This window comes from Galendromus occidentalis, unplaced genomic scaffold (genome assembly GCF_000255335.2).
Source record: "Galendromus occidentalis unplaced genomic scaffold, Mocc_1.1 scf7180000077500, whole genome shotgun sequence".
Lineage (NCBI taxonomy): Eukaryota > Metazoa > Arthropoda > Arachnida > Mesostigmata > Phytoseiidae > Galendromus > Galendromus occidentalis.
Genome location: NW_003805488.1, coordinates 870290 through 941972, shown reverse-complemented (window position 1 = coordinate 941972; position 71683 = coordinate 870290). Strand labels below are relative to the sequence as shown.

The following is a 71683-nucleotide window of genomic DNA, read 5'->3' as shown; positions in this document are numbered from 1 at the left end:
ACGCGGGATACAGTCGGGAGCTCCATTCCCTCCTTCCGCTCCCATGGGAGTCCCTGCGCAACATGTCGGAAGTCGCCTCAGCCTGATTGGCTCTCAACTTCCCCTGGATTAATCGTCGCTCTGAAGAGGAGAGCGTTCGGGACATTTTGCGCGGAGCGTCGAGGCTGCCAGAGAAGTGGATCCTACTTCCGCTCGACGATCCTCTGATTCAAATTGTCTAAGATCAGATTTCCGGATGCGAAAAAATGTGTGTGCGAGAGTGACGTACGACTCGAGTGAGGAGTCGACTTCGATGTCAATATTGCTTAACCATTTTTTCCTAAGAGTCGCCTACCAGCGCGTCGGAGTGCAATCGCGTCTGTCTTCCACGTTATTCGCGCATTTCTTCTACCGGTCCGAGGAGAAGATGCCGGAGCCGCGAAAAAGTCCCGTATCATGCGGATTCGCGGAAAATCCCGATTCAGGCGAGCCTCCGCGAGTTGGAGTACACCACCGCTATCTCGAACGCGCCATCCCAGGCCTCCGATCGTTACCAACGTTTGCTGAATCTTGTTCTTCGTTTCACTTTCTTGAAGGGATCGGAATCCACGCAGTCGTTTCCAGAAATGAATGTTCCTCGGAGCGTGACTTGAAATTAGTCCGTTTTTGCGCTGCTCTGTTTAAGTCGTGACTAGCAGACCGAATGAAGGCTGCCCGCGATTCGCGCCCCCTAAGCGTCATATCCGGCGTATCGGTGGAGTCTGCTCGGAAAGCGGCGGTTCGAATTTCTCGGCTTCTGAGCAGGAATCTCGCAAAACCAGGTTTCAAAACCAACTCGAAAATAGAAAGCGTCTCTACATCGGGGAAGCGGCTAGCGCCGAACTCTGTTCAGACTTCCGATCCCTGTCTCCTCTTCGGATTCCGTTATTCTAGGGAGAATGCACAAAGGAGGGGAAACTTTCCGCAAATACTACGGGCTGTACCTCCGGCCCGAGCAAGCATCGGGGGAAACCCCGCGAGGCGGTCAGTTAGCAATGGCATCTATCCCTCGGTTTCGGGCGGCCTTGCAACGGAGCGGAGCATCCGGAGAACTCTTGTCCATGAACATTTGCTACCGTTGCCGTTCGCTATGCACCCAGAACGTGGCTTTTAGAATCGTGCGGCTGCCGTTCTGCTCTTGTGCCGATCGAAAAGTTTGTCGATCATCGCCCTTTCTCCGTTCTCCATTTCAAGTGTCAAGAGTACTGCGGTTGCTTGAATTGATTCGGAGGGACCATTCTACGTGATGTTTTGCCGATTCAGTCATCCGTTCTTTTATTCGCTCGACTGACGTCACCGAGGCAAATGCACCGAACTTACACCGATTTCGCGATTTCGTCTAGAACGAACGAATCGGGGACCGAGGAGCAACGCGATCCGGAATTCTCCAAAGTTATCGCGGTCTCGAAATGGTACGACATCCCCACTTCCCCCGCTAGTTCCTTTCTGGGAGGGAGATAAACTGCTAACAATGTAGCCGTGAATGAATTCTGATATTTTTCTCCGGCCACCGTAAATAGTTTCCCGCGGTGAAAAGTGGCTAGCATGGCTGAGACAAAGGTCGTGATTCGTGTCGAAAAGGGCTCTAACGGGAAGTTTATGGAACAGTTGTTGGTAGACAGTTGTCATTTTTCCATTTGGAATGACCCACAGCAGCTCGTTAGTTCGACGGGCTCATCGACGAATCCATCGTTGCAGAGAAACGAAACCAACGGATTCTGCTGGTCTTGGGCAATCAGTCTGTTTTCTAGATTCGTCGATATGTTCACTCGAGAGCAGCTGTCCCTATGTTCTGTCTTTATCGCGACGTGACTGCTTCCTGTGTGTGTCAGAGTTTCGCCGCATCCGTTCTCCAGTCTGTTCTGCCTACTCTGGCTGGCTCAGACTCAATCGGGACGGCTCTCAGCCGGCATGCCTAGTGGCCAAGGGCTTTGCAAACGAGTCCGATGCCGGGCTGTCACCGATTGGCAATAGCTCGAGAAGTTCACTAGATCGATTGTGAAATTCCTCGAGCACCGGGCCCCGCGAGGACCCGTCGGCCGAGACGAACCTGCAGGGTTTTCCGAGGGCCTAATCGCTCATAATCTTCGATCAGGGAGAAACGGAGCGGTATGATAACTTTCCTGGTTGAAACATCTCGGCTAATCGGAGAAGGGAAAGAAGTCCCTGCGATTCATCTCCATGCCCTGCTTTCGGTGGAGCTCTCTCTTTGGATGATCTTGCCAGGATAATCTGAGCCTCCAAAGCCCAACTCCGCGGTCGTTGCGGAGTCGGCTAACTCTGGAGAGGCAACTGCGAGAAGCGGGTGCCGTCATCGCGTCGGAGTGGAGGATACACCTCATTGTTCGCTCAGGCGAATCTCATCGGGAACTAACTACCACAAATGCGTCCGTTCGTTGGGTTCGGAATTTTTCAAACCCAACCGCGGATCGAATGGATTCGTCGCCGCTGTCGAATCCTCGAAAAAATCGAGAACTCTGCAACCGTGCCGGTCTCTTTTCCTTTTTCCCTCACCCGATCAGATTCCGAGTTTTTACTTATCCGACCCCATTCTCATGTTCTATGCTTGTGTCTGTCTTTTTGACCCTCCTCCCGTTCTGAGCAATCTCGTTCGCCATAGTCATTCGCAACAGTGCTATTGACGAAGGCATAGTTTCTCACCGCATCTTAAAAAGCATCTCGGTCGCCGATTTGTCATTGAGGCGTTGATTCTCGCCGCCAAATGTCACCACCAAGGATCCCCGAGTCGTAAGCGATTGATTTACTCAATGTGAAGCAGAGATGTATCATCGCGGGAGGTTCGGCACGATTTCCATTTTCCATTATCGGAGCCCACCTCTACCGACCAGTGTCTTCATGTTCAATCGGATTTGAATCGCTTTCTCTCTCACTCAGTCGATGCGCATCGATTTATCACCCTCGATTCGAATTTTCCTCGATTCGTTAATCTGTTCATGGAAGTTTTTCATGTAGTCTCCTGATTCATTCTCCCGTCTCTCATTTCACGTATACGCTCAGGGGCGACCACCTTCGTGCATTATTCATGCCGGACTCTTCTTCGATGAAAGCGAAGTGCCGCGGTACATTCCTTTTCGTGAGATCACCTAGGCGAAATGATGAGAGTGGAGAGAAACTGGATGCCGACTCAAGTCGTTCCCTGCGAAGCCGAACGGTCAGATCTCCGGCCGATATCGGGACTTGCCGTTCACATGCGACTTCAGTCAGTCGGATTCGAAGTCGCGCGCATTATGCAAGTGGAGAGAAAATCGTGCCGCTGTAGTGGAAGATGAAATTGGAGATGAGATGAACTGTCGTCGACGTTTTTCTTTTTTCGCACCGAGCCGGCAACTACACGAGAGTCTTCTCTTTCCTATGAGTTGTCGGACAGAGTCTTCTGCATCTTCCAACGCCATGGCACGACCGAAACCGCCAACGACGGCGATTCGTCTTTTTTCAGCTAACGCGTGTGATATTCTAAAGCGCTCGCATTCGCAGACGTGGGGACGGTCCCACGCCATTATAATTTTCCCTCCGATATTGATCGTCGATATTCTCTGTATGTCAAGTCTGGAATCGACGCTCAGATCATCTCTCAATTCAAATTCGCCGAACGCGGCGGTGGTTCAATCCCCTGGCACCGCTTTTGTTGTGGTCGTCGACGTCGTTGTTGTTGAGAAGTTGTGAAGAATTCATTTAGGCCGATCTATCTGGATGTCTCCGCTTCAGCTGTCGAGACGATTCCGTTTTTGCCCATTCATTCTACTCCCCTCAATCATCGTTTGTTGTCAGGCGACTCGTTTCGATCGACTATATCATAATTCGTGATTCATCCCCTCATCGTTGTCAACCTGCTCAACGTCGGCGGCTTTCTATCTCGAAGAATTTCCCAATCGAACGAATTGAAGATGAGCACTTATCGTTAGTTTCTGAGGGCAATGTCTGCTTTGAAGAGAAAATCTGAGTTTCAGTCCCCAGCCGACGTCGGCAGACGACCCTCGGAGACCATCCTGGAGCAAGGGAAGCTGCGGGAACAGATTCTGGGACAAAACTTATATCTCTGCGGGCGAGGCAATTCTGGAAATGTTCCCATCCCCCCGTCTTCCCCGAACGTCCTTCCATTCAGTAATAGCGCCACAATCAGATTCCGCCGTTTCGTGCTATTGTTCATACTTTTCCTTCCCTTTACCGTCTCCTTGTCGTTAAATGTCGATCGGGACCGGCGGACATTCCATTCATGGTAGCACAGCGTCGAAAGGCGATCGATCCGCTTCCGTGGTGTGTCGCGACTTTGTGACGCTTTGCCATTTCCATCCGTTCAGCCAGACCGAGCGTGTGTCGATCTGCTGATGAGCTGTCTGAAACCGAGAGGTAACTGACTGAGTCTTATAAATTTCAACAGCAACAAATCACAGTGGGTCGTTCCGCTGATTCATTAGTTCGTCCGTCTTTTCTTCCGCGTGGAGTCGTTCTGGCTTACCCGCATCTGTTTCTGTCCCCGAAAGTGTTCTCGCGTCGCATTGAGCGTTCAGCATGTGATCGTGGAGGCGTTGAAGAGAAAAGTTTTCCTTCTCGTTATTCGGTGAAAGCCCCACCTGTATTGCGAGAGAGACGTCGGGGCTTCTCGAGCGCGGCGAGGGGGGCTGCGTTCTCGAAAACCCAGTTCTTGGATAATCACCTCGAGCATCTTTTAAAGATCTTCTCAAGATACCCGAATATTGCAATGAAGGACTACGGAACAATCGTGAGAAATGATTGTCGAATTATTCTGCGTTCATCGAAAAAAAAGCTCATGCTGTTGACAGCAGATTTTTTGGAGCTGGATTGAAGGAAGCCGGTCAGGGAGAGACAGATCCTGATCTTATCTGGGAGCTCGAAATTGATACGGACCGTTCTTCTCATTATTCATGCCGCGCGTCCGGGGAGTTCATCAGTGTTCTGCCTCAATCGTCACGTAGCACATGAATGACTGTCACAAGTTTTGGAGACGAAGTCGCCGACTCCTGCTCGCATGCTACAGGGAGTGTTATTCGGCCGCGGGCTCCAATGGAGTCTTGAATTCGCAGCTGAACCGATTTCGTTCACTCGCCAGCAGGATACTAAATATTGTTCCACGGAGTCCTCATCAACTTCTTATCGAAAAAATTGATGAGACATGATGACGCTGAAGAATCTTCAGGCTCATTCCACTGATATTCACATCTCCGCCGGAATTCTTCGTGAGTTCGCCGGCCGGCGAGGCGACGCTGCGTCTTGGGACGAGCGCATCGCTCGGATCCATTCTCGATCGCTTCAGCCGAGATCGAGCCGCTCCGTAGTCAAGCGTGAATTGTTTCCCGAATCGGAGGAAGAAGCGAAGCACAGAAACCGGAGTGGAATCACTACGCGATTTTCTTCTCATTCGTCGTGGAGTATTTAATTCCGAACACGTAGTTCCTTGGATATTTCCACCCGGCGGTTCTAGCTCGCGCTTCGGCGACCCTCTTCAACGACTCGATGCAGAGGAGAACCGACCAGCGCTCTCACATCTGCCATGGAATTCAAGAATCCGTTCTTCGCTGTGCGTCGAGCGGAGGATCGCGGGTCGCTTTGCGGCCGGTAGTCATCTTGCAGAATCGAATTAGCGAGTTTGACGCGTCGATGGGATCGAGAAAGCCGAAGCCCCGGCAGGCGATTTCATCAAAATGGAGGAGCCGTGCTTTTTCGAAACCTTCATTTTTCTTGATGGAGTAATTCTCTTAACAGAAGAGAAAAACGAAAAACACCAGAATCAGAAGTCGATATCTGAATTAAAGAGATTAGAATTAGACCAAAATAAGGTCGGCGCTTCTTGATCGGTGGAGATTGAGAGGGCGAGAGCCAGAGGGAAAAAACTCGCTTAGCGCATCGACTTCATCAGACGGACTGAAAGCGTAGGCGTTCGGAGGCAGCGACTGTTCTCCCCGTTTGGTCAGATCAGTACTTCTGCCGTCGTCTTCGTCGCCATCATCATCATTCTCATCATCATCGCGCAGATGACGATCATCATCATCTACCGGGTAATCCGCTTACCGGGAATCAGCCGTTCCGCCATTCATCCGCCGGCCGGTTGGTCGGTCAAACGGGCCCGCCACGGAGTTTGTTCGCCAGCCATCGGTATCCATCTTGAGGGAATCACAAGCTTGACTTGTTTCAACTGGATGCTCCCGCTGGTCAGCTTAGCCCGAAACAGAGCTCTATTTGGTCTCGATGATACGTCACGCGGTTATCGATAACGGAGAAAATACTGAAAGCTTGTTGCTTGATGTTTTCCTGTCGAAGATGTCGGGCAAGATGTTTCGTGGGCTCACTAAGGTTTGAAGTCGACGGGAGTTTCGGAACATATTTTTTCTTGCGGATATTGCCGTTGCCCACTTGATTCAACACTCGTTTCTTTCAAATCCCCATCCCGTATGAATATGTGTGTCCGCCATCCGCCCGCTCGCCTAACCGACGGACCGACTGACTGACTGACTGTCCGTCTGTCTGTCTGTCTGTCCGACGGTCGGCCCATTCGTCCGCGAATCGTTGAAGGGAGAATAACGCCGTCGAAACAAAAAGGACATATGTTTCGCTTGGTGCTTCACCGAACGGCTTTTCTCATCTTTCGGATGACGATTATTGCCTTGAGACACACTTGCACCAACAGTCGGATTGTGCGTCGGAGAGATAGACGAGCCGACCCACCAACCGACTGCAAGATTGCCATGATAGTATTTGATATTCCCACGGCGAGGGATCTTAAGACTTCGGTTTCCGTCTGTAGCTTGCGTGGACGTGAGCAACAAGTCAAGTAAGCGTTTGCATGCTCGATGGGTTTCTGAGGAAGGCTTTTGAGAATATTTTCTTTACAATTCTCGCATTGGGATTCGAGGTGCCTCTCCGCGTATCCATCCATCCGTCCAACCGAGTCTTCGTGTGACGCAACAATACTTCGTCAGGGCGATCTCCGGACTCCTTCCCAGGAAAACGCTCCCCTAGCTCCAAGCCGATCTTCATTCGTAGCCAGTGATCCATGCTGTGAAAGGATTCCGAATGCCTTCAATCCACAGATAAAACAACCGGGGAGCATTCAAGCGGCGTTCAGAGTTTCGCTGGTGTTCGGAGTAGCTCAAGAAGTAGCCGAGAGAAAGCACTGAGAGCTTCCTCCTGATCCGGTTCTGAAAATACAGAAGATCCATGGAGAGGATCATTTGTGTTGAATATCGTTCCGGACCATGCTTCACGGTGTCGAGAGAGATTATGTGAAAACACGGGAGCTGAGGGTACGACAGTCGGCTTCGATTACGATGATTCCGGATTTTCTGAAAGGATTGCCACCGCACCTACTGGAAACCAGGACCTTCGAATTTATTCTTTCGAATCACCGTTGAAGTTAGAGTGGATAGAGGAGACGCCTACATCAGTGACGCCCTTTGGAAAGAGCTTCCTGCTTCCCATTATTCCAAGTACGATTCCTTGATCGACTCCCTTAAGCTTTTCGTCAAATGTGAGTGCTGGGAAGGGTCCTCATGAAACGCGCGATTTCAACTGCTTGGCGGCTTTCTAGCCAAGAATAGATGAGTGAGGTTATTCCCATTAGCTCTGCCATGCGAGGGGAGGTCCGAGAGAGCCGAAGTCGCTACTTCTCTGCGGCTCGTAGGTGATCGATTCCGGGGTCGCTGTGAAGAGATTCTTCCGCCGAAGTGCAATGAGATTTTTTCCTGATGGTCTCCAAACGATGGAAAGGTCCCGGAGGTGGAACCAAGAAAACATTGGCTCCCGTATATTCATTTTAAGTCATCTCCATGAGAACAAAGTACCGCCTCTGGCAACTACTCCTCCGGCGGCGGTTATCGTGCGATAAGTTGATTAATTCGCCTTTCAATTACCATCCAAGCAATTCTATTGTTCTCTTCGATTTTCCAAACGACGTTGTGAGCATCATGTGCACTGCTCCGATCGAGAGAAACCCACCGGACTCCCTCGTTGTTGACGCCGCGCTGTTCCCATCGGCAATTTTCCCTATGCTTTGTAGCCTCGGATCTCGAGGAAATCATCTCAATTGTCGCCGCTCTCCCCGCTGCTGCCACTGACGTTGTTGCAGTTGTCGCGGGTGAAGCAGTCGTCGTCCTCGTCGTTATTGTCGGAGCCGATGTCGTCGCACATTAAACACCTGGTCAAACGGAGTGACAGACAGACATCAGTCGGGGAGTTCGTTCATCCGTCTGTCAGTCGCCCATTCGATGACGTCGGAGAAGAATATACGAGGGTCCCCACGTCACGGAAAGAGCGCGTTAGCCGTCGATGGCGACGAGTTCGACCTCCCTGCCTTGTTGATACACTGACCAGAAAATTTCTCGATGGAAGCAAAAAGACTGATGCTCGAAAGAATAAAATGCATGCTCCTCGAGCTCCGGTCTGGTTTTCCATTGACTGATCCGGTTTTCCGGTTGCGATCAGAGATCCCGAAAGGGGATTCTGAGTTCGAAGCGAGCGGAAGCGGGTGCAGCTCATGAGAAAGTAGACAATAATTATTGATGTGAGATCTTGATTCGGCACTGTTGAAGATTCTTTCCGGAAAAATGGATGAGATCGACATGAGAAACATGAGAAAGACGAAACAAGCGAGAATTACGGCGGAATGAGTCTGAGGGAGTCTTCTCGGTCCGACGGTCACAAAAATATTCGGGAAAAATAATGACGGAGCACAGAGAGAAGATGATGGCGATAAGAAAGAGCAACAACTAGCTAAGAAAATCGAAAGTAAGCCGCCCGCTGACGATCCCTAACGGAGTCGGTAATCGTGGACTTGTCTCGCTATCTATCATCAATCCATCCATCTATCTTCCTATTGATCCTCAGCTCGGAGGGTGCCCCACTCCAGGAATTTCTCGGATACTCGTGTCGATTGATTGAATTACAACCGACTCGCATTCCGATGGGCACCGTCACTCGATATTGGGTAATTCAAGCTTCGCTCCCCTCTCATTCTTGAACCGCAGGGTCTTCTGAAAGGGAATCTGAAGGAATAATAATGTGGGACAACAAAAACAGATGAGAAAGAGACCTCGCATAAGATGCTGTTGAAGGAGTGAATGCGAAACTGTTTATTTTGATGAGGACCCCGGCTCGATGCCAATTTCAAGGAGGAGATCGTACGGGCAACTTCTCCGGAAAAAGCTCTTCCGACGCGGGATTCACGGCGAAAACTTGCGAAACAAGAAGGTGATGGAGGAAAAAGTGAGGAAATACGAAAAGAAAGTTACGCTATGTGATCATGCAACACGGTTCTCTTCCCGTGAATAGGGGCAATACGTACAGTTCCCACATTGGAACAAATATTTGGGTAGGCGAATGTCTCCGGGAAGAAGCTCAACGGGAGTGAAGGGCTCTCTCTCTACGAAATCTTCCTCCTTGTCAAGTGTCCCTCTGGATTATTGCAATAATTCCATCGTTAGGTCCACGTTAGCTTTCGAGGAGGCTGGGAACCTCCCTCGTCAGCGAGAATGTTGACAGTAATCGTCACGTACGGATAAGGTGATGCTGAGTATGCCAAGTCCGAGACTCGATTCCCGCAAATATCTGCCGCTTAGCATAGCTCGAGACGTGTCTCTCTGTCGTGGACTGGAGCGTGGGACTCCAAGAGCAGCGGTCTCCCTTTCGTAAGGGTGATGAAATGTTCCGTAGCGTGTCTCTTGCGACGTCACAAATTTCCGGGAGGAGTCCAGTGGGGAGATTCTCTCCACACCTAATCCATCGCTCCTTCCTCGATTATCACTCAATGCCATCTGGCGATTCTCGAATTTTCTCAAGATCATAGGCTATTGAGCTCATGGTTAACTTTCCCGAGTGTGGCCCGCGAACGAATCATCTTTACGGGCGCCATGCATCGCGCTGAACACGCGCTCCTCGGAAACACGAGCTATTCGTGGGTAAGATGCTCATCCGCTTAATCAGCGAAAGCTTTGATGATTCCCAATGACTCTCTTCTGCGCGCTCGGCCACATTGTCCGTTGTGGACTGAGTTTTTGACGCAATCTCGAACGACAACTGGTGTCATCCCAAACCGAGACTCCGCTCTCTGAGAAAACAGCTAACGAGGGCCAATCAGGGAAACGAATCAGAGTGCTCAGAGATCTCCCCGAGATGCTCGGCAATATCATCTTTCCTTCCCATGGCGGAGAGAGGGGGAGACATTCTCCGACATTCGGATTGCTCAGGGTCCGGGCTAAGTAGCTGTGAAATCTAGAATCGATTGTTTGGGGCAATCGGCCAGGCGAGTGTTCCGATAAGCTAAGTTGATGCTCGAAGAAAGAATTCCCATTTGCGCCCCCCTCCCCTATCCCTCCCCCCCCAAATTCCTCCAACGGGAAACGCAGGACGATGAGGCGAACGGCTAAGTATGAGGAAAAGCGTCCAATCAATCCCCTGACGTTCGTCACGCTTTCGGCGTCTATGGGTGAGATATTCTTGCGGAATCATTGCCGTGAATAGAACACGGAGCGAAAACGAAGATTCACGCTCGGACGGGAAAGGACAGAGAACGTGGATGCGTGTCACCTCATGGGATTTTATGGCGCCCATTGTTCCAATGATTGTCGTTAGTCAATTCGGGTATCATTTATCCTCTATCTGTTTCTCAACGAGTGCAAAAGACCTGACAGCGGGTTTCGGCCGAACAGCGAAAGAGAAGTGTCGGGGTTATTGTAGCGACAGCCGGTGCAGCGACGAAGACGTTTCGAGCTTTTTGTTATGCCTCGGAGCGTTGGCGCTCGGACGCTCGGCCGCCTGGTTCGGTCGATCGGTGTTTGGGGACTGTGACACTGACGATGCTTTCGGGACCGCTTAGAAGAGTCGAATGCTTCCTATATCATTCAGATACACCGAGGCACAGGAGTTCGAAGTGTTTCTCGACAACTGCCGCTCATCAGGCGTCTGCAAGCGAGAATTTGATGACATCCACCATAATGAGGCCGCGAAATCAATTTTTTTCTTCTACCGGAAGAAGCAAGCGACCTACGACTCATGGGGAAAATAATTCAAATCGCATTCGCGTCTTCTCGATAGAGACGGGTGAAGATGGTTATTGATTGCGTTTGGAGTGAGAAAATACGGAATGATGTAATCATGCTGTGAGTGGGAGTCCTGGCGACGAAAATCTCGACTGACTTAGCAGGAGGGGCGTACCAAAATAGGCGAACATTTCCAGAGCGCCCTCATGTCTGCGAGGCGCTAAGAGAATAAATTTACCGGGACCATTGTTCGGAGCTCTGTCTCCCTCCCGTCGCGAGGTCTCTACTCCTCCTGATCCTTTCTCTACTAGATTTCTCTGTGTATTTGGCTCTGACATGCTCCTGGTGCTCCTCGAATTCGATTCAAAGCGATCCGACTCCGGGTGAGCGGTCCTCGAATACATGCTTATATCAAGGAGCCGCATTCGGTGTCAAATCAAGTGAAGAGATATCCCTTGCAATCAATGAAATGAGCATACCGCAAATTCGTTCGACTCGAAGATCGCTTGGAAGTGATATAGACATTTATAATGGTAGAACGCTCCATAATATGATGATTGCAGTCAAGAGAATGTCGAAGTCTGCGATATGCTGATACGTGTTACGTGATGTCGGCTCGAATTGTCGTTTCGTGCTCCGAAACTTCTTCATAATGGAACGATGCTGTCGACACATCCTAGAGGGAACGGATCAGTCGGAATCAATTTCTTCCCGTATCCAAATGATCTTTTTCGGAATGATATCTTCATAGCATGTAGAATAATCCAGTTTCCGTTTTTTCAGAGGGTGTAAGGTGGATCAAGTGCTCTGATCTGTCAACCCAACCAGGATTCCAAGGATACAGGACGCAGAGAACCAGATGCATCGACGGTTGAAAATGGTAGGTCCCCTTGCCTGAAAGCAGTTCTAATTTCCCTGGACGTAAAGATCAGATCGGTGACGTTCTTCGTCCGAGACTGAATAAGCCTGAAGTAGAGCATAGTGATATCCATGCGGGATTCCATCTGGATCCTGAGGTCAGATCATCGAATGATCTTTCGGAAGTGATTAATCATATTCTGAAGCATCTGATCCTCCGAGTTTGCTGATCGATGTAGCACTTATCCGCTGAAGCAGGGAGACTCTAATTCGATATTTGAATGATATCTCGATGGGGTCATCTGGAGAAATTTCTTTATGACACGTCGTGGTGAGGCGGCTTTTTTCGAAAGCCCAATTTGCGGCAGAACTCGCAGGGCGGCCAGATTTAAGCGGACAGACCCGTATCACCGTCGTTGATCTTCACGCGGTCGGACGATTCGCTCATTTCAGTCCACTCCGAAGCGCTGAAGAAATGCTCCTGACGATAGAGGCGATGGTAACAGCGATGATGGCGATGACGGTGGCGAAAACTGTTAGTTGTTCGACGAGAGAGCGGCCGTCAAAGAGCGTCGGATGGGAGAAGAGCGGATTCACCTTCTCATTCTCCCGTATTCGGATGTTTTGGATTTTTTCCAGGGTGACTTTTCCGGCGAGTTGCAGAATTGCGTTCAGCGGGGTGCCAAACAACTCGTAAGAGTCCGGACTGAGCGAGACAAATTAGAAGTCAGTCAAGAAGCGATAAATCGATGGGAATTCTCCTCGTCGTTCCTCGGGAGAGTGAAAGAGAAACGAGAATTTCAAAGCTCGCGTCATTCTTCTCGATATTCTAATTCGAAGCGAATCTGTTTAATCAGCAGCGTCCGAATAGAGGAACTCGTTTTGAAAGGCTCGAACACGCTCTGACTCGACGCCTCTTCTGCATTTTCTTTTGCTTGTCTATCGCTGGAGGAAAACTTCTCCTCTTCGAGTACAAGCGAGTGAAGTCCTATATATGTTGAAGTGAACGGAAGATCCAGAGCCTGGAGTACCGTTGAGTCGGAGCAGAGGGGAAACTCCGAGAAAAAACAGGCGGGCCGAAATCCAATGATTTTCGGAGAAATGGAAGAATAATCCATTAGGAATCATAACTCATTCTCGGACAGTCTTCGGGTGAGGGAGGCCGACAATTATTTCCCTAGTAAATACTCTCCTGTCCAAAGTCATTTCTATTGGCTCCGACCGATGCGATGTCACAATACTCGACTCGGGGATACCGAATGCTCGTGCCAAGACCACGGATGTAGGGAACGGGTATCTGAATACTGCAGTGATTCCTAGCGAAGATCGAGAATCACAAACCGGTACGGCAGTTGTCTAAAAGGCTCATCGACGGTCAGTTTGATCGGGCGGCAGGCCAGAAATCTCATATTCCTTCGCCGACACCGGTAGCGATGGCGGAGTCGTTACATGAGCGAGTGAGCGAGGAATTATATCCAGAGCTTCCGTTGGCTGCCGCCCAGACAACGGAGTCACACAGTCGTTATAGTCCTCTGCTCCGAGGACAAGTTATCTCCAGACTGCCAACGGGCCGGATGATTTTCTGCTCGCGGAGATGCGGCGAGTTGCCGGCTTCCCTTCGGAATGAACGGCTACAGGAGGAGTTTCAATTCTCCATTGCATCCCTCACTGATTCGTATTCCGCTACCGGATGCTTCCAGAAGCGGCCAATAACGATGGCGAACAGAGAGTTGAAGCCTTGACCATTGCGAACGATAAGGCTCACGGTTGACGCTTCGGAAGCGAACTCATTTTGTCGGCTGATTTTCCCTCGAATGCGAGCGGAAAAGAGACCCTCAGCTCTTCCCAGAGCCAGGCTGTCGGAGAATCGGAACTGGATTGGAGAGCTCGAGGAGCATTGTGTCTAGAATCGAGCGAGAGTCACAGAGACCGCCTCAAATTTATTTTTATTCGTCCAGTTGTCTCTCCGTATTTCTCGAAACTCCATCCACTCAATCAAGCGACAACGAGATGGCGCGATCGCTCACAGTCCTCGTTGTCTGTGCTTAGGTAAGCGTCATAGTTTCTCAAATTAATGGTGGTCGCCTCGCTCGGAAAGCTTCAGTGTCTCGTTTCCGTCCATTCAATCCTCCTGTGCTGCTCTTCCTTTGATGCCAAGAAGCTTCTTGAAAGAAAAGAAGGGGAAGAAAAGGCCATCAGATTGGAAAGTAGGCTGCACGCGAGTTCCACCCGCGGGAAATACGCGGGAAAGAGTACTTCATCAATGTCGTTCCGGCCTTCTCATACTCGAGGTCGAGACGAGAACTCAGGTCCGACTTCGGCGCTCCAATCCGATGACGATGACTCGAATCTCAAAAATCTCGAGCTTCATCAAGGACGAGATCGAGGACGATCATCCATGAGAGATCTCACGAGATATTCGAATACTTTGAGTTTCGATCCTGGTCGCTTTTTCGCACGGGAAACGCGCCGGCTCAATTGTTCCCCCGATTTTCGTCTTCTGGACCAAAGGAAAAAATTTGACGCACTTCGCCCGCTTCCCTCGGCGCGTTCGTCGCCACCGAAGGTATTACGACAGCAGGCGACATAAAATACGGAGTGCTTTCTAATTGCCACCAGCATCGAAAAGAAAACACCTCGTGTCTCGAAGATATCCACAAGACAGCAAACCGCACGAAGCCGATACATAAATTGATGCCCGGTACGAACACCGACGGACAGAAGTATCGATAAAAGATGCGCGATTAGTAGACGATCGACGCCGGAGTGAGCATTGAGATACATTCGGACTATCAACCGTTCTCAAAGCAGGCAGCTTCGGGACTCTCGAAATACGCCTACGAGATGTCGCGTCGTATCAATTGGACTCGAGTGTTAGACCCGAGGAAAACCCCTCCAGCGCTCATATTCTTAAATCACGGAATTTTCTCACGTAGATATCGCTGTTTGTGTGTCGTAAGAAAACAGTTCTCGGGTCTCGCCGTATCGGCTGATAAGCAGATTCGGATGACAGATGAAGTCCGTTGATAGATCGGCGTTAAACGGGATAGGGGAGAAGACGGAGACACCTCCGGAGACGCTCGTGATGCTCAAGTCGGGTAGACAATCGGAGTTGAGCAATGCTGGGAGGCCACCCGCCCCCTTGACTGACTGAGATAGATCCGTGAATCTGGAAGCTTTCTACGGAGCTCACTCTCTTGCTCTGACTAGCTACCTGAATGATGCCAGACCGACAGACTTCTTTGACTGACGAAGTGACTGACTGACGATTCAGTGGGTTTGTGGTCGGCAGGCGAAGCGAGTCGAATGTTTGATTGAAGATTCGCTGATGATATGATCCCGCAGACAATGCCCCGCACCACAAGGTCTAAAACGAAACGACAGAGAACAACAGAAGCAAACGAGACCAAGAAACACAGCGAGTTTCGGATGTCGGAGAAACGAGCTCTGTGTTCCCGCCTCGATTTGGGGATAAGCGACCCTAGGCTGCAGCGCTCTCGCGCCCTACGGTCCTTCTGGTCACTCGGAACGAAATGGGGTGGGCCTGCGGGAGAATTGGAGCCAGTGACCCTAGCTTCGCCGACTGCATTCGTATTCTTTTCGCGTTCAGATATGGAAAGCTCGTTTGAGACTATGCAATCGGAGAAGAATCCAGGAATCCCTCAGCTGCTCGGCAGGAGGAGTTCTCCATCTAGACTCTTCTCCTTCTGTCCGAAGATTTCTCTCGGAATCGAAGGTGAAAACTCTAAGATTCTTCCACGATGGGAGACACTCCCGGGCCTCCGATGATGTCTCGCAGCGGCAGATGGATACATCGGCTCGTCGGCCCATAAAACTATCCCACTTCACCCATCTGGAACTCACGGGAAGATAGGGCTTATGCCCACGATTTTTCCCTGTTCGGACAGATCGCAGGATATTCGTCGCCTCGTAGCATGTTTGGGCATTATCCTAATTCGTGATTTTTCGTTCCGACCCCGAGTGGAAAACGGTCCGTCTGCGGTAAGCTCTCCAAAAACTCGTTTCTGGATTTCGCGCGGGCAGAGATTGAACGACTGCGGACGAATAGATCGGGCCTGTAAGGACTCTAAAGAAATGCGTGTCGCGATTTAGAATTTTTTATCCACGCTTATCCCAAGACTTCCGAATCAGCGAGTTTCCAGAATAATCGATTTCACGCTCCCGGACTGCAGAACCTTGCCGAGAGGCGGCACGCCCATAACCTGGGTTTACCTACGTTGGAAACCGCGCATGAGGAAATGGCAGGGCGCCCGTTTCAAATGTTCGGGCTCCACCTGAGCGTCTCTTGTCCCGAGAACACAAACCTCCGTCGGAATCAACCTCCCGCTTGAACACTTGCGACTCCAGCACATCCGTAAATCGAGATCGTTATCCCTGATTGAGTGACTCCGTGAGCGAGGCGAGTCTACGACCTGTTTCCTCTATCTACTCGAACCGAAGAGGGAGAGACTAGGAATTAAAAAAATCACCCATATAATGACTTGCCGCTCGCCGATTCATGCATCGCTGGCCAAGTACACGAGTGTACGAGGACACGGGAGCGTTCGGAAAAATATTCCAGCGATCGAATGATTCCTTGATGAGCTTAATTATAGATTGCGTTTAATAGAATATCGCGAAAATTACCGGGGAGACGAGTCTCCAGAACGTTCAGCGTGCATTCAGCAAGCTCCGATTAGAACAGCCTGCGAGCGTCGGAGCCCGTCATTGAGAGTCGCATATTGCGGTCAGCAGCTCCAAAGTCCAATTATCCAGCTCCAAAGCACTTCCAGAATCCATCGCATTCCCGAAGGCTTCGTGGCTCAGATCGTGAAGCTTCGTGTTGAAGCTTCATCTCCCCATCTGAATGTGTCCAATCGAGAAAATAAAGGGCTGAATGATAAGAAGCATTCGAATGAGCTTCACAGAGCGAAAGAGAAAGGAAAATCCACCGTTTATAGATGCGGAGGCAAACGTCATTGGCAATCGTCAAAGAATGCCACGAGGAGTCTTTTGTTTGCTCGCATTGCTTTATCAGGCTTTTGTGCCCGATGTTTCGTCCGACGCCGACACCAGAGCTCATCCTCCCTCCATCTACTCGTTCATTCACTAATTCGCTCATCACTCACTCGTTATGGCAGCGAAAAGTACTGGCAGACATTCAGACTACCGACCCAACAGCATTGTTGCCTACGAGCACCATGCTCCCTTATTGTCTACTGTGATCCAAGGTCGTGAACGGCGACGGGCGATCCAGCTGCATCCGATTTCAGACTCGGACAGATGAACCCGAAGTCCGAACCGGGGTCGTGGGCATCGTTACGAAGAGATGATAGTGAAGTCATGCGATTCGTCGCTGAAGTTTGCTCTGGACATTGTTCCAATAATTTCCATCCATTGTTTCGTAATTTTATCTGATTTGTTTGTCCGTTCCATCCCTCTTTCTGGATAGGAGGATTTTTCTTGCACTCCATACTTTATCTGCTCTGATTCGCCCATCTTGTTCCTTTACATTTGAGATTGGCATTGCATGTAGCTGCCATCACGGCCACAACGCAGTGAATCCCTTAATTCATGAAAAAATTGTCTCGCCCGCCGGAGTCACGCGAACAGGGTCACGGAGTTGGCAACGTTCAGGGGAGTTTCATTGGAATTCCTGCCTGAATCGCCGTTAGGATCTATGATGATCGGTGGGAGCTGAGCTTCGAAAATAATCACGGCTCCCAATCCCATTGGTTATCAGAAAAAGCTGTCCATTGTGGTTGTCGATTTCCCACCATACCCGCTTGATCCTTAACGTCGCCGAGAATACGCTTCATCGCGACGCTTGAGCGAGACTTCAAAATAGGATTTTGAAGATTAGTGAGTTTCTGGTGATGTCGGGTCCGACGTGATTTTGATTCGATCACGAAAGGAGTCTGAGCATCAATCGCAGACTTGTCCTTGCAGTTTCTGTGCTGCTTGATTGAGACCTTGCCGGAATCCGCATCCGAGGCTCCCACCTGCTCTGCCCACCGAGAGCCTCGAGAAGAAAGCTTAGCTGTTCACGAAAGATGGGAGCAAATCATTGCCAGGTTGGAGAAGACCGTGCGAGCCCAACTTCAACAAGATGAGCATTTATTCTGTGGCCATAGTCTGAATCGATAGCGCAATATTCAGAGCGTCCGTTGCTCGAGGTAATGGAGGTGACGATATCCCAGAGGAAATAATAGAGTTATCGAGCCACAATAACGACAGAATGATGACAATATCATTCTGCCAGTTTTGCGCGACTGCAATCGACCATCCGTGGATAATAATGAAACAAACGTGGAAACATGGCTCTCAGTCACAGGATGAGTTCGTCGAAGCTGTCCTAGAGTCTCGAACCTGAACCGGACGAAACGAGTTATTTAGGAATGAGCCGATTTACCTTCCCGGATTTGTAAGTCGGTCCCCGCGATACCTCCGAAACAAGTCCGTCTCAAATATAGTGTCAAACAAAAAACAAATCACGTCGACAACGGCAACAACCACGGGAGGCAAGAGGCATCGACAATAGCCGCGGTAGAAGAAATCCGTTAGGAGCAAGCGTGGTGGCAGGAAAAATCCGTAGAGAAAAAAACGTCTGGATTTTTGACTTTGGCGTGTGACAGATCGCCTAGAAAGATGGATCGCCGATAAGCTTCGGTACGATCTCACCTCCCGAGAACGCCTCGACATTGTTGTCGTGACTCACATGTTATTGTTGCCGCTTCTGTTCTCAAGTCTATTGTTGCTGCCTTTCGTGGTTAGTGTTGTTGCGAGCGCTGATCCAATTTACAGAAGCTGCTGCATCATTCGCAAGCCGCAGCGCTCATGCTAGTTTCTTTTTCGGCATTCAGCTCCTCCTTCATCCGTCTGCAGCCGGAGTGGATGTCGGCTAATGTACTCGTGCAGAATACTTTTGCGGGAAGTACGTACCGTGCGGAGTAGCGTTGACTTCCATCGACCTCAGTCCTTCCATCAAGGATAGGCCCGTGGATCCACGAGAAGGAAACAAACGTGTGCTCCTGTAGTTTTCCAATTAGGCCTCGCAGCTCGACAACTCTCACGCGAACATATTGCACGTCCCGTATACCACGCTCGAGCCGATTTTCGGCCGACCGCGTCGAGCCGTGCGCGCGGATGGAAACAAAAGCTGCCGCACGCGACGAACAGAATGAAAAAAAAGATCGAGAACATATTCAGATGTGGTGAATAAGACAGCTTGCCGCTATTTGGGTGTGACTGAGCGCTTCGAAAAAATCGTCGCTTCGTCAATGATAAACGGCAATGAGCTTTTAATGACGACGACGACGGCGGCAGCGACCGACACCGCGTCCTGCTATTCGTCCGCGCGTTCGTCGGAGCAACGGAGCATCCGTCAGATCGACCCGCGAGCGGGCGACGAGTCTTGTCGAGTGGTTACTTTACTCGGTTCTTCGTTTGAAGAGTTTCTGCAACTCTCCAACGACGACTCCACGCGAGGAAGCAGGACATTGAGTCGCACCTTACAGGAGAAAAACGAATAGACAAATTGAGCGAGCGCACCGATCGAATTCGTGCTCGTTTTACGTCTTCTTCTGCCGCGTCTCGCTGCTCCGTGCCATTGATGCTCATATCAGCGGTTTGGCTCCCGTTCATTCTAAGTTCCTCGCTTCACTGACGTGGATCATCTTCACCGCAGCGATCGTAAACTACACTCTTCATGAGGTGAAGAACCGGCGGAAACTTTCCGTCAAAGTCGATTCCGGAACATCTTATGCGAAATGCTTGACACCGGCCCATTCATGACTCCGCCGACTGTGTTCGATGGAGATACCTGGGAGCTCTCACCGGAAGGAAGCCCCACGATTAGACAAGATCGACGGAAAAGTGAAACGGAGTGATTTCCAATCGCCAAATTCTCATACCGCCTCTGCGATTGCGACTTCGCTTCGGGTGAATTTCGGGAGAATCATAGAGTGGCTGTGAACGAGACGCTCTTGGAGCAATCCGACGGGCGAAGATCATTTCCCGATGAGCATATCGTCTCATTTTCAAGCGTAGGGGGCTCCTGAGAGCTGTTATCTACGGTCATGATTCATGAGCCGACTTTCCTCTCTCAGTGTACTGAGGTAACCGTCACGAAGACTGAACGCGGCCATCTCCACGAACCCCGCGTAGAGTGCTTCATGCGTGAAGTTGGGTGACATTAACGATGGGACGCAGACGTCGTGAACTTTTGACAGAGTCGGAGATGTCGAGGGCTCAGAGGAAGCTCGACTTCCAACCACACGCGGGAAACGCGAAACGAATTCCTATTTATGAGAATCGATGATTTGAGGAGAGTTTTCTGCTATACTGTGGGCATGCTCGTCGGGAAGCCGATGGATTGGAGTTCAAAGAAGCGAATTATCGAAGCGACGAAATCCTCCACAGGAGCAGGAGATGTCAGCGCCGGCCTCATCTCTCCTTGGGTTTTGTTTATCTCTCCGTTCGTCTGTTCGTATTTTTGAGGGCGCGTGTGCGAATCCAATCGCTCAAAACTCTCCCCTTGCCGTTAACAAAGTCGTCCTCGTCGCCTCGCTTTGTTGTCGTGGTCGTTGTTGACGAAAACGTGTTTTTGCTGTGCTCGTCGCGTTTCGTCGATGGTTTGGAGACGTTGATTGGCGGAACGTGGAAGACGTGATAGAAAAAAACACGTGATTCGCGCAAAACCCATCACCGTATCGTGTCAGTGAACGGCTCTACACGACGCGACGTCTTCTCGCGGAGATGTTACTGCTTCATATCACTCCTCGCGTTTCTGATAGTCTTGGTGTGTGACCACCGATGCGAGTACTGATGCTCCTGGAGTCTGATCTGGGAGTGGTGGTCCGATGGAGGAAAACATATCCACCGAAACCGAATCGACAGAAGATGAGTCGATGGGGAGACATAGCGTCGCTCCGGAGATTGACCACCGCGCGTCCGTCCGTTACGCCCTTCAGGTGGAAGCTGACAACCGGGCATATGACATTTTGCCTTTCATGGTATAGTATTCTCACAGAAACGGAGTGAATTTACTGGACATTGATCCTGATCCGGAATCGGGCGATGGCGCAATCAGTTCACGTCGTGAAACGCGGGCTGAGGCGAAGAAATTGAGAGTCAACGAATTGGAATCATCATGGTTGCTTGGTTCGACTTTGTCGCGTTGAGGTTAGACCTTCTTGACCCCGCGGCGGGAACCCGTTGACATCGGATCGTAAACTCATTGTCGAGCTGGATTTCCATTGAACGAGTGGCTACTGACTGAGAGGATTTTCGACTTTCGTTGAAAGTCCACAAAAAAAGAATGTCATTAGCTCCGGAAACATCGAGCGGTGACATCCAATGGAGCAGAGAGTCTGGCATGGAAGGTTCCCGTTCGCATTGTCCGGATCAACGGAAGTTGCGGGAGTTCCTTTTTCGTCACCTCGTGCTAACGGAGCCGTTGCGAGCCGAGCGTGTTCCTAGCTGATTCCGTTGTCACTAGGAGACCACGAACATATGTCATTCATCCAAGCATCCATCGCGGAGTTGACGCAGGAACGTCTCTCTTTCTGTTGTTCTGGGATATTTCCTCGAGGGACGATTTGTTCAGGATATCGTACGGGTGTACTGGGAGCGTTCAGGCGTTCGAATCGAAACCTCCGATTCTGCGGATAGAATTCTCGCCGTTTGCCTCGCGTAATGTCTCCTGACTGACTCGCTGTCTCATTGAGTGAAATATACGTGGCTTGGATAATGAAATAGTGAGGCTCGCGCACGGCGTCTGTTCGAGTTATGAAGTTCCCTGCTTTTAGCGAAGCTCGTAGTGGCTCTAAGAGTCGGCGAATGCCTTGGATTTAGTCTTCAAAATAATGCAAATGTCTCCATTAAGTAGTGTCAAAGCAAAGTTTGCTCACGTTCACACCTTCGCCAAGAAGCAAGATCCCAAAGAGGATCACAGCCATGAAATAAGGAAAGTAGCTAGTTCAAGAAAATGCGTTGGGACTGATCCCAAGAATTACGTCGTCCTGGGACCCGATAGCTGACTTAGTTCGAGGCGCGGAGCACACGTTCCCGGAAACTGGAAAAGGAGCGTAGGTTCCGTTATTCGTCTCAAGTCCGTTCGATAGCGATGCCATGCACCGAAATCGAAGCTCATGCGTGGTCCATCTCGAGCAACAATCAGGCGTTTCATCAACTTGCGATGAGCTCGAGTTTATCACCAGAAATCAGATTGAAGTTACTCAGCAACCGTCGGAATCTGCTACTCCATGCGGCTCGTAACTCTGTAATTCTTGGCTGATCGAAGTAGCGTATGCAATAATTAACAATTTTAATTCCCTGGAATGTCGAGTTTGTCGCGCTGATCTCGTGGATTCCTGAGCGACCCTAAATGAAATACGATCGGAATGCCGCGAACAGCGAGTGAATGCCCACGGGAAAGATCCATTCAGTTTCCTCACCATTATCGCCGTCATTAATACCAAGAATTATCGAGCCAACTTATCACTAGATCGTTATCATCGCTGTCTCGATCCGTGAATCTCGCGATTTTATTACCGGATCGGCGTCCTCTCTCAGGCTCTCATCGCGTGAAAAAATATAAATAAATAAAATCCGAAACCTGTGTGCGGTAGGTCGACGGAGTTTCGTTAGCGTCAAAGCGCTTTCGTAGACAACGACCGCTCCGACGCTGCGCCGTTTGTGGCAGCGGTTGCACTTTGTTGGATTCTACATTCTACAGTAATCTGTATCGACCTGACGGGCGAACGGATCGTTGGACCAATCGATGCAGACACCGAGATAAAGAGTGAAGAAAGTTACTCGAGCTACAGCTGAACGAACGTTTGGAGTGGGACTCATCGAGCGCAGAGGGTTTCTTTCACGGGACGGACTCTATTCTCGTTTGAAGAACGATTGGACAAGCTGTGAGCGATGATTCCCGTGGAATACGGCGCGCTGAAGGGTTCCGAGCCCGGTCTCACCTAATGCATGCGAATCGGAGGTCAAAAGTTCCACAGTTCTCCAAAAGCAAAGCGAGGCTTGCACGGTCGGCCGGACGAAGCTTCCCCGTCCAACGCTCGTTGACTTCTCAATAGAGCCCATCGATTCGGGACTATTCGCGACGACGAAACTACAGGCCAGATGCACTACTCGTTGCTGATTGAGGTCGACACCTGCGAGTTCGGCCGGCTAACGGGTTCGATTCTCTCCCTGTCGGAAATTGATGCGGTCTCGGAGAGGGACCCCTTCGGGAATGCTCCGTCCTGCTCGAGCGACGATACTTCTTACAGCGGAGGGGGTCTTCTACGATCACATGATTCCGATTTAATGCAGAATATTATTTTTCTGAATTCACTTTTGAATGTTATTCTCGTGAATACTTCTTGCCCCTCGACCACGGACTCGAAGAATTTCGAGATTTCCCTTAACCTTCCCCCGATCAGTCAACCGACGCTTCTGCAATCGTATCTCCCGCTCTCCTCGCGGCGCGAACAAAAACTCGTGATGTTCTGATGTTGTCACGAAGTTGCACTTCCGAGAAAAAGTTCAAAAGGCTTAATTGTTTGCGCTATCCCCGTGTATTGTCGTGGCGGCCATCATATTGTTTTCAGGGTCACGCGGCAACATTTATCCCACTGATGACTCGGATAGAGAAGCGAGAAAGATAAACATCGCGTCAAGTTTGTCTCCTTCTAGGGAGACTTGGTGAATAATGTGTCACAATAAAACGTGAGGTTCAACTGTGTGGCGAAAACGAAACCCCTTTTCTCCAAGTTTTTGATTCCGTCGTTCAACACGGAATGGCGAAAACGGCCGACGTATAAGAGCGCACCGTCGGATGACTGAGCTCAACCTTCTCGGAAGTATCATGGAAGGTGTTGAGATCCGGGAGATAGCGGCCGACACCCTGAAGATTCTCGGTCGCGTTTACGCGCGGGGAAAATCGAGACGAATATATCAGGAGGAGTCCGAGCAGAAAGAACGGACACCGCACTTGCCGCATTTCAGAACGTGGCAGTCGTGCCTCAAAGCTTAGCTCTGGACGACTGTCCGCAAATCAGTCAGTCATCAACCGACCAGACTACGCCACTGACCGTCGTTCCATCGACGGGAGCGATGGCGAATAGAGGAGCGTGAGTTTTATCTCGTGAGATTTTCGGTTCACAAGCGTCGTTCAACAAGTCGTGATCGAGATTTTTCTCATTCTTTCATTTTTTTCTGCTCCTATTCTCACTTGAGCGATCTGTAACTGGGGCTGAGCATCTGTCAGCCTCTGGGCATCTCCTTCTCGACGACTTCTGGCTAATTGAAGCTCGTATCATCCAACCAATGATATCGATTAGCGAGATTAGGGTGACCGCTCTACCGATACGGCGTTCCCCCGGTCCCTCCGGATTCTTCCGACCGGTGCGTACCTTACCTCCAGGGTTCGCGGGACGACATGTCTCGAGTTCCTTTCTTTTTGTTGGAGAAATCGCCGTTGAGGTGAGTCCCAAAAATGCCCTCAATTCGGCGATCTTGATCGGTTGTGTGAAATCGCAGCGTGCGGGAGTCTGCTCCTTCCGGTGATTTCGACGGATGTCGACCATCGTTTCGACGAATTAGGGGATGGATCATTGTTTATCGGATAGCCTTGGGAGGAAAAGCGTCGCTGTCTGTAGGGCTCTCCACGGTGACCCATTACCCCCGCTCTAATTGATGACTGTCTCGGACTCCAATCCGGTGGGATCAGTAATGATTGTTGATTAAGGCGCATCGAAGCTGTCGCATTTGTCTTAGGTTGACATTAATTCCAAATCGATACTGATATCAGAGCCTCGAACCGGGGGACAGTCAGATCTTGTTTGTGGATCGCACCGTTTGGGGTGGAATATCCCGGTTGGGGAATTTCAAATTATTGAAAAGTCATGATCCGCTAGGGAAATTATTTGAAATTGAGAATCTTCCGAGCTGCTCTTTCATGTCTCCGACGGCCGTGATTCCTCCCAAAATTGGAGAAGCGCGTTTGCGTGAAAACGAAAAACCCGCCCACTGCCGAACCGTAATGAAGAAAATGATAACGAATCGATCCGAAGCATTTCAGTTTTCCCCATATTGGGAATCAATAGCAGCTCCTCCCTATTTTTAATCGGCAAGAGCTCCCGATGAACTTCGACCATAAAATCATGAAACATTGTAAATCTTCGGCTATGGTATCGAGCTTTCCGCGACACGATTGGCAATCCTCGCTGATCCAGCCACACATTTCTCCGACCCGGCATTTTCTCATCCATACATCAATTGGGCTATCCTTCAGGGAGTACCATGTACGTCGTCGGAGCGTCCGCTTCAGGAATTTCAAGAAGAAGTGAAAACATGTGGAACAACGATGGGTGCAGCGCCAATCGGGATTTTGAACTCATTCAAATGGAACTTTTCCTCGAAGGGTAGTTCGTCGTACCCCGCCTTGCGCCACTTTGAAATTATTATTTCCTCTGAATATTCCTTTTGTTTCGATATGACATTATTATGAGGATCAAATCTGAGTCGAAGCATCAATTCGAGTCGGAAATGAAAAGACATCGACCAGGTTCCGGCTGGTCTGAGTCATAAGCTGAGAATTACGTCATGAATAAGGTTGAGGTAGGGGATGAGTCGATCGTCATATGCTCATGAAGATGTTCTAGTGAGTCTGATCCTTAAATGAGACAGAGCACTTGAGTGGTTTGCTTGATGACGTTGTTGAGCTGATCGGCACCTTTAGCGACTCGTAACGAAAGCGCGTCCGCTAACTGGCCGACCGTGTAGCTGATCCGAGAATTCGGGGTTGGGCGTGGTGGTTTTGCTGTAAATGAAGATTAGCGTTTTTGGCGTGATCGATGGATCAACCAACGACGACCATAAGCGAGACAGTCCGGGCTTCGTCGGTCGGCTCAACGCTCGCTTCGTGGACAGGCTGAGAGGGACAGACCGATCTACCGACAGTCTTCACGAGCTACCGCCTTGTTCGCCTCGACTTAATGAATACAACTCATTGCAGGAACAATCCTTCGTTAGATATTCTCCCGATGTCCACAACATGTCAGTTTGTTGAATGAAAAAAAAACGACGTTGGTGAAGTTGGCGCCCTTGATCCGTTGAGTCTTCCCTGCACACCTACATCAAATCCCATTCGAGCTTGCGGGTTGCATTTCCTGGGAGCAAGGCGTGGAAATGAAGGCAAAAACGTGGTCGTCTAACGCGGTTGCAAGCAGAGCGACTGCTCGAAGACTCAAGGCTTCGTACACGCCTCGTGCGACTGCGAAGAGGACGAGCTATAACGGGCTTCGGTTGCGAGGCGACTCCTTCGCGCCCCGGCTCTGAAAACTGTGGAGCTCCGTCAGATTTTCCGTCGGAGTTCCCGTCAGGGTCTCAATGAGCCAACCACAGGACCGAGGGACCCATTGTGCGTGTCTATCCCAAGTCGATTGGCATGCCCGAAGCGGATGTAGATATTTGCAGAACATTCGCACGTGCATAGGCTCCTGGGATTTTCGGAGCGCCTTTAGAGGCCCCCTGTCTGGCGGAGGCTCTGACTTCGGAAACTTTCCGTGAGTTTCGCAGAAGCTAGTTTCCCGGGCGAGACGGGATGATTCGTTGCCGAAAATGGATGGGGACGCGGCAGGACTCTTACTCATTCCGTTGGCGTCCTCTGGGATGAATCCTCACGTTGTCCTTGGCTTCCTGCTCTCTTCGTGTTCGGTGTGAGTGTCTCCGAGCTCGTCGAGAGCAAGCCTGAATGGAAGGTTCCTGGAATCGATTTGAGTCCTGTCGGAATGCTTCGACGGTCGTCTCGAAGCCAGAGGAAACCCAGCTTTCATGTCGAATAATCCGTATCGAATTCGGGAAGCAACTTTCGTCGAGACCCATTCTGCTCTGAAGGTCCCTCCATGGATTTGAGTTACTAAGAGGTGATGATTAAATCGGGTCTTAGCTCCTCCTGTCGGGTTGGTTCCGGTGTCCTCATGATTACCGAGCTTCCTCGTTTGCTCTCGCTTGCTCCTCGGCTGACGCTTTGTCGAAAAGCCATCTGGTCGTCGCGGCTCTCGATACGTGTATTACCTACATTATTACTATTATTATGAGCCTTCCCTTTATTTCCATGCGTGTCGAGCGGGTACGAATGACGCACGGTGACTACGATCACCACGACCGAAACCATTGCCGTTGCCCAAAAGCAGACAAAAGATCGATTGCTGGTGCAAGCTGAATTTCCAATGACACAATTCATAGACGCACGATTTCACTTATTGTGAGAGCCCGAACCACTAATTTGCGTTGTGAGTCTTCGCTCTCTCGATGGAAAGCAGTATAAGAGACGATATCGAAAATCGGTTTCGATGTCCCTGACAAGCTCGACCGGCCATGTTACCAGAAGGCGGCAAATCGAACGAAGATGATACGATCAACTGGCACACTGACGGGTGGAATCAAAATAAGAAGAAGAGTAGTCCGAAGAGATAATCCTGCTCCCGCCATTTGGAATATTGCCTACGTTGTTGATTAGATCGATGACCGAAGCTCTTCCGAATCACCTCAGCGTCAAGGAGCGGTGGTGGGTCATCTTGATAGATATCGAAACGGGAGTTATGGCGACACTATAACTTTTCGTGGAAGAGTGAACAGATCAGACGACACGAACCGTGTCCTATTTATGATACGGGAGCAATCTAACGCGTATCCCGTGGCGGCTCCACGCTCGACGCCACGACATCTTAGCGAAGGTAAGCTCACCGTCGTACGGCGGGCAACTGACATCCGTACCGATGCGCGAAAGATACGTAATTCTGATTGTTTGCTCCTATGGTGAGGAGAGCGGTGAACGTCAGCGGGGAGCGAGAGACGCTGAAAATCCACGTGAATATGATCTTGATCGTCCGCTGCTTCGCTTGTAGCGGAATTTGAAGAGGCCCGAAGAAGATTGAAGAGTGTCAAACACTTCAATTTGCAATTGGCAGTAACGCGAGAAGATGACCCACATCGGCGCTCATCGATTACGATTTCGTATTTCCAACGTTATCGTTTGCGCTTATCGATTACTACGAGTGAAATTTGAATAAACGTTTTGAATCGGAGGTCGAGTCCAGAAGAGCTGATCGGTCTCTCAGCTGAGAGCGTTAAGCTGACGGGAACTTTTTGATCGAACGAAGGAGGAACTTATCGGAGCTTCGGATTCAATCTATTCTGGGAGCGTCCAGATTTCGTATCCTGAAATATTTATCTGAAAGCGAATAATTGATAACGGACGATTCTTCAAAATATCCGAGTTTTCCCCCTTGTGAATCGCGATTCGATGGCATTCCCGCCCAAAATAATGATGAGACTTGTGTTTTCATAATTGGATTATTTGCTCTGCGCTGTTCCATCTTCGTTTGATTGCGACGATCGTTCAAATCCATGGAGATGATGGTATAACCAGCTACCTATTCATGATCGCTGCTTGTCCCTAATGATTGGTCCAATAATCGACAAGCGTGCTCCAGCCACGCGCGCTTCCCAAACTTTCTTCTCGAACGCAATGGTCTCAAATATTACATAAACAACTGATGTTCCAGTACGAGAGCGCTATTTTTTCGGGGAACTTTTTTCAACGTTTGACCCGCCATGGCTTTTCTGGACGTAATCGAATTAAGAGCTCGAAGGAAGCATCCGTCCGGGCTTATCTCCGAAGTTGTTAGAATCTGGATTCTATCGGCCGCGGCCGACGAGGCGACCCCAAACAAGCGAGGACCGATGGAAACAGGTCGTCAGGAGTGACGTCTAGATCTCGCTTGCCGAGTCGACGACTTTCGTGGGCAGGAGAAATCATTTGTCTCCCGCTTTAAAGAAAACCGGAGCGCTGTCCGCTTGTTTTCCTCGTCGAGATCTAATTACGCTTTTGAACTTTACGCAGCGAATGAGTGTGGGTGAAACGAAAAGGCTACGCGTTTATGCTCTGAGGAGAGATTAGTCCTTCTCCTGCCCACATGAGCAGAGCACTGGTCCGTGTGGCCACCGACCACTCGACCGTTAGTGCCCGTCTATCAGCAGAGCGAAGATTCCGCCCACAGGCGTCAAGAGCGATCCTTGGGAACTTTCACTGGGTTGGATTGTTGGCAATGGAACTCCGGCTCGGGAAAAAATCTGCTCCTTGGCCTTCAATTTGTAGTTCGATCCTGAAACTCCATCGGGCTTGAGCTTTCGGAGTTTCCCCCCATCGGACGTCGGTATCGGGTGATCGTTCCCACGTCTTGGGCCAGTCTCGACCACCCCGGCGTTTCGCGAAAAGTCTTGGCTCATCTCGTGACGGAACCTATCGGTGTTCCGAGGTGTGAAAACAGTCTGCTTCCAAGCGAATTGACACGATTCGGGTAATGGTGTCACTCAATCACGTCACGATATGGGAACGAGGAGGCTGTGCATGGAAAGAGCATCTCCTACGCGCGGCACCCAGCGAACAAATTTGCAGCGGATCGTGATGAAAACCGTGCTGGACTGTCTTCTAAACGCGGGGAACGACTAATCCCCAGGGGGACAACGCGTTGGTCTGAATCAAGAAATTCAGATGGGCGCCTCAGGTAGGTGCTTCAAGAGACTCGCTCAGGGAAGGGCTGAGTGACTAAGCGGAAAATCGAACATGGCTGATCGAAATTGCATGAGGTGACTTGCCAAATGGATCGAGAATCGGGCTGAACTATCCTCACAAGGGAAGAGATCCGCTACACTAGGAATTCAACGCAACGCAGAGAGCAGGAATTCGAAAAATATTTGGAAGATATCGATGCTTCTCTGTCAGTGTAACGGTGTGATTCTTCTCTGGGGCATGGATTTCCGCTGTTCCTTTTTCTTCCGTTCTCGACGTTTATCCGACAAGAGTCACGAAAATTGCTGGATCGCGCTCGCTCGCCACCCGCCTGCGTCCATCGGTTCCATGACATCAGTCGTCGGCGACAGCGTCGGAGAAGACGTTTTCGGCCGGACAAGACGGAATGAAGCAGAAGAGCCATCCATCAGAGATGTCTGAAACGTATAGATCATCGCTTATGACTTCCTCTTTCTGTTTTGTCTGCGAAGACGCTGCTCTCCGGAGAAACGGGAACATCTGGCTCACTCCCATCGAAGGGGTTTGGTTTGTTTGTTTGTTTATTGATGGAACTGCAAGTCATACACTGCTGAAGTTCACATATTAAAAAAATGTAGGGAAGGGGGAATTTCAATCGGGGACCCTGGAAAATTCCTACGTTGCCTAGGATGGTTTCGGCTTGCATTCTGATGCCGGAAGACTCATCTTAAAACCCCGAGGAAGCGGGGGTCTTCTTCAGCGATACGAGTTGCAGCTGAACGAATGGAGCTCGAGAAATTAGCTTCTGAGCCATACGTACCTCCGTCTTTGAGCTTCTGTTCCTTGTAACTGAATTAAGAGCTTGAGGTAAAAGGCGAAGAGAACGGAGCTGCTTGTGCGGTGAGAACAAAGGTACCGTCCACCAAATAATTAAGAGCAGCATCTCTAGACTTTCTGAGGAACCATTGTGGCCGACACCGTCCTCATCGGCGTCAATCAATTCGAAAGTATCCCGTTTTCGTTTTCTTTCTTCTGCTGCTTCGGCCCCGAGTGAATTCGTAAGCTTGTAGGCGTGTCAGTCGTTGCTCTTACGAGGAACAATGGTAACGATCGTAGGCGATTCAATAAACTTTCAATGTCAGCTGATGTCTTTCTGCTTTCGAACTTTCGAAAAGAAACAGATTTCGCGGCTTAGTTTCCCCCACACATTCTATCTCACTTCGTCTCCGACATTCCGTCTAGAATATTTCGGAGCTCGGAATCGTTGTGGTGAAGTGAGGGCTTCTCGCGGCTTATGAAAGAGAGCATCCGCATGTCAGTGGAACCGATCAGAAGCCAAACGAATGGAATTTCGGGGCAGTCCAGTGCTAACCTACTGGAGGTCGATGGGAGAGATAGGGGAAGGATTCGTGCTGCCCGCTCTCGCGACACCTTGCCCAGTCGAGTTCAGCCCGAGCTGCATCAGTAAGAGCCGTGTAGTATGTTTTTGAACAGGTCATTGATCACGACAGCGGGTCGACGAGGACAAGAAAATCAACAGAGGAAAAGAAGGGGGCCTTGCCATTCTTTTCTTAAGAGCGAGAAGATGACTCGCTTTTCCATCAGGTCGACACAACGACAACAAACACATTTGACTAGAGTGAGCGAGTCGGTCACAGCCGCCACCGCTCCCAACACCAGGAATAACCGCACGAGCAACAAAACCGAGACAACAGAGACTGAAGCGAATCGAATTCGACGGCATCCACTCGCAGTGGATGCTGCTTTTATATTAGACAGTGAGAAGCTCTGTGTTCTCGAACCTTGCTGCCGAGCGAACGATCAGCCACAAAACCAACGTGGGCCACCTTCGGAAAACCAAAGCAAGCATCGATTGTCGACGCACTCGGCAATCTTTCAGCGTTTCGACGGCTGCGCCAGGTGTGTAATGGAATGCTACACCGAGGGAAGAACCATCGGGAAAAGAACGGCCTCTAGAAGTTCTCGCAGCGGATTAGGAATTCCCCGTCTGATGCTTCCCATGGATTTTCAGAGTATCGCATCGATAGTATATTCATGACTCGATCAGACGTAACAGGTCGAGCCCATATACTCCCCGCTATTTACGAACCGGGTGGCTCCCTAGGCCCTAAGTGGCGTTTTCCGTGCGCGGACGATCGCTTCGGATCCAACCCACTCGCGTTCCACTTGCATTCTGCTGGGAGCTCACCGTCCGTCGATCATTTTGTAAGCGATGCCGACGCGGTCGCATCGTCTGCTGCGGTCGGCTCGTTGGTCAGATGAATGAGTGCATGATGGTTCGGATGGGAGGAATCATGCCCCGATTATAAAACGAGTCTTCAATTAAACATAACTCCTCCGAGACATTGTTGGTGTTGCGGCCATCATTGTTGCCGTGCTTGTTGCTCTTGTCCTACATTGAGCCTTGTCTCGTTGTCGTTGGCGGTGGAGATGTCGACAAGGTTGGTCGGCTCCACGGAAACCGCGCAGTGCTCCAGATTTCTCATTTTTTCTCATAATTACGTCTCCTACTGCCGAATATAAATCAACCGAAGATATCACGTCGGAATATTGAGCGGGACGCCGCTGGCGCGCCGCATTAATAATGCAACAGAACTCAGCGAAAACGCGCGTGGTGTTCGAATCATCGTTGCAGCGAATCGTTCGTGCAAATGAAAAGCTCTTCAATAATTCAGCTCACTCGAAATGACGTCGGATTGTTCTCGCGATCTATGAGGAGCAGCGCGGTAAACTAGGGGAGGATCGGTATCCGGGGGAAAGTCTGGGGAAAGAGGATATTCTTCAACGCATTCGTGAAGTCGCTCAATCTGTAAATCTCAGGGAACCTTCGTCACGCTGCTCTAACCCTCTCTTTTCTCTTCTTCTCTTACAGGTAAGAATCCTGAGATTTCAACCCCCTCTTGATATTTCCTCCCGATCTTTCGAGAGGCTGATGTAGTACGTATGGAGTTGAATCCCAGGCAAGGACGATACCGGAAACGAGACGAAGGACCCAACGAACCTCCATGACCAAGAGGCGACGGTGACCTTTCATTTTTTCCTCAACGAATTGCCGTTTTCTGGCCTTTTATCCTTCTCGGTTTATTTCCTCGTTCCAGCATGAATTTTTCACAATAACTCGATTTGCGATTACTTTTCTGTCAACGATCGCTTACTAGATGCGGGCTCTAAGCTGAATCGTCAACGGCTGGTTTCTTATCGGCTAGTAATTTCAACGGGTCATTTTCGCCCAGCCTGATCCGCCGGCAAAACCGATCCTGGTGTGTTTGGACTGGATCGCAGCGTTTCACCAACATCATTCCTTGTCGAGTGTTCATGGGACGCATCCTGGGCGGTAACTCGTGAGATCCTGTTGACATTTTCTGCCCACTTGTGTTTTTCCAGTCCGTGTCCAAACAATATCTTACACTGGTGGGGCCTTCCCCGAGCGTGTGAATCGCGGAGGTGTTTGCAACAATCATTCCAGATTTATTCGTCATTAAACCAGCGAAGTCGTTTATCGGTGGCACCGGACCACGCCCCGCTTTGATATCGAACATATTTCACGATTTGCTTTCAACTACTGGATTTCTGAATGCGTGATTCTGGCGCTCAGCGAAAATCGCTGCCCATAATCTGCCACCATTCGGAAGGCGCAAATTACCGGAATTTCGCGTGGTTTCGGGACACTTTCCATCAGATCGAGTCACAGAAGAGTATTTCCATGATGAACTTCGGGACTATTTCCCTCGGAGGCGTTTTGTTGATCCACAGAGGTCGATTCCCTCCTCTGCACTCGTCGGTCTCGCGGAAAGACGAGCTGCCGATTACGGCTTCTCGGTCCGCGGGAGGATCGCTGCAAAAACAAATCTCCTCCGATCCCTTCCGCGCACCGGGGTTTCAGTGGCAAGGATCCTGTCCAGGGGCGTAGAGCTTACGAATATTCCTTTCGAAGATGAAACTAATAACCTAGACGAAAAATCGTGTCTGCGGATTAAGTTCATGACATTGTTTATCGTATCAGGTCCACCGCACACCACCACCGCGGCCTATGGGGCTCCGACTAGGCGAAAGAGACTGGTTCCAGAATTATTCTCCGAAAGACTCCGGGAGATAAAACGGCAGATTCCAGTCGCGAAAAGTCTCGGTCCCGAAGTTTGCATGGAAGGTTGCCTCCTCTCCACTGGTACCAATGAATTTGCTCTGGTTATCGCTGTCGTAGCCGCTGCGGTAGTTGTTGGTGCCCTTGTAGCTAATGCGTTTGTCGTGCAGTCGATATCGTGAATAAGAGACGGTGTGGTAAATATCGAGAATTTCTACACCTCTAACAGAGTGGTCCTGGTGGATTGAAAGCCGAGTCATCCGATCGATCTGCTTATCTACATATGTTCGGGCGCAAACCTTCCGAGAAACCTCGCGATATTATGACGCCACGGAATATGGGATGCACGCGTGGCATCGAAAAAACTGTGATCCTCCATCGATACAGTTCGATGGCGAGAGATGGAATGTTCGCTCTTCTTCTCTTACCTCATTTATCACTCTCGCGGACTTTCAAGCTGTATCCACGATCAGACGCGCATCAATCCGTCCACCACTTTCAATACTAGCCCATAAACTTCAAACATATCCTCCGGCGACGATGTTCCCTTGGGGAATTGGAGCCAGCGTGAGATGGAGGAGGAAATGTTCCCAGAGCAATCGACAAGAAATCTTCGCGATCGCCTGACCGATCCAGACGAGCAGCGGTACCTTGTTGCAACTCGGTCCGTTTCTCCCTGATCGACTCCGTACTCCATGCGTGTCTCAGCGTTCCCATATCTGCAGGAACATATTCTCAATCCCTCTACTCGGCCGTCTCGCTCGAGCAATGATTCAGCAATTGGAATCGTGCTTCGATGACAACACCGGGGCACAGAAGACAACGTTAATAGCGAGTCTCTTCTTTGTTCCGCCGGATCGTTCGAAGCTACACAATGGCGATAACGACTGTCGCCGCCGCGGCGTCAATTTGTCCGCCGAAAACTTCGTAATTACGTTCCGGATGAACAAATACTCAAGCGCTCAGACATGGTCGTATGTTTCCACGGGCGCGAAAGGTTCTTTATTTCCGACGTGTTTTCTGGAAAACCTTGTCGTGAGCGTCAAGTGTCACGAATTTGTGTCCCCGGTGACGGTGGCCGCGGCCTGTCGAGCAACTGGCAGCGAACGACATCGCACTACTCGGTCGGATTTGCTCTTCCGCATCCGCACATGACGAGAAGTACAGCGACAGATTTTCTGATCTCTGCTCCTTCCACTTCGTCAACCCCTCAGCCATCTCATACGGAGCGTCATACGGCTGGCTCGTCCCTGTTGCTAGGTAAGAGCAACTCTTCGCCCGGAAAGCGAATGCGTTGCGAATACTCTTCAAGAATCATTTGCCGAGTTCGGAGGGAAATTGTTAATCGGGAGTAAATGACAATCAAATCATGATTGGGATAGAACTATATTTGTCGAAGAGCGGGTCCCTCACCGCATTCATTACGATTCGCACCCAGGCGTCACGCTGTCAGCGTCATAAGAATTGAGCGAAGGACACACTGACTATCGGGAGAAAACGCCAATCAGAGCACTCGTCCGCTAATTAGAATATCGGTTGAAGCTCGGATCTACCTGATCAATGTGAAGCTTGAGCTGTGGGAGGGACTCTTCGGCCCCTCCAACTCCGGAAATGCTTATACTTACAATTCTCTTCGAAGGATGGATCGGTATCAGAAAAAGCTTTCAATGGCTTGAATCCTACCGCGCCAGACGAAAACGTTTATCAAGCTGTGAGTCACGCGTCGGGATCGGGATGGGAATCGGTGTGAAAAGAGACAGCCTGGAACGAATGGATTTCATACATCTACGGAGAAAGAGTCATTCAAAGAAGGGAAACACGGAACCTGCGTCTCATCCGCGTGGATACATATCAAGTATCGAGAATGAAGCCCTAGCTCGCTGGTGATTCCCGAGGGAATTTCCCCCTCCCCACGGAGTGTAGGAAACAGCCTGGCGGATCTCGGTGTCTATCGAGCTGGACGAAATCATGAGGAGCAAATATTTTTTCCGATACGACTGATATCTATCTCATGTCCGAATTTCGCAATGGTGCTGAGCGATGACTTCTTCCCGGTTCACATGGAGTTCTGATGCCATACCTTCCCATTACATGCCAATTCTGTTCGTGAGGACGGATATCGTCAGGGCTCATCTGTTCTGCGGAGTCATCAAGTGTTTTGTTCATACAGGGAATGAATTTCCAGTCCAACGTCAAGTCAGTCTCTAATTATAGTCTGCAGCAACCATGTCTTTTGCTTTCGTGATTACAGCTCCTTGCTTGTCTTGTGCCGGAGCAAAAAAATTTGAAAAATGGTGTACGCCCAACACGGTACGCAAGGCAGCAATGAATGCAGCCACATACGCTACAGCTTGAGCAACAACAATGCACTTCATTTGAATTTGAGGCGTCGAAAGGATACCGTTCAAGCCGGTACAGGATCGCATGACGGGAATAACGTGGATACAGGAAGGTGGGATTCATCCGCGCACCAACCGCTTGGGTAGCTCGACCAGCTATTTCCACAGTCATCCCCGTATTCCCTGATAGAGGTACTTGAAGCTATACGCGGGGTCCGATATGAAGGCACGGCCGTCAGCCCTGAAAACAAATTGGAATCACTGAAAAACAATAACGTTTCCAGGGTTCAAAGAAGTCTGTCTCCCTCCCTTGATGGAGGTGTGCCGTTATATCCATGTAGTGGTAGAAAATAGTTCAATCGTTCGCCCGCGTGCCGGCTCATCGATGAATCTTCGGATTTAGATCATCGGTGTAAACTCGGGAGGGATTACATCGATCCGAGCATTGAGCTCCGGAGCCGCAAGTCCCTCCCGGAAAACTCAGGCTAGAGCTCCTGAGGATCCTCCCACCAAAGGGGTGTCCTCCACAAATCATTGAGATGATTTATATCAATCGGAACTTCAGCGTCAAATGCCCCGATTTCAGAAGGTCTACGATGCTTAATCCCAGTTTCCAAGAGCGACGCCCACGAGGAAATAGCCCCGGGCAGAATCTTCTTCTTTCTTCATCTTCCGAGAAGTCGGTTCGGAGAGGGTCTCAAAGAAAGTTCGGGGTAGAACTCGTGCCGCCTGATGGGTGACGCAAGAAAAATAGGATTCCATTCTTGGATGCGACGAATTGAAAAGTTCGACCGGAAGAAAAGTTCAAGCATCACTGTTCTTAGCGATAGGAGGTTTGAATCCCTTCGTCCAGGAAAGTTGTTCCTACTCTTCTTTGATTATTATACACGACAAAAAACAATTTTGGATAAACCATTTGCCTTCGAGATCCAGCCGACACCCGTTGTCGCAGGCAACTTTTTTGTTTTCATTCGACCGCTTCTCGGCGAAGCTGACGCCAAGGTCCACAAACACTCAATAAACAACATTTCGTCCCCAACGCAATAGATTCGAATCGAGTTCGAATTCCCTGCCGCGCGCAGCTATCGTTAGACGGTCCACTGAGGCAGTGGCTGCTGACGAGCTTACATTAACCGAAGTGTCGTATTGGCGCCAGGAATATATAAAATAGTATTCGTAATCGAAAACTCGGAACCGAATCCCAAAATGTCGGATGCAAAACAAGTCTCAAGTCAGCGATCAAAAATCGATCGTTGCTTGCGCAAATTCCGTTGTCTGATTTCCGCTGTCACAAAAAAAAACACAAAGGAAATCCAGATTGTAATATCAGAGAGGCGGAGGAACCCGCGCCGAAATAATCAAGTCATACCGAAAAAAAAAAAATTGAATTCGCATCCAAGTTCTCGTTAAGCTTCGGCTGCTAGACGCGCGACATATATCCGTGTCGGCGACGCGCGGCAGCGCCGTGTTTCAAATCGATGCGGAGTCACGCTTCCATACATCTTCGGCGGTGACCGATGCTTGGCAAGGTGGAGGGGAAGGTTGAGACGGTGGCGTAGACGAATTTCCGAAGTAGTCAATGATTCCGTAGGTTGGATTCTACTATTTGAGGATTGTACTTCTGGGAGTACGTAAACCGTGCTCCACTACGGAGCCCATGGAGGGTGATCGGTGATCACTGATCATTTCAACGGAAAACCTAACTGAACGATAGTTAGATAAGTGATGAATAAATGTCACAATGAACGAAATGCACGCCAGCATCCGGAGGGAGGGAGCTTGACCTTCATTGCGAACCTTGTCGACGAATCCGACGCAAGCTTTGAACTCACGGTGCGATTCCGTGCGACCGGTGCGCAGTCACGGTGACTTGCATCATGAGTGCTGAATATTAATCGAACGTTGGCCGTATTTCGTCCACAATTAGCTCCCTCGTGATGGGCCGTGTCGCGTGGCATCGGCTCCACATATGTGTCCAAAGCTCCATGGAAATCCCTGACTCCAAATCGAACGCCCTCGAAAACGTGGTCCGTCATGACAGCTGCCGTGCTGGGAGGCAGCTCTCGGAACGCTCTTCTTAAAATTTTCTATGACGCATTCAATCTCGATCATCCGTCGGCGGTCAAGTGCATCAGTTCGCGTGGATTTGTGGGCCAGGGTACACGGACTCGAGAAAGCATCCGCGTCGCTCGAGAGACCCGCGGCCGCCGCGCCGCGAGCGGTAGCCGTGAATGTAACCGCTGCGCCGCGGACTAACTGACGACCGCGGCGGCAGCGGCGGCGGCAGCAACGACAGCCGCCCTCTCCAGCGGCAGATAACGTCAATACGAGACCGAGCACTCACCGCGTCGAGTTTGCAAGCGGAGCTTTAATACGTTGTGTCGTGTTAACGAATACCGCCGGCCATTCGAAAAGCCACCGCATAGAGGCGGACGTTCGAGAACCCATTCCTACGGAGCCGGCTCTTTGATTGACGATAAACGAATCGTTGTGTAGAAATCGACGACGTTTTGGGAAGAATTCGGTGCATTCCCGAACAGCACAATCTTCGATTCGCGTGATTTGCAAGTCCGGTGGCACACATTGACAGTCGCTGTAACTGTGGTGGTGCAGGTGTCGAGAGGGTGGCTCACTCCACCGAGGGTGATACCCACTCTCTGAACGGGTTTCGAACTCGCAGCCAACTTTGGAAACACCACCCGCCGAGCCATCGGCCCATTACCATACATTCCTCAGGTATGCAACCGATCCGCACGGATCGGCTTTGCGCTCCGTCGCTAATCCGATGCCGTTAGTATAATTCTCAAGTCCCTTTCGGGGAGGGCTCCCCGTCTCCGGGGGGTTCTCAATGCTAAAACGCGCCCTACTCTCGGTTTGCGTCCGACGTTCTCTCCAATGCTCTGCAGACGGAAAGTCCAGTCCCTCCAGACCTTGACACTAGAATCACATGCTCCGAGTGGGTGCAATGCGCTACCTTAGTCGTTGTTCTCGTTCTAAACGACCACGATCGGCGTATCATGAGATGGCATGACATAATACACGGATGATAAATGAGGTGGCGTAACCCGGAGGTTGTCAAATTCCGGCTGTCCATCCGCTTTCTCATCAATTGAGTCATATTCGTTGCCGTCGCTCGACGCGACAGTGAATCATGTTCTGTGAAGAAATCCTTTACAGCTAGGAGATGTGGAGGAAACGCGACCGTCGTCTCGGAGCAGATTATTTAAAGCGCGTGGGAACGAGTGAACTTCCGCCGCTATCGAAAGGCTCGTAATTTCCGCCTCGGCCTTCATGCACAGTATTACGGAGGTGAAATATGGGAGAGGATAACTACGTGGAATATTCGCAAGCATCCCGTGCCCAGATTTTTAGCTCATAGCTCAAGGCTTTTAGTGTCAGCGGAAAATCTCTGACCAAAAGCCTTTCGGGAACGAACGGAAGCCCCCTTCCAATCTCTCGAAGGATTCCCTTAATTCAGTCACATCCATGATTGACTTATCGCTCGAGCCGTCATTGCTCGCTCAGAGGCAGAAAAAACAAGTGCTGTACGAACTTGTCACGATTTGTCTAAAACATGTGTCCGACTGGGCATCAGAGAACTGTGTCAACACGTGAGAAGAGATGTCCCGGGAACTCCATCGAGCTGTTGTAGCAGCAGAGAAAACAAACGCGATAAGTTGGCCGCTGGTAAGACTGCTAACCACCAGCAGCGCTCATCCATTCGTGTCGCTCTCGATGCATCGCTCTCGGATTAGTCGGCGAAACCCTTCGATCTAGGACAGATACTCCCACAGCGATGTTCGCTACTTCCACGGTCCCTATCATGCGAGAATCTTCCGAAACATTTGCACGTTGAATCTCCAAGGAGATGGAAATCTTCAATTCTTCAAGATGCAATCTCTGCGTGTCGTCTGCAGAGTTTGAAAGCTTTCAGCGTCGATTATCCCCACGAGTTTGTCGGAATGAGGTTGTCAGTATTGAGTCATCGAAGTAGATTTGGAACGGGAAGATAATAATGCAATTATTGTTAGTCGAGACCCGACGGACTCGAGAATGAACGATCCAAATGCCTTTGATAGTTTTTCCCGGTCATCTTCGTTCCCTCGGACTTATTAGGGATGAGCCGTCTGGATCACATGGCAGGAAAATGACATCCACCCCCCTCATGCCACCCGGAATCGTCCAGCCACTAAAGTCAGTCTGTTTTCGCTTTCCAGCCGCCGCGGGACCATCCGGTCGTTCCTGAGTGACAATGCAGAGGAGTGCGTCTGGTAAAAGATATAGTCCCAGCCAGCATCCTTCAGCGTCCTATATGCCTCTTCAAAAGAAAGCCCCCACATCTCCACTCGAGGTATGATCGAACACGCCGAATGGGAACCTCCCTCCTACGTGCCCTAGGCCTGATGAATTAGTGACGTCGTGTGGCTTATCGATACCCCAGACCCCCTCGACTCACCGTCCGGGGACTCCCCAGTCGAACCGAGGCATTCTGCTGGAAATGAATTTCCCCTTTCCCCAGGACCCAACAACCTGACTCTAAGCGAAATTGGGTTGCTGAGGAAGTTTTCGCCGCTCCTTCAATGCAAGCAATTCTTCTATTTCAGGCGAAACTGAAGAAGCCGAGACGATGGGGTTGTTGTCGTATCTCGATAGCTTTAATATCGTTCGTGTTCTTCGTAGCTTTCCTTGTGACCATCGCATACGTCTTCTTATTCACGGACCTGATCGGGCACCTCGTCGGCTCCGACAAGGGAATGGCCCAAAGTTCCCGTCGTAACTCTTCCGAAGACGTCTCGCGTCCCAGCAGCCCTCTGCCCGACACAGGTTCCATCTCTACAACAGCAGCTCCCCTGAGGGAATTGAATATCTTAGTCCTGATCGTAGACACTCGGACTCATATCATGGACAACGGGTCTTTCAAAGCGTCATCGGAGTCCTGGCGGAAAACCGAACTCGCGTGGCGGGATCTGTACGATAAGAAACAGATGACAGATCGTTTGAAGGTTTCGTTTTGCCAGGGTTGCAGACCCGTAGGTGTCAAGGACGAAGACAATACGCCGACCGTATTCTACACGGTGGAACATTTGAGAGGAGACACGCATTCTTACAATACGGTAGTCTTCGTCGCCCTACCGACACCACCGGGTGAGATTCTTTCCCTCCTGAAGCGTCACGGTCGCACGGACACGCTGGGAGAGATCTGTCAGAAAGGAACGTGGTCATCGACGGGTTGCGACTTCAAAGTTCCGCGGGCCAGAGACGTCCTCCCCGGGGAGAAGAAGGGCGTGTACAATTTCGCCATTCAGGTGCCGTCGATGACGGAGAAGGAGCTCCTAAACTACAACAAGACGGTGATAATGCAAAAAGACATGGATACTTTCAAGATCTTGATAAGTTTACCGATGGCGGTTCGGTGAAATTTCGGAATCTAGTGAGACTTCTGCTAGCTATGGATTTCTGAAAGAGTGATACACTGTATAGTTGTTAATTTATTTCTGCATTGCGACTTGAACATTGTACTTAATTCCCCCCTAACCTCAGAATGCTTGAGTGTACTGCTGAGCGTGTTGAGAGCTCAATGAGCGTTCTGATCGAGCGGTACACCGGTCTCGTTACACTGTAAACAAGAATTTATCTCGTTCCGATTATGTCACGATTCAGTGAGATTGCCGCTGAGCTTCGAGTGGGTTCTCAGCAAGCGTGACGACGACAGATGTGGAATGAGAAGTCAGGAGAAACATCCGAGTGATTTGATTTTTTTCAAAACTCATGCTACTCGAGTCAAACAATCCAGCCTGAGCTCGTCTGTTCTCATAACTCGACGTGCGCAGAGATCTTAGAAATTATGTTAAATTGTATCCCTGACGACTGACTTGATATGGAACTGAGATGGTGAGTCTCAGTTGTTGATGTGCATAATGAAACATCTGTATACTGAGAGTGAGAGTGTCGCAGTGTAATAATCATGAACCTCGTCCGAGGAGCTGAAAACCTGCTGACACCGAGTCTTCTCCGCGAAGATCTGAAGACACAATACTTGAGGGAGGAAGACTCTGAAATCGGAAGGGAATCGTAAGATCAGAATCTATTATTTATCCGTCGAGAGATTTGATGATTTCCCGGAATTTCTTTCCATTGGTCCCGAAGGAAATCCAAAGAAATGATCATTTTCGTTTTCCGGAAGTACACAGGGGACATGCTGAAGGAGCCTCTTCTTATTTCAGAGTCAATGTTTGTAATAAAAACGAGACGTTTTTCCAAGATCGGAATCTTTCTTCTGATTCGACATGGTGTCCCAACCCTTCACCGACTCCCCAGGATGATCGAGGTACCTCTGCGGCATCGCGAAAGCTTGTCGTTCTAGACAGATTGATCGAAGAGGGGAGCGACAACAGATGAGACTATGGGATTGTGGCTTGTGGCTCGTTCGGACGTTCTATCGGAATGGAAGTTCTAGGTCAGGACTAATTCCATGGAGAGGAGCGGGAACGACTGCGGTTTTACAGCGAGAACTCCATCGACATTTGTCACCCAAGCTTGCGTATCGCGTAGCCTCCACGTTGGCGCGCTCGGAGCCGTTGAGGCGGGCTTATTCAGCCGGCACGTGCCAGGCCCGCTAAGCAGCAGAATGCGATGAAGTTACATATAGAGGCAGTATACGGCGATCGATAATGAGCGGTGAAAATCATGTCTCCCCCAGGCGATCAGCAATCGATGCTGGAAATTCGTCCTCCTGCTGATTGTGAGTTAATAAACTCTGGCAGCGATTTCTCCCAAGGTCCATCCATCCATGGGCAGAACGACTAAGAAATGGAAGAACAGATGTATCGGAATGCGCTCCGAAACGCCGCCCAGGCTGAAATCATCATCTCCATTTCTTCATCGAAACATTCTTCTTTTCGGCCGCGGACGACCTGGCGGTAAATAGTCACCAGAGAAGGGAAGGCTCAGTGTATTGCAACGTGAATTCACCGCGAGCGCATGGCAGCGTTTAATTCCGTCTCCAAGCGCTTCCGACCGTACGTGGCGGTGGGAGTGATGTCTGGATTTCGCAAATCCGCTGCCCATATTAATCCATGGTTCCTCTCGGCCGTGTATAATACAGGGTGCGGCAGCACGGATATTCCGATAACGAACGCTTGTAAAATCGGATCCAGATGAGATATCGAAGGTCTGTTTGCGCCAAAATTCGAATATTCCCTTCCCATTTCACATGCGGTAGCTGAGAATTTGGTGACCGGAAGCTCTGAGATTCCCAGAACGAAAAACTGGAAAAATTCGACCAAGCCCGTGGAGCATAGGCCCAGGGCCTTCCTATGGAGCCGTAGGGAATTTCGTTGTTTCCCGCAGCTGGTGATTTCCACAGCGGCGAGCTATCGGAACCGCACCGATTCCATGTGAAATGGCGAGGGTTAATTCAAATTTCAGCGCGAACAGACCTTCGTTATCTTGTCAGGAAAAATTCTTACAAGCATTCGTAATCGGTACATATACGATGCCGCACCCTGTATATTCCGTATTCCGTGTTCTCGTATTTCGTGTGATCTCTCTTCTTTGACCAGCAAGAGGTTTGGATATTCTCGCTCCTGTTGGTGATTGGCGTTTCTCATTCTAGAATAAATCAGTATGTTCGTTATCAAAAAATTCCTTGTGCGAGAGAACGGGATTGTTGCCGCCGCGGTCGGACCGCCGGAGTCACGGAAATCCCCACTGGACACCCGGGAGGCTTCCCTAAAAATCTTATAATTCAACTTCCAGCGAAGATGCTCTCGAATACTATCGCGGGAACTTTCCGAACTTCAATTATTCTTCGCCGAGCGCAGATCTCCTTGGGGGAAATTGAGGATTTCGTCGGATGAGGAATTCGCTGAATCTCGGAGTCGAATCCTTCGTCTTGCCCTTTCACGTACCGTTGGCTCCGAACGTCGTTCTCGGGAATAGTCTCAACCGACTCCGTCTCCCTCCAGAGCCCAACGAACCGCCTAATTCGCAGACACCGCGATTGGAGCGCTCCAAGATCGATGGTCTCCGTCGACGAAGCGCATTGTTGCGTGGGACGGAAGCCTTCCGATATCGCACGATAAGGACTCGAACCGTAGAAAAACTCAGAGCACCCAGGGGCGCGTGACAGAAGCTCTCCATAACATTATCGGTCGAATAAGTCTACTCGAGTGGATCAAGTGGCCTCTCTATTCGATCGCCTCGGCATCTGCTGATTTCGGCTGGAAAAGCCGTCGCGAATTAGAAAAATCCCTCGAGAGCTCTCACTCGACGTGTCAGCCTTCCAATTACCGCAGGTCGAGGCGTTTCCTCCATAGACTCGCGGATCTCTCGACCGCGAGAACCCATCGGATGATTTCAATACTCCCCATGAGGGTTGTCGGAGCCGTAACCAGAGGGATGACCGCTATGCTGTGCAGGAATGAGATCATGTTTCCCTCGTCGGGTGGCTTACGGCGGAATTTACGGCAACCTCCCACCTTCGACCAGGGCGGGGCGGAATGAGATTGTGTCTCTAGCGGGCGCCTCAAGGACATCCTATCATTCTGTCCCCGGTTCGCAGACCTCCATCCCGTTCGCGGTGAGGCCAGAACCCGGAAAGCAGTCCTCGGACGCGCCATGTACTCGCTTAGTGACTTCCGCTCCTCTCAAGCTCAAAAGAAGCACAAGCGAAAAGCAGATGGACTGCGTTCGCCCTTTCGGCTAGCTCCCGAGACAGAACTCCAGCGAGAACAAAAGCTTCATTGGTCCTGTAGGAGCGTAGTTTTTGTTCTTCTGCCGAACATTCTCTGGTACTCGGTCGTGTTCTTCGGTCTCGCGAGGAGGCGAGATACGAGCTTCCGAGTGCAGCTTTGGGAGTGCTTCGTCGAAAATCTCGTCGGCGTCCGAAAATCACCCATTCCTGTGCCAGATCGGCTGACCGATGCATTGCTTTCTGGAGTTTGGAGTGATTGAAAGGTATTCGAACCCGCAAACGGTGCAGCTCTCTGGTCTCTAATGTAAGTGAGAGACTCTGCCTGGAGTTCGCAGTCTTATCTCGCCCGCGGGGCTTCGAACTCGATCCGGCGACCTCAAATCCCTGAATGCTGCGTGATCCACCGAAATCACTGCCTCGGGTAGCTTTCGGAAGCGCAGCGTAAACCGGGTCTCCAGGTGTGCCGCGACAAATAATCACCGGAGACCTCTTAGGTGATGCCTGCTCCTTCTTCGCCTAGCTGGGGGCTCTCCTAGAGGTCGGACCCGGTGACCATGGATGTAAGTGAGCAAGTTTCTGAGTGTCGCCACCTGTTACATTCGAGCTTCCTTCAGGTCAGCTCGGGATCCTCACGGGTCATACCTCCGCTAACCTGGGAATTCACTGATATTTCAATCGACGTGGAACTCACCTGCCGGAGCTGGTCTCCGGACGATTCCTCGAGGCAGGGAGGTTCAATTGATTCCTTCCTCACGGTCCTCGGTGGTTTGACGCGGCTCTCTTCCAAGGTCTGGGGCTCGCAAGCTCACTCGGTCGCATATTTCTTCGCTTCCATCTCTCAGGCCTTGCTTCCTGGCAAACAACTGAGTTTCTGCATATGAGCACTCTTGAGATGTGGGAGGAAGCATGTAGGTCAACGTGAAGATATTGATTAGCATTCTTCAGGAGTTCCAAGGGCTCGGCAGCTTACTCGGAGGTCAGGAAGAGAGATCGGTGCAGACGCATTGGACCGAGCGTTTCCCTACAGTGGATGAATGTGAGAGATCAAGTAGGGATCAAGCGTGAGGGCGCCTCCTCCCAGAGTGAACTGATGCTCCGGCGGTCAGGGAGGCGAACCGCTACACGAACGGGTGGCAGGAGAACCGATTCTGCTGCTTCAGTTGTGCTGGGAAGCTCCTTCCTCAAGCAATCCAACATACAGTCCCGTTCACTGGGGATTTTATGCAAGCGTTGAGTGTGAATCGTTTTTTTCGAAATATCATCTGAGGACGGGGAATGCTAATGTTGATTTTGAAAGTCCAGTGAAGGGAAATATTGGGCTCAAAGCCGAGGAAGCGGGCGAGAATTTGTTATCCTTCCGAGGGATACGCATTGACATGCGGAATTCCCGAATCAGCAGCAAACACATTTGTCAACACCCCTCCACAACATTCTGTGTTTGAAGCCGGCTCGGCATATGACATTCCCGAAATAGCATTCGAATTCGAATCAATGTCCGAGAATCTCTGGTGCTTCGCATCGTGGTCAAGCGGAGCTCACACTCCTCCATTGCTGGCTAGGATTCGGATGCTCACCCTCCGCAATACCCGTCCGGAGCTCTTTTCGGCATGCGAACGATTCGTGAGGCGGCTTCGGAGTTCCGCCGAGCAGGGATTTCCGACGTCCCTGCTTGTCGATGGCCAAAATCTCGAGCAATCTTCGCATAGTGAAGTAGATTAAAATCCTTCTCCCAGGCGAATACGAGGTCTGGAATGGGAGGAAACACTAATGAGAGTGAATTACGCTCAGATAGTCTCCGGTGGGATTCTTGGAAACAAGTATTGGGGCACTTGGACGAAGCCTCCTCGAACGTCCATGATTCTAAGGCAAGTGTCCACTTCCGGCAACCGCCGAACGATCAGGTCCGAGCAACAATTCGAACACAGGAAGTACCAGAGAGGAATCTCCAAAGTCAGGACATAAATTTGGATTCTTAGTCGAGGCTCCTTCAAAGCGCCGGTATCGAACGCCTCGGACGCTTGCTCCTCCGAGTTCCGGGCTCGAGTGGACTTTCCCATCTATACCTCCCAGATGCGCGTGTTTGACTTTGGCATCTGTGCCATCGGAGAGCCTGAATGGTGATGGAAAGCCTTTTGAACACGGGATGGGAAATCCGTCCTCCGCAGGACATCTCGAAAGCTCGATCAGACGGCTCTCTCTCGGAAACAACAAAGGTACATACGTCGCCGGGTTTTTCTTTCCCGGAGAGGGGGATTGTCGATGTCACTCCGAATCGTAAACTCCGCACTGAGACGCTTGATTTAATCACTCAGACGACTCTTTGCCAGCCTACAGTCTCTATTTCGACCGTCGTTCGACAAAGTGGGCTTAGGGCGTCGAGTCCCACGGGAATCCAGATCCATAGACACTCGCGGGCTCCGGATCCGAGGACCACGATTTTTCCTAGCTCTGCCCACTGCTGACTCCAATTCCGAAATCATTGCAGAGGCGCGGAATCTTCTCATCTCCTCCTCCTCCCCGGGTTGGCTGTCGACGTTGAAGTTCTGGGACGGAGCGAGGCTGCGAGCTGTCAGTATTATGTCGGTTTGCTTCCGTGGTCAGGGCTCTGATGCGTGTGCATTCTTGAAATGGAAAAATGATTGTCCGATGCAAGGGATAAGATTCCTGGGACGTCGTAGATCTTGAGCGTTGCTCCCGGATGCTTCCTCCTCCGCGAGTCGATAGACGTGTAGGAGAATTTCTTCAGAGATCCATAAACCGATCTATCCGATGGTGGTAGCTCGTGGCTGCCATGAGAAGGGAATTAGAGGGCCACTACGCCAGCCGTCATCATGGAGAAAGTCGAGGGCGTCCTATGGTAGGTGAGACGGGTGGCTATGTAGGAGCAGCGGGCATAGACGCGGAACGGAAGGTTTTGCATGGCGAACAAAATGTTGCCTGGAGGATAAGCGCGACCAATTCGTTGTGCGAGAGCTCCTCGGAGAATGAATCCTCGGAAACACGAAGAATGGTGGAACTCCGTTCCCAGTTGCCGAAACGGCTACGGCGAGTGATACGAGCGCCTCGTCCCATCCCAATTCGCTCGAAACCTCTCCGCGAAACGACTCTGTCTGGTTCCTGAATTGATTCCGATACGATGCCGGTTTCGTCCATGCTCCATACATCACCAGATCCGAAGCGATAGATCTCGTGGAGCTTGGCAAGCGAGTCGAAGAAGTTTGAGACATCAGCTCCGTCGGGGGATATGGCTCTCGACGAACTGGTTGCTCCCGGGGCTCGGGCCTACATACTTGGACTCCCTCTGAAGGAGGAGTGAAATCAGTCAGATCCGGTCATTTCTTGCGAGCACCATGGGGACGGATAATCGCATCAAAGGGGCTCGGCGGCCCGTGGAGCCAGCTTCCCGCTTCTACAGGAGTCAATCCGACAAGTAGATATCCAACGCCCTCTCTATGTTGACCGCGAGCTCCGCTCCTCGCTTCGCGTTAGAAAACTGCCTTCGCTCCTCGTTACCTAACCCGTCGGCCCGCCCGTTATAGACCTTGAAAAATCTTTCCGAATAGCGAACAGGAATCGAATACTGCTCAGATAGTTCCTTGAAGGTTCGGCCCTCAGGACGAATGGCCTCAATCGCACGCGGCACGACGTTGGTCGACACGTTGGCACGCTCTGTCTTTCTCGCACGATTCCGGACCATATTTGCTGGGTGCGTCTGAGTGCAGAACGGGCATCGGGTCGGCGTTTTTTGCTTCCCAGCCGATCCCTCGTCAATGGAGGAAGTCGTTCGCCGCTCCACCGGCCTTTCCCCCGTCGAGTGAGTGTCCCAGGCAGAAGTGAGCCCAATCTCCGAATCAGCTAAATGACGAAATGACAATCTGCCCAGACAGCCTGATCGAGAACGAACTGAAGGCTCGCGCCCGACTGTTCGCTCAGGAGATTTTGCCACACGGAGCGACTTGATAATATTCCTCATTCCATTCCGCAAATGAAATGATAGCCGCAAGCGAATCGCTTCAGGCCTAGAATCTCGTTGGCCCAAACTCGTACAAATCGCCGTGATGATATGTCCATGCATCGCGGGAATCATTCTGCGGCAGTAGGACATCTGCTCGCTACGACAGAATGATTGTGCGCCGATGGTGGGCTGTGAAGGAAAGCCTTCCCCCTCATATCTTCATGCAGATCAGGAATGGAGATAAAACTACATAGCAATACCAGCCCGGTTGAGCTAGCTCATTTTATTCAACTAGGTCTACGGCCTCGGCTTCACTCCACGGACTTAGATCGAATGAAATTTCACACCCTATTCTCTCCATTCCCATAATGTAACGAGGTCAATGCTGTCCGTAGCACATACTAAGTTTTTATGAGTCGCGGGCGCGTGATCAGATTCAGCCGATAACGGCGTCGTTCGAGGCTCTAATAATTTTGAAAGTCGGCTCCGAATTCGGCTCGTCAAAGCGCGAATCCCGGGCCGCAATCCTATTGCCGAGATCCGAGGCGAGTAAGAGCTATTGCTATCGTAGATGAGTGGAGTTGCCCTCTGTTTTATTATTATCTGTTTATTATCCGCTGCTATATTCGGAGTAGCTTGGTCAGCAGCTTGATGCTCAGCTTAGGGTGATAAAAGTAAACGGTTCGGAGCGTAGCGCTCATGTATCTTGCTACCGGGTCGAGCCCGTCCTCCATTCTTATCGGGACATTAGGATCGCGGAATGTTTTGACCCACTTTGAGCTCGCGAGGCGGAATTGGAACCATCCGGGACCCGAGACCCTTACAAGGGAGTGAAATCTCAGAGCATGCTCATGGATGAATGAACGATTGTTTTAACGATCTCCATCCCGATTGTGTACTCGACGTCGCGACGGCTTCCCAATCAAGAGTGAGCTTGTACCGCTCCCCGATCAGGTCTGCGATGAATTTTCCTTTCCACAAGCAGGAACGCGAGAAGGGCGCCGTCTCACTGCTGAGGTACGCGTCTTCGCGGCAGCATAATTGCTCACTCTCTCTTCTTCTTGGAGGGATCGTGCTTGAACAATCCGACATGGTTTTGCTGGCTGGCATAGCCTGAGACATGAGCGAGAAAATCGTCGATTATTTAAACCGGAGCTCACCGAGGCCTGAAAGCTCCCCGCGGCGCCGCCGCTTTCCCTCCGTCGGAACAGTCGCAATCTCCGGCCGACAGCTTTTGTATCGGAATCTCACAACATATTATAGCTCTAGCCGTAGCAATCGTCTCTTCTCCCAAAGGTCGACCCAAAAGAGAGTCGAAGATCTCTTCATACTCACATTTCCCTCGATTTTCCCGAATCCGATAGGCTTTCGACCATCGAGATGTCGATGGCGTGCGGTTGAAAGCTCGAAGGCCGCGGTCTCGGAGCAATGACTTTGAAACGGGACCGAGACATGTAGATTGACGCGCGAACAAGGATTCAGAGCAGTTTGCGTACAACGCTCGTCAAGTCGTTCGCATTCTGTGAATTCAGGGACCGTCCGTCACAGACACAAAACTCAAAAACTAGCCCGAAACTTTGAGGACAATCCGTCTCGGCCCTCAATCGTCCCGGTGTCTGTCGGGACGACGACCGCCCTGTCCTCCAAAGGGAATCAGATACGGCTGTTTCACTCGATCAATCTGATGCGATAAGCGGAAAAACCAAATCGCCCATGGGAAGTCTCCAATCCCAGCAAAGTTCCCGGAGAATCAGATGAGCCGAGGCATGCCGTTCGGAAAATAACTCAATACGATGAATAATTTGAATCAGAAGCGATCCCGGATCCAAGTATTGTCTCAACTAATTACGCCCTGATTCAATGTAGGGCCCGGAGGAAGAATGGATTATTGGAGCCGCGCCAAAATTATCCCCGCGAGACGTGGCCCTCGTTGAAAAATCTGCTAGTGTTATGATGAATTATTAAAGACTGCTCTCGGAGCCCCAATCGAATTTGTCGAGAGTTGTCGACAGAAAGCACAGATCACGGACAACCTCTTGCTTAGATTCCTCGTCCTTGTCGCTTAATCTCTTGAAGAATGTGCGCAGTCCGCGCGTGAGTCTCAACGTTCTTTTTGTCAAAGTCGTTCGCAACGGAATCTGAGGAACTCCGATTGGAGTTGGAGAAGATACAAGGACGCAGAGTCGGACTCTCCCATCGCTGCTATGCAGCGGGAAAAATGAAAACAGGTGGAATATATGGGCATCATCTATCGGATACACTACAGAATTATGAACGACAGTTACTAGAGACACTTACTTAGACTTGAAAGCATTGGGTTCGATTTCGTAGCATCCCATCATTCCGAGCGCCCGACTCGGAATAATATGATGGGATGCGGAAGAACATGATAGAATGCGAAGGAACATGAAACTTATGCGATGCTGACACGCAAGCTCTGGAAGACGATGAGCCCCCGAGGCTGGCAGGAATAAAATCCTTTGGTACCCTCGATCCTCTGATCACCCCGATCATGCTAGCTTAGAAGGCAGCTGCGTCGTCCTTCGAATCGCGCCTTGGTGGAAAGGTCGAAGCATCATGTAGAGAGAGCTAGTGGAGAGGAGGCACATCCAGCAAACACCGGAGAAAAACTTGCTGGTTTTTCGGAAAAACTTGAGAACGATGCGATTTAGCGAGTGAAAAATTGCTTCTTACGCAGGAATGATTCTGCATCGTAACGAAGCAACTTGAAGTCCTTTCACACGCTGATAACTCCGATTTTCGGTACGGTACGGACCGACATTACCGCTTTATTCTATAGGGGGCGAGCTGCGACTCTCCATGGTCCGATATGGAGGCTGCAGTGAATCATTTCGGTCGCAGAAAGCTAGTTCAAATCGCGAGTTAGAATTGAATCGTCTCGCTCAGGAGACGTCACGCATCCGGAAGCATAGGAGCGGGTCGCTATTTCGAACCCCAACCTATAGGAAGCCTGGGTCACCATTGGGAGGTTTTTCTCGTTTACGATTCGGATCTGGACCTTGCATTAGAGGCGGCCGTGTTTTAGACGGAGGCTCCAATCCTTTGAACAGCCTCGAAGGGCGGCTCCTGTTGGAAAGGGGCTTTTCTTCGGAGATTCACGGTAAGTTTTGGAAGAATTTATATTTCTCTCCAGGACTCCGCAGCCTGGAGAGCGGACTGATGACGGAGGAGCTGGACGAGCGGAAGCGTAAGGGCGGAGGCGTAGCATCGATCTGATAGAAAGCATTCGCCGAGACATTGAAGTCCGGCGACGCCGGGGCTGGCTCAGACTGGACATCTCAATCTACTGATGGGACGCGGCACAACCGGTTTGTCTTCGAGTTGTCGGACCGATTCCATAGACATGTTCACGAATCCGAGCCGGCGGTTAGCGCCTGAACCCGACTGCGCCGACTCGAGGAATAGTGATTCCTCCTCCGATGGATCGTGTCCTCGATTCAACAGAGGGACCCATGGAGTCTTCGAGAGCCTTCAAGCGCCCGCGTTGCGTTGTTGGCGCTGGAACAAGGAGCGATACCTGCTGTTGAGGAAGCGTAGCTGCAGCGGTAGACACCGGAAGCTCGGCTATTAGATGGGGTAATGTTCGAGCGTATCGCGAAGAGAGGAGCGTCGAAGTATATTGGACCGTGGCCTCGCACGTCGGTTACTCGATCGCTCAGCGCATTTACGGCGAATGTCGTCAGCGGGAAGAGACTGATAAATACTATCTCGGAAGATCTGTGAACTTGACCACGATACGCTTCAGAAAAACTCGATTAGCATGATGTGTCGTTGCGTCAGGGTCGAGAGGGGATCGCGCACCATTTTAAACTAATCGTCCAGATATCGCCAACGGGGAATATTCATCAATCGCTCTAACCCCATTACATGTACTTTGAATTGTTTTAGAGCGATCAGAGCGAGCCCCCGGGAGTATTCCGGCGCTCGCTCTTCCCGCTCCAGGTACGCCTATGGATGGTCGCGCGTCATGGCTAGCGGAGAGGAGTGATTGGAACTTAGTGTCGCGCGAACTTTGTTCCGGGAACCTGCTATCCCCTCAAAGGGTAATTGAAAGGATCCTCCCGCGGTATCTGACGATCGCTGCTATGAGCGGACTCGAGTCCAGCTGAAGCGGCGAACACGAGGACAAGATAAACTCCATGGCTAATAGGAGATCCCGGCAACTTCCCAAGGGAGAGCGGAGGCAAATCCGATAAGAGTCTGCCGCAGATCATCGGTGGTAGGTTGTCAGAGACCGGTTCGGCTTCGGGGTCTCTTCGCCACATGGTGATGGAAACCGAATAGGTGATGCTTATGAGGGAGAAACATCCCTCGAGTACATCTAGGAATCATAAATCAAAATTACAAACCCCGATCGGGGCGAAAACCGCGATGCGAGTGCGCAGATGGTGGAAGAATGCAAGATTGGATTTTCCAGAACGAAAAAGAAGATCGGGGGATGGTTTTCCGGAGCGGGTCTTGTTTACCCTTCTCGGTCGGGGGAGCTAGAAGACCGGGGAAACCAGGTTTCACGCTTGGAAAGCCATGCTCTCATGCTTCTCCGCTGATATCATTGTTTACAAGGGCTCATGAACGTAGGAGACCGTTTCTTTGGACTCTTATCTGCGCCCAATTACCCGCATTTGGAGCGTGAAGCTTCGCGAGGACCCAGACCTGGCTAGGAGAGCTGCGTGATGATCTCATTCACCAAGCCAATAATCACCTCGATTGACCACTGCTGTGAAGAATTGTTCTCAAGTAGAAAAAACGCCCTGGTTTCCTGAATTCCCAATACTTTCAGATCATTCGCGAACGAGTCCAGCAAACAGTCTGGAGATCTAGACGATAGCGGGACGAGCGTCGTGACGGATGTTTGGCCGTGCGCCAAACTCGAACCTCATTCGCCTGTCTGCTGCGAGTCTGGAGTGACGCCTGACTCATAGCTCGACACGTACTCCTTGCGTGACAGCTGGCACCTCTCGCAATTAGTCGCTGCCGCGGCTGCCAGCCTCAACGCGATAGCCATCTCCTAACGAATAGATCTTCCTTTATTCAATTTCTCTCTGTCTCTTCCATTCCCTGGCCTTTCGTCTTTCTCGGGAGAGACATCGGAGGTGATTCTGATAATGGCTAGAGAGGGAAATCTCGAATGAAGAAAAGCACAAGCGTCGGCGTCGCTCATTATTGTCCAGCACTGTGCTTGAGGAAATCATGCCGACCGCGGTCAGCAAGGACTCTACCCACGGGTTTTCGAAAGCCCAGAACGGCACCAAGGAAGCCCATACGAACGAGGACCCACTCCCCGAACGGGTTTCGAAGGGTTACATCAAGGAACGTCGCACATCGCAAGCGAGCAACTCGCTTGTTTTCACCATCAGGGAAGGTGTCGGCCAGCTCGCGAAAACGTTGCAGATCTTCACGGACAACAACGTAAATCTCCAACACATCGAGTCTCGGAGCTCTCAGAAAATCAAAGATGCCTACGAGTTCATCGTCAACTTCGACACATCCAGTGGGGGCGACCTCAAATCCTGCATCGAGAAGATTAAAGAGGGAGCCGAACACGTGACCCTCTGCACCCGAGAGAAAATCTCCCGACAACTCTCCGACGAAGTCCCCTGGTTCCCGCGAAGAATCGAGGATTTGGATCTCTTTGCTAACCACATCCTATCCTACGGAAGTGAGCTGAGCGCCGACCATCCCGGTTTCACCGATGAAGTCTACCGGGCCCGTAGGAAGGAAGTGGCCGACATCGCGTTCAACTACAAGCACGGTCAGGAAATTCCGCGGGTCGTGTATAACGAGAGGGAAGTCGAAACCTGGAGGATCGTGTACCGTGAACTCACAAAGAAATATCCAACCCATGCCTGCCGGGAACACAATCACATCATGCCGCTGATGGTCGAGCATTGCGGTTACCGAGAGGACAACATCCCACAGCTGGAAGACATTTCGAGGTTTTTGAAAAAGGCCACCGGCTTCTCGTTACGTCCTGTCGCCGGACTCTTGTCATCGCGGGATTTCCTGGCTGGTCTAGCCTTCCGTGTCTTCCATTCGACGCAATATATCCGACACCACACGACACCGTTCTACACACCGGAACCGGACGTCTGCCACGAATTGCTCGGCCACGCACCCCTGTTCGCGGATCCAGATTTCGCTCGGTTTTCGCAGGAAATCGGTCTTGCCTCCCTGGGAGCCCCAGACGAGTACATCGAGAAACTCGCCACCTGCTACTGGTTCACCGTGGAGTTCGGTCTGTGTCGCCAGGACGGCGAGCTCAAAGCCTACGGGGCGGGACTGCTCTCGTCGTTCGGGGAGCTCGACTATTGCCTCAGCGACAAGCCTGAGGTGCGAACCTTCGACCCCGCGGCCACCGGCAACCAAAAATATCCCATAACGCAATATCAACCTGTGTACTTCGTGGCGGAGAGCTTTCAGCAAGCTCAGCAGAAGATGCGAGAGTACGCGTTGTCTATACCGAGACCGTTTGATGTCCACTACAATCCGTATACCCAACAGATCGAAGTGCTAGATAGCATTCATCAACTCCAAGTCTTGGCGAGCGACCTCGGTGTGGAGATGTCGTTGCTGAAAAGTGCGCTGAAAAAACTTCAGACGTGAGCCCGTTCGTCGATGGAGGGGAATCGGGGGGAGCTCGTTGATTTTGCCTATTCTCCCCCGTGCCGCTCCCCGACGGAGCTTCGTGGCCCCGTCTCACTTTTTATCAAAACGAACTCGACGCGACGACTTGTTGGCGCAGTCGGGGCGACCATTGATAAAAACATTCCACTCTCTATCTTCCCTGTTTCCGGATTAGTTTACAGGGATCGGTTTCGAATTCATCTCGCGTGCCATCTCAGTCACGACGCTGATATATTACAATAAAAAGGAGGTCAACTACCACGGACGCTGTCTCCATCTCCTCATGTCCATCGCAGCCTACATTCAATCGCTGGTCGATTTTTTCTCTACTTGCTCATAGTCGATACGAAACTTCCCCTTTCCCCTACCCCCATTCCGCTCGAGCGATTCAGTCGGAGACGGTATAACACTTCGCGTGTTTACTTGTTGCGGATCCCGATAATCCCAGCCGGACTTATACGGGTGCCGTAGAAACGTGACCCATATGGACTCCTTCGAGGGTCATTGATACATTCTAGGCCGAGGCGATCGCATCCATTGTATGGTGCCCCCACGTTGCTCCCGAGCCACTTAGTTTCTTCGTGCAGTGCTTGCGCGTGAAACAAATTCATTAGTTTCGCCTAAGTGATCGAGCATCCTTGTTTTCTTTTGTGTCTGATAAGGAGCCCACAGAGGCTCAACTAGGTACTTTTAGCGAACCGTTCGCAGCGATATGAGCAGACAAATTCATACGCCGGACTAATGATTTCCTGGAATGAGCCGAGTTTCGACGAGCGAGCGGATTGCTGCTGAACATGACCTCGAAACCTCCTTTTCGCAGCGGGGCTTGTCCCGTAATAAAACAAGCGCTCTTTATTGCTCTTGCGGATGATACAGCACTCTTGTTCTTATGAAAATGAGTTGTCTTTCAAACACTCGACTTACTCAACGAAAGTGATAAAGAGAAGGGCCCCCGACGAGTGGAGTCACGGCTCTATGTGTACATAGGAGTCCTCATAAAATTGAAATGATCTTGTAGATTTGTAGCGATTATTCCCACGATTGCGGAAGCCGAGAAGTTTCGGCAAATGATTTGTGGGCCTTCAGGGTGATCATGGATCGTGAGATGTTTTTTTTCGGGAGAGCCGCGTTTGAAATTGCCTCGCAAGATTTCGGGATGTCGAAACGCCCCCCACAGCTCTACCCTGACGTGGGTCCCCTCAGGGACCGTGCCGCACGGTCCGTGCGGATGTTGTTTGGAGAACTTTCCAGGAGTCTGCTCACCTCGACCGCGCGGAGTGAGGGTCGAGGTTCACTTGGTTGCAGTGTTGATCCCGATTGTTGTGAACCAGCGTCGCGAATCGGTTCGAGCGTGTTATTCACAAGTGATCTATCTTCTAGCAAGTCTATCTTTTGGCCGAAGCTTTTGACCTTGAGCACTTCATGGAAGATTCGTGAAGCGGAACAACGCTCGGCGTTCGCTTGCTCCGACATAATGGAGTGTAGGGCCTTTCCTCCGATGCGACGTGAGAGAAATCCGTCACCTACACGTGTGAGCCCTGAAGTTGTTGTAGCATCCTCTAGTACGTACAGAAAGATGTTGCCCCTCTAAGTGAGCTTTCGGCGGCTTCTCGCCGAAAAAAAGCAATTTACCGCCACACCTGCGCATCTAAACCGGTTTCCTTCCCTTAATGACGGGAGGGATGGAGAAAGTCTTCACTCGACAGAGTAAGTGCGTCAGCCTCTTATCGGAATAACAAGCACGAACCGAAGGGGATCCTTCGGAGACGCCCTTGTGGCGCGGTTACGGGAGTGTTTCGCAAGGAGCGTCAGCGCTTGATTGAGTGTCCACAGAGTCCGTGGCAATTTCCGACGTCCCGTACTTTTTCCACCCTTTTCGGAAGAGGATCCCGATCCAGGTACGGGATACTGAATTCCGCGCTAATTACATCAACGCTAGAGAATCGTGGCTCGTAATGAACCTTACTGGGGTCACCGTTGCTTGCACAAGCATCAAGAGCAGCTGTTGACAGAATTCAGGAGACATCTGGCTGAAACAGCTCAACGGTATGCTTCGACTCGAAGTGCTGATCCGTCGGAGTTAACGTGGTCGCTTAGCGAGCGCCGCCCGTGATGGAAGAGGTGTTACCGACACCTTGTCGCTCATGGATCAACATATGTTCTCCAGCAGAGGATGATTGACGCTCCCACGGAATCCCAACATCATGTACATAAATTTGTCAGAGATTGCATAGTCAGCAGATACAGTGAAACCTCGTTATAGCGGGTTTGGACGGACCGGACGACACGGTCATTTATATCCGGAATTCGTTCCATTCGAAGATGGGTTCTGAATCAGAATGAAACGTCGAAATAATTCGAAACACCGCTACGGCCTTTTTTACGGCGCGCGTAAGGGCGAGGAAGCTTGCAAATAGTCCGATGGGCTATCGCTCCTGAATTCCCTACCCGCGAGAATAAGGCCGTCATTACCGATTTGATCAGCATGGGAGGAGATCGGTCCAGGGCCTGGAAATCACTATTTTATGACATCAAGTCCTAAATTGGCTCCGCTATTGCCGAGTCCCGTAACATTGAAGACCCCAGGGCTTGTCGGGGACCGAATTCCGGCGAATCTTCTCGGAGTAACTACTGTGCTCCTGGGATGGCGAGCGAACTCGGGAAGCGCATCAAGGGTCTTTGAGCGGTTTCCAGATGAGTGCGTCGGGCAATTGGGAAAGATTGCCCGTTCCCGCCTCCGCACGATTCGGCTTATTGCTCCGGGGCTGAAGAACTGTCTTGGGAGCTCGCTCTCCGCTAGTGAAATTATCGCGAATCCCGGAGTCTTAAACTGTATCGACCCGGGGTGGCAGTCGCAGTTTCCGTCAGACATGTTATCGAGTGCTCTCGAGAATGGGGCATCGGCTTTCCCTTGAGATGCGAAATGGTCGCAATCCGCCGTCGCAGGTGTTTCGATGGGCGGCGCCCCCCGTAATTGCTGAGGAGTTTTCTTTTCGCGATATCAGGAACGGATAAAGTTGTCCAGGGAATCTTCCTCCCGCTAAATAAGACCATTCGAAGTCCTTTCATCAGGGTGACAATAATTCAGATGCGAGGTCGTATGAATTATGTACTTGTGTGAATGTTCGATTACTGAAGTTTCCCGCTCAATTCGCTCATCATCGACCGGAGATCGTCTTGGAACTCGATTATCGACTGCCGCGCTGTTGAGAAAATGCGAAGAGCTGCCGTGTCTTACATACGATCGTTCACGACAAGATTCTCAGCTCGCTCGTGTCGTCTTCTGTTTCCGCTAATTGGACATCAATTCTGAGTCAGTATCGCGTCTTTCTGATCGAGCGCGGAGCTCAGTCAAGTTTCCGTGCAATGGGGAGGGGGAGCCCTCGCGGGGCAAGGCTCGAGCTCCGATCGAAAAGAGGTAGAAGGAGCATTTCTTTCCCACGAGATTCAGTGCGCCGCGGCGCCGGTCTCCGAGCCCCGGTTGCGCTGAAGATGATTTCTCAGTCAGACGCACGAATAATCCGTGCAGCTAAGAGCTCATGATGGCTCAATCAAGTAAGCATCAGCTCCTTGGAGAAGATACATATGTAGTTCGGGGTCAATGGGGAGCAGGGGACACGAGGCGAGCCACAAAGATATCGTCACTCCTAAATACACCCGAATATTTACGCGGAGCATCCGCGACTGACACAAATGCTTTCTTTCCCAGCTGAATATAATTTCTCCGAGTTCTCAGCTGATTCATCTCTCTCCGCGGGTATTATCGGCCAGTTTCGTTCCCCGTCGTCTCGGATGAGCGGAATACCTGAGGCAGGTAGGATTCCAATCGAGTGCTTGTTCTGCTGTGGGTATGCCCCGCTTACGCTTCCCGGAGTCCCGTTCTAATGAGTGTACTTTCACGCGGTGTTTCGCACATACTTTTTGTATGCAGAATACTTCGATCTTCGATCTGATGGACTGCGCCACCCGCTCTTCTTTCAGCAACGAAATCGGCCGAATAAAAGCCAGGCTGGAGACAGGTCGCGAATTGGTCAAGTCCCGTGCCCTTTTCTCTGCCCAGTTCCTGACCGTGTCGATGCTCGTGAAGGTGTGGCTGCTACTCTTATTCAGAGGTGTCCCAGAGCATACGGCGAGCCGCTCTCGGAATAAACTCTGATACGGATTAGTGAGACGACGCCTCTCTCAGGAGTTCCGGATAATCTCTCTCCAATCGGACGCCGGCAAGCTCTCGATTTCGTTACGCGCCCTCGCTCGCAATGATCGAGGGGAGAGCTCTTCGAAGCTGAGCGCCTCGCTGAATCGACCTTTCTTCGAATCGCGCCCAAATAATCCAGTCTGGTTCAGAGCTTCTCAGGAAACCTTCCGAGTTGCACCATGATGATTCTCGGTCGCGACTCGCGACGGAATCGAAGCTGTCGTCAAGTCCCCAAGGTTCTCGGAACCAACCTCTGGAATGTCCCAGGTATGGAGAGCTCTATGTCCGGACAGCGCCACCAAGTGCTTATTCATGATGATTTATGGGCACAAGCGAACAAGAACCTCTCGGATGTGTCTTCCTCAGCGAAAAACGCAGTGATCAGAACACTTACCGAGGACGCTCAGTCTCGAGCTGGTCCGTATCGGAACTCTGCGTTCTATTCCGTCTGTGCCTCCTTCGATGCCGTGTAAAAGTATGGGAGCTCCGTCATCTCGAATCGATACAGCCCTTGGTGCTGCACCTTGACTGATCCGCCAGCCGAGCGTCTCATTCAATCCAGGAAGCAATTGGCTTCGATCAAGGATAGGAACCCCAGAGACTTCCTCTAGCGGTACCTTCCGCTGGGGGCTTCTAAAATTAGCGGTCTAAACGTCAGAATCGATGTCGCACGTCGTTTCCGCGTATTTCGGGGGATATCGATGGCCCTGGAAGAAGATCCGAATAAGCTGCAGTTCTTATCGAATCATGATCTTCGGGCATCATCGATACTCTGACTCAACTATCCTTACCAAAGGGGGAATCCGCAGGGGACGCGGACGAGTCCCGCGATTCCGACCGCGCATTAGCAGATCGGATAGTACGTGGAGGTCTCGTTGGCAGACTCGATCCGGTTCGCAGATGCTCATAGCTCGAAGAGAATGCTGTCAAATCCAGCATGACGCGACGGAACTCTGACAGATGTACCCTTATGCTCGAAGACTCACAGACAAAGTTCTGATTAAATGTTTTCTTCTACGGCTATTGAGTTTTCCTCCTGCAGATTCCGTTTCTAGGCTTTTCCATCGTGCACTCATCACCGATCTTCTGACCGAGTGGGTCAGCACTCAAAATCTTTGAATCAAAGGGCTAGGCTTGTCTGCGTCGTCTGCGAGACTTTTTCGCAACTCCAAGAGTGAATCAGAGATATTCAATGATATACTTCTATTCTGTCATAATAACGGAGTAATTTATTCGCCTCATTTGCGCCTGGATGGATACTTTTACGCGACGATGGATACTCACTGGCGCCTGGATACTTACTTTTACGCCCTGATTCTTATCAATGTATACATCGCACGAGCCTCTGTGAAGCCGAGGGAGGGTTTTGATCCATCCTGCGCGCGTGGCAGAACGGGACCACTCGAGGAGCGTTTCCCGCGATGGCGGTACTCGACGACACCTCTGATCTCGACTGGATCTCGCGTTCCGCCTGCTGAGAGGTGAAGGCGGGCGCTGCCCGCCTCTCTCGTCGACGCCATGAGAGAGTTTAGACCGAGCTACCGAGGATCTCGGGCACCCGTGTACGGCATCGGGGGCTCGGTCCCGGTTTTCTCGAACTCGCTAAGAAAGCCTGCAGTAGCGAGCAACATCGGTCGCTCTTGTGATCGATACTGGCTCATGAGGGGTCTTCCCCAGCTCATCGCGTCTTCCCTCAGGGACGATCAAGTATCGGTCGTCTTTCTCGCTTCCCTCGTTCCGTGATTGTCGACACGGACCGTCAAGAGCATGAAGACTTCCAATCGTGCTGTGGACGAGACCACTTCGGATACGATATAATTGTCGTCGATATTCCCTCGATCGAGAGCCTCTGATTAGCTGGGAATAGCCCCGACCATGTTCTTATGTCGCGCGAAATGACTCAAGATTCGCAGTATCAGCAAGATTCTCAAATGCGTAATTCTTCGGCTGCACCGTCACGAGAAAACTCGATGCCCGAGACGTGGGGCGGAGAGTCCAGCTCGAGAACATTCTCCTCTGAATCAGGGAACGGAAAAGGAGATTTCATACGAGAGCGAGCCGGAGCTGCCGCCCGACGCGACGCATCCTATTCCTCAATCAATGTCAGCGATGCTTCGGGAGAAATTAGCGCCGACACATCCGTCAAAGGCTTGACGGCGGCGCAGACTCACGTCTCTAATTACTTCTTCGTCAGGAACTCGCGAAGCTTCTGAGGGACGAAGACATGCTTCGCTCTGAAACTGAGGGGAATGGGGAGAGGCAAGATCCGAATGATATTTCCGAGCCGCGAGTTAAGAGAGCTCGAAGGCGAACTCCTTCCCCGGGTTGAATGCGCAACGTCTCCTCGCGGAAGTCGCGAATCGAATTTGCCCTCAAATTCTCCATGAAGAGGACAACCCCGTGCAAAGCAGAAGACCCGAAGGGCGGCCTTCCGGATGCCGCTTCCACAATGAGCCAAGAAGTTCGCAGAGCCAAATCACCTCTGGACGCCGGTGCTAATTAAACTTTTCTTTCCGACTGTGTGTTTCGTGCTGCGGTTGAGAGAGAAGTGACTTCAGTCGTAGCTCTCTTCCGCCAGGACACGAGCGAGTCACAATCTTCAGCTCAAATTAATAGTTCTCCGAAGAAGCGAGAATCAAGTCTGTCCGCAAATTAACACAGCAGCGATAGCGATGATTGTCGCCGACGGAACGACAAGAACCCGAGGATCCCAGTTTTACTATAGTTCGGTATTTTCTTTGTATCCAGTGTCGCTCCTCGTAGCTCACTCCAGCATCTGCGACTGCTCGTTCTCAAATCGTCAAATAACTTACGTGCTCCCTCGAAGCTCAAACCGCAATCCTCCATTCGCGATTGAAGAGTATTCCACGCTGGAGGATCCCGAGACGATAGGCTGCGAGGCGTTCGGAATTTGACTTTTTACAGCCCGATACCTACACGATGGAACGCTGTTGAGGGGAGACGGAACGCTTCGGGTGGAAACTATCTATCTTGCGTCGCAGCCGATAAAATTGGCTTTCTGTCGGGAAGGTTGAAGGCCGGAAATTTTTCCAAGGCAGTGGTTTGTCCTCCGAGCGGAATTCTGGGGCATTTTGAGCCGGATTGCTCTTCGGTCGGATATTGAAAATTCATCGGTCCGTACTCGAGTCGTGAACGGAATTTCCCTTTCATCATACCCCATTCGCTCATCCTCGGATCCCTCAGCCGTGCCATCGTATCTTGTCTACGCGATGAGTCTTTTCGTAGCATTCACTCTGCGAATGTCTATATCGACGTCTACTTCCTCAGGTAGACTCCGGGGACGCTGCTGGGTAGGTTGCCAAGATCCTCTTTCCCCTCCGGACGCTTTATAGATTCTGGGACTATCTCCGGAATAACGATCGGAGCGAGCGGAATTCGTTTTATGCTGACAAGTACCCCGCAAGTGAAAGGCAACCAACCGCAATACGCGCTTCGTTAGCTACAAGCGAAGCTCCCTCTCAAAACATGTCGAGCTCCGGAGTAGACGACCTATCTCCCTGTGCTAGCCGACTGCACCTTCGAGCCGAAAAGTTTTTCTTTTTCCGTTCATCTCCGCCGCAGGAAGTTTCCTCCGCCTTACTTTGCGTCGCCGCTATCGCAAGAGCAGTTTTTTCCGAAATTCGACTCCGATGCAATAGTTTTTACGTACTTTCGGGAGCAAAATGTTGTGATTTGGAACGCTTAGCAGTCGATGAATGATTTCAAAACCCGAAAATGGGCGAGCAGCGATGCGCGGAGACTCATAACCGCCTTGATCATTAGAGACAGGAGCACCGACAAAGTCACCCGAATGAGGGTCATCTGAGTGGTACGCCGAGAGCTACGAATCGTCCGAATATCGATGATCGACATAATGGCTTCAGATTTGCCCTGATTTCCATCCATTCCAGCCTTCCGTCGGAGGAGCGAGAGGAAAATTCAAAGTCTGAGCTGGGAGTTCCCCGCCGATTTGCCTCGGTCGCGATAACCATTTCTCAAAAGGCAAAGTGAGATGGATACATCCTCAGACGCCATCCGCTCCGCAGCAGGGTCTGCTAAGAGAAATACGTATCGTCGACCACGTTTCCCCGGAGACCAAAGCACATACGGTCCCTGTGCGGTATCGAGAAAAGATCTAGGGGGGAACTCCCGACGGGGAAAAAGTATTACAGCAGTCGATCAGGCGGAAGGTCGCGCCCACCGCCCGAGTCGAATTTTCGAAAATCTGAGTACACTTCATCCGTCTTGCCACATTGTCGATACGACCATTGCCGAGAGTAAGAGGGTGACGAGAAGGCCAATACATCGGAGTGCGAACTCCCTGGCACGTCTGCGTTGCGGTTCACACCGTGGGGTCCGAGCTGGATCTTGGGTATTCGAATCTCATACCCATCATCACTCGGAAATTTTGCTCGAAGAATCGGTGACCTCGCAGACCAATCTGTCCTTGATAATGTTGAAATTCGTTTTTGTGCATAGATGTCTGCCACGTGCGGACATGTCTGATCTAAGCACATCAGAACTTCCGCAAACTCAGGCCCGTCTAGCCGGGAATCCGGGAACTGCCGGAGCGCCCATGCAAGTCCCCAACATTCTGAAATTGGATTTCATCCATTCTCCTCCATCCCTCCAATGCCGTTCCGTAGAAACTCTCAGGACTCTCGAGTCCGCGCGCGCTCCAAATGTTGAGCTTTTCGGGACTCTCGGCACGAGTTGACTCTCGTCCACCAAGAAGGCATTCTGGAGATAATAGGATGGAATAGAGATCCAGAAATCCGACGACTCCCTAATGGGAATTGATTTCAAACAGCTGAATATGCACGTGGTATATCGCATGTCCTACTTTATGAGCATCTTGTGGAGATAATTGTTTGTCAAGCGGAGTTGAAACTCGACCCTAATGAGGACTCGATAGCACCGCTCTCAGCGCTTCTCTTGTCTGGTAAATCTCGGCACAAAGCTGATTGGATTCTGCGTGGAATGACAGTGATCAGGCAAGGTCAGTCAAGGCTTTTTATGCATTTCGACATTCCTCTGTGAGATTGGGCGATCCCGATACCGCCGAACAAAGCTTGGACCTTCTCCTACTAATCCGTGCTTCACCGGATCCAGGGGCGTATTCGAATGGCGTCATAAGGCTTTCTGAATGCCACCAGGTATTCCACACAAGAGCCCAGTGGGGGAAGGGGGGTTTTCTCGTAATTTCCGCTGGTTTGGTCCCGGTTGCAAAACACGAGTGTATCCATCTTCTCACAGTGAAACTAAGGTTCTGGTGATTACACTGCAAGACCTACCAAGGAATATCTTCCGGAAGCGCAAACTGAGGCGCGGACTCGAATCATAAGATTGAGGCCAAGCTGAGAAGACAGCAGCCCGTGTCGAGCCCAGCACACAGAGCATAGAAGAACTTTCGAGCCGAGCCGGAATTCTCAAGCTGACATTCTTGGAATGAGAGTACACCGAAAATACGACGACACTCACGAAGATCGGGTCTGCAGCACAGAGAAGCAGGAATGGAATGCTCATGAGCGAGCTCAAGGCACGCATACGTACCCTCCGAAGCGGTGGCTGGAGAATCTGCATCGAGCCGGTCGTCCTCTTGGCAAGGAATAATGCGATATGACCCATGGTTTCCCCGTCGTGGAGGAGCTTACTCAGGAGTGCGGCCCCGATATCGTCTCTAGTCTTGCCGGGGAGTAGTTTCCGTAAGAGAGCCTCTCATCCAGCCTCCCTGAGCCTCCATCGTCGGATCTATCGTCGAACACGCCAATCCGCTCTTCTGCAAGTGAGTCTTCGCATATAATTCGATAGGGTTCGGGATCCCGAACCTGGAAGCCGATCATTGGGACTAAGCTCCGGGGGAGCGGGGCGCAAGCGAGGCGCGATGATCATCGTGGATGAAAGCGCAACATTCAAATCAGCTCGTAAGAAAGTTAACATCCATCTGGGGCTACTCGCCGACTTTTTTATCGCTCGCTTCCTTCCCTCCAAGTTCTTCTTCTCGCCGCGAGGCGGTTTCCATGAGCAGCTACGAGCCTCGGGAGGATTTTCGGACCATCCTACATGCTTGTATCTAAGCATGTGCTTGAATCCGCAGTCTCGACAATTGACTGCGGGGAATGAGCGAAAACCGAAACCCATCTGAAGCGCGGGGTCCTCGTCCCGGAAATTCGCTGTGAATGGCCTAGGCTACGGCGCAGCGTCTCGCGCTTCGCGTCTCCAGGAGGATGATATCTCGGACCCGAAACGCGAAGCTCCCCCAGAGCTTCTTGATTTCTACCATAAGCTAGATGGGAGCGTGGGAAATTGAATCCTCCCTCGAAAAAAGACGAGCCACAACCGAGTCACTTCCCCTTGTCGGGAGAACGACCTGGAAGTCAAGGTTTGAAAAGATGTCTCTGCGAGCAACAGTATCCCAGGAAAGATCCCGCACGACGTGCTTTCGGGAGTGTATTTCCAAGTGGAAGCGGTCTCCGGCGATATAGCCTGCAGGAAGCTCCTCTGACTGAGAGCTCACGAACGGGAATATTCGTGGATACCTCCTCATTCTACCGATGACCAGTTCCCGAGTGTCTATGAGATTGATTGTATAGACCTCCACATTCGTTGTTCCGACTCGAACCCTGAGATCAATTGTGCTGTGCCACTCTATTCCTGACGCTGACTCCCGCCGCGACGACCTTGAATTAATGATCGAGCCACTGACATCAGCTGCGACGGTTACGTAAATCGGCGCAATGTCTTCCACAACATTCGAATTTCTGCTGTTGGAATAGGCAAAGGGAAAATCCCTCTGCAAAACGCTTTTCGTGATATCGAGGTGCTCGTGTGAAGACAAGACGCTTGATGCGGCGCCGGATTATCTCTCGCCCACCGGAGGGATAGCTCCAATCATCCGGAGTCAAATCAATACGGGTTCAGATCGATTATGATTAGGGATGTGAATTTTTCGCGGACCGCCATATTTCCGCGAATTTTCACGGAAATGCCCGGCTACTCCTCATAGAGTTTCAATGGAGGCCGCGAATTTGGTGGGAATTTTCTGCGTAAAATCTTCATCCCTAATTATGATGAACGAACCGCAATCAAAGAGTTCTGTTGGAGAGCATTGCTCCGACGAGGGGAGCGGACTCTCATGTCTTAAAAAAAATCACTCCCGTGAAGTCTTCTTCCGAGACGGAGGAATTCACCTGCTCCGCGAATGAAGCTCAACTGTCTTTCCTAGAGAGGGGCTTGCTCACTTGGCGGAACTGCCCGTCAGACAGAAGAAGATGCCGGAGGAATCACAACGGCGTGCCGCAAAGATTATGACGGCCGGAACTAGTCCATCCACTCTCTCCGACGTGTCACAAAGCTTTATCATTATGTTTGGGTGAATAGCTCAGGGATAGGACAGAATAAGGCTTCTAATGATACGGGGTGGCTTGCGAAGCTTTCGTGGGATTAAAACTGAAGCTTATTCCGTTCGAGAGGCCTACTGGTGATTTCGAAATCGGTACAAGTTCTGTTCGTGGACCCCACGGGCCAGGCTCACAACCATTCGTAGCTGCTACGCAGACGAGAGCTCATTCTGATTCCGAAAGCCTCAGCTGATCAGAGCCTTGAAATCTTCCCCAACCATCTCCTTTCTTCGGGATCCACTTCGGAGTAACAAACACCGTAAATATTCCAGTACGAGGCCCTCTCGCGCGTACCGATCAGTAGCGATGAAACTTTCTGTAGGGTTTTGAGGCGGAACTTTTAACACCGATACCGCTGAGATAGAGCTTTTCCTCCGAGACTTCTTCTTTTGTTTCTCGAGCCCACTCGAGCAGACCTCATTGGTCGAGCGTTGTTATCGGAATCAGCCACTTGCTCTCCTCGCGTGCAGTGGAGTGACTTTTACGTCGGCGTCGTCGAGATTGAGCTTTCTGTTGGGGGTCTTGTCTTGAGGCTGGAGACTCCCCGAGCTCAGATGCCTCCGTGTTCGATGACCACCCACAATTGGCAGCGGTTTTCAATACCGTGCAGTAAAACCTCGGTAGACCAAACCCATGAGAGAACGTGCCGCTTGAATGAGTGTTTCTGTTTAATCAGTTGTCGTCGTTGCTGCCGTCGCTGTCCTTGTAAGTAGCGGGCTCTCATAAACACTTGCTTGCTCCGCTTGCCAACATTGTTTCCTGGATAACTATTGCAGGGTAATTAGAATTCTTCGTGTCCCGAACGCCGTGGCAGTGAGCCTAGCGTCGAGGGCATAAAAGTCTGCCCGTTCCTAGGTGGGAGGAATGTCGAGGACTGCCCGACGCCCTTGCCAGGAACTACATATAACTGGGCAGTCTCGGGACGGAGATATAGGGGAGCTCGGAACTCACCGAGTTTTAATCGGCATCAACAATGGCCGACGCATATTTTCATCCTGAGATCCCGGCCGCGCAACCTTGATAGTTTGGGTCTCTTCCTCGCCGACAAGATCGTCCATCGAAGTCTGACAGCTCGCATACATCCCCAAGTCGAGGGACGCCAGACCTCATCTCTTTCGCTCAGTCAGTGACGTTCAAGTCGGATGAGCCGCCCAGAAACTGAGTCGATCGAGGTCTGTCGGTAATTCGCTTCCCGGTTGATGCAGACGTGCGTGATATGGTGACTCATGCGGTTGCACTTCTCGAAAATGGATATCAATAGCTAGAGCGGGGTCAGCGAGACATCCTCGAGCTGAATAGTTTTCCCAGGTCCCTGGAAAATGGTTAAGTCGAAAAGGGAACAGTGTTCGGGGTCGCTTATCTTCTTGAACCTCTATGTGTCGATCCTATATGAACATCATCTCCTTAATACGACCCGCTTATTCTCCCGCGAGGTGATAACTGAAACGACTCCCGAGCATTCGGTCGGTCGCGAGTTGGAGAATCCGGCAATGTCGACAATTGAAACCTCTCGAAAACTCGGTGTTACTGGCGGAACAGGAGAGTCAATATTCGGCCCTCAGAGCCGAGAGGGTTCCGACGGTTAGGGCTTCCAATCGGAAGGAATTCTCAGGGGAGTCCTATGACTTCTCGGGCCATATTTTTCATTTTGCATTCATTCTCTCGTTTCTGTGCATATTGACGTGCTATCTTATTATGAGGTTCCTCGCAATTCCTTGATGGATCCCTTCCGCCTATACAGCAACGAACACGTTTATTCGCGAAAATTATCATAGTTTGATACGGAAACCCTCACTCGTTTGACGAGGGATTTACCAGTGAAGTATGTTCAGTTCATGACGTGGAATCGATCCAGCTCCTGTTTTCCGCAGTATATGCAGAGACATGACTTCTTTGGTCCACGGTGAAGGCGGGTCCACCGCGGTAGTCCAGATCGTGGTACTTCGCTTGTTTCGCCTCCAGTCTTTTCGCGTTTTCGTTCCATGTCTCTGCAGCGAACTCGTATCCCCTGTCTTTGAGAGTCTCGCATAGAGTTTTTTCTTCGCTCAGCTGCAGGACGTGGGTGCTTGAGGTGTGGTGACTCATGCCCAGGGCGGCCTGGAGATAGGTGGTCATACATCTGTCAAGCTCCAGCATATTGGTCGGGTTCAGCCTGGATGAAATGCACGACATCCCGTATGTTATTGTGGGCATGATTTTGATGTCGAACACCTTCGTGGCCTATCTCATGCGATTCCTTGTTTCCTGAATATTCTCCGATCCGCGCCTGGACATCCGAACATCATCCCGACCAATAGGATCGTCAACCGTCAAAGATCGTCTGAGAGGAGCGACTCAATTAGGTCGACCTGAAAATTAATCTTCTCTCTCCGTGTGGGAGCGGGCTAAATCGCGAATGGTAACCTCCTGATCCCTCTCAAACAGCATGGTCGGAAGCAGCATCACCGAGCCCCCAACTTGGGCGAATTCAGGGATTCTCAAGTGCAAATTATCCCAGTGGACTCGCTGATCGTAAATCGTAATCGAATGCAGAGGCGAGTCGGGGCGATCGCGGCCTCCATAGAGTGGCATCGCAATCAAATCACGATCTTGTTCGCTTCACTGGTAGCGGGCATGTTTGACGTTTAGACCGAATATGAATAAAGTATCACAAAGCATCGCGGAGTCAAGACAAAGACGTTCAGCGCATCCGAGGATTTGCTTAACTTTTGACAGCACCAGAGGGATTATTCGTCGAGGATCTCAGATTCCGTGGGTAGTCGCTGCTTCAGCGAACAAAATTCAGGAGACGGTCATCTCCAGGAACCTCGTCAGGGGGAGAGCATGCACCGTCTAGAACAGCGACCGGCAAATGATGGTCCGCGAAAAAGTCCGGTGGTCCGTGTGCCACCGCCTTTGGTTCGCCATGGTAAATCGCGGACCACTAGCTTATACATTGCTGAAGTTAGCCGCAGACTAGGCCTCGCACCAGATTTTAACCGCGGTTAATTAATCGCGATAATCGCTTTTCGCGGTTTTCTGACCGCAGCTTCCGCGGCCATAACCGCGACTAATCGCTGATTCCTCGGGGTAGTCTCAGGCAGCGGGGAAGAGCCTGAAAGACTCTCGGCAACGCGCAGAAGCGATCGGCATAGAGTTCTCGTGCGATCTGTAATGCAGTGTCCCGCAGCATATGAATTTCTGCGGCTTCTGCTTTGACATTCGAGCGCCGACTTCCGTTCAAGTACAGCGAGATCTTAGCGTTGTCCGGCTATTGCTGGTGGAGAACAGGGCCAGTCTCAAGCCTCGAACACTAGACAGCATCTTCATTCCGAGAAAGTTTTACCAGCAGAAATCAGAGCAGAAGGATTGAAAGTTTCTTTACGTTCAGCTGAGAGATATCCAAAAATCGATGGATTAAGGAGTTACTTTCCGAACGAGTGATATTAGTGGACGCCATTTTATGCGAGTAGAAATTACTTCGCTTGAGCCGAAATTTCGTGCCGAGTTATAATTCGTACTGGTCGAGATGAAGATAATGTTCGGAGGAGAATTCATGGAGAGCAGAATGAGGCTCGGGACGCTCCGGAGGAGATTGCGATCCGTAAGCGGTTTAAACCGCGGTTTCCAATTTGCGGTCTCGGACTAATCGCAAATTGCGGTTTTCCGATTCCGCGGTCATTTGCGAGGCCTACCGCAGACCACTGGAATTATGAGACATATCAGAGTATGCCCTAGGCCTTAGAAAATTAGTCCAAGATTGCCGAACTAAAATTGTAGAATTTTGGTAGTGCGCGGTGGGAAAAAATTGACTTTGGTGGTACGTGGACTCAGAAAATTTGCCGACCCCTGGTCTAGAAATTCCGAAATCATCCGGTCCCCATCGTTCCGAAGGCGAGCTTTGAGTCCACCACACCTTCCTTATGATTTATGAGGGATGCACTTCTCTCGAGTTGGTTCCGAATCCGGGCTGTCGAGATCTCGAGACCTCGACGATGGATCCCGTTCATTTGAATTTCATCGGCTTATCGTCCTCAGAATATCCTCAGGCTCCTCCCACCACTCTGCTCTGCTGAAGGTTCCGACGCCCGAACGCAGGCTTCGGAGGGCAAGCAACATCAAGCGGAAAAGATGCCCATCTAGATCATTGATCCGTGCCATAGGTCACGTTCCGGGCGGAAGGCCAATCCATCTAGAGCGAGACTAGCTGCTTTTGGGAGTGACAACAAATTATGAGCGAGTTAATAATGGTCGGTGAGTCCAATCGGACTTCAGTCTTGGAATCCGACCCTTGGATGAGCTGCCTCGCAGTAAATATCAAACAGTGGACCCTTTCGAAGTACCGTGGAAAATGCGGCGCCTTCGCGGTTCTCCCGTTGCCTACGGGAAATGAAGAACTCCGAACTGACTTCTCAAGGCTAAGCTCACCAATTTTACTTACACTAGTTCATTTATCGGAAGATGTCTAATCGCTCAGACTATCAGCAACCATGCCGGGAACTAGAAAAATACATATGTTCGAGTCCGGGAAAGCTGAGACAGATAAATAACCTAATTATTCGGGTGAATGAATCGATACTTTTCCCCGGAAGATCGCGAGAATCGGCGCTGGGCCGCAACACTGAAGGCCGTTCTCGACGCGTGAAGCTCTTTTCGGCGGCCGTACCCCTTGACTATAGTAATCGAGTAGAAGGAGATCATTTCTGTGGCAACGACAGCTGCTACCACCATTCTTCCGGCCGGCGTCAGGAAGCAGACGATTGTGTTCGGTTTTCCGATTCGGTCGAGGTCGATTGCAGCAGCTCGCTATTGCCGCCTCCGCCGAGAGCGTTCTTTTGATAACTGTCCGTACCCGAGCCGACGAGTCACACGAAGCCGCCATCGAGGTGGAGTGAATGAGATTGCGAACGTAGAGGTATTCTGGGCAGGGA

At 50.8% G+C, this 71683-nt stretch overlaps 2 protein-coding genes across 3 annotated transcripts; both read left to right on the top strand.

The window, feature by feature from the left end:
- Positions 1 to 11810: 11810 nt before the first annotated feature.
- LOC100897496 (uncharacterized) lies at positions 11811 to 41520 on the top strand. 2 transcript variants are annotated; one of them, XM_018640786.1, is made up of 3 exons: positions 11811 to 11907; positions 40101 to 40234; positions 40488 to 41520. In XM_018640786.1, exons 2-3 carry the CDS (start codon positions 40136 to 40138, stop codon positions 41298 to 41300), a joined length of 912 nt encoding a protein of 303 aa, XP_018496302.1. In that variant the 5' UTR covers positions 11811 to 11907; positions 40101 to 40135; the 3' UTR covers positions 41301 to 41520. The 2 variants fall into 2 exon arrangements, with proteins under 2 accessions (XP_018496302.1, XP_003746737.1); XM_003746689.2 differs by lacking the exon at positions 11811 to 11907 and adding an exon at positions 38555 to 38619.
- Positions 41521 to 53690: 12170 nt separating this feature from the next.
- Hn (phenylalanine hydroxylase) lies at positions 53691 to 55436 on the top strand. The gene has a single exon (XM_003746623.1). It carries the CDS (start codon positions 53745 to 53747, stop codon positions 55155 to 55157), a length of 1413 nt encoding a protein of 470 aa, XP_003746671.1. The 5' UTR covers positions 53691 to 53744; the 3' UTR covers positions 55158 to 55436.
- The last annotated feature ends 16247 nt before the right edge of the window (positions 55437 to 71683 follow it).

Bases quoted from the DNA above. Each gene is read 5' to 3' on its own strand.
- LOC100897496 (XM_018640786.1), top strand. From the start codon at position 40,136: ATGCAGAGGAGTGCGTCTGGTAAAAGATATAGTCCCAGCCAGCATCCT. The intron at 40,235-40,487 runs GTATGATCGAAC...CTTCTATTTCAG, and splicing joins CCCCCACATCTCCACTCGAG to GCGAAACTGAAGAAGCCGAG.
- Hn (XM_003746623.1), top strand. From the start codon at position 53,745: ATGCCGACCGCGGTCAGCAAGGACTCTACCCACGGGTTTTCGAAAGCC.